The 72089-nt window shown below is 37.1% G+C and overlaps 1 protein-coding gene and 2 long non-coding RNA genes across 5 annotated transcripts; all 3 read right to left on the bottom strand.

Annotated features, from left to right (window-relative positions):
* Nucleotides 1–2884: 2884 nt before the first annotated feature.
* LOC111850008 (insulin gene enhancer protein isl-1) lies at nucleotides 2885–8917 on the bottom strand. Of its 2 annotated transcripts, none has more exons than XM_023823410.2 (6): nucleotides 8626–8917; nucleotides 7896–8085; nucleotides 6459–6718; nucleotides 5069–5355; nucleotides 4390–4557; nucleotides 2885–3888 (listed from the first exon to the last, which is right to left on the bottom strand). In XM_023823410.2, exons 1-6 carry the CDS (start codon nucleotides 8651–8653, stop codon nucleotides 3772–3774), a joined length of 1050 nt encoding a protein of 349 aa, XP_023679178.1. In that variant the 5' UTR covers nucleotides 8654–8917; the 3' UTR covers nucleotides 2885–3771. The 2 variants fall into 2 exon arrangements, with proteins under 2 accessions (XP_023679178.1, XP_072570548.1); XM_072714447.1 differs by having other exon boundaries at nucleotides 5069–5352.
* Nucleotides 8918–41699: 32782 nt separating this feature from the next.
* On the bottom strand, nucleotides 41700–57229 carry LOC140592112 (uncharacterized). 2 transcript variants are annotated; one of them, XR_011992385.1, is made up of 5 exons: nucleotides 56569–57229; nucleotides 50763–50859; nucleotides 48128–48247; nucleotides 43806–43868; nucleotides 41700–43679 (listed from the first exon to the last, which is right to left on the bottom strand). It is a non-coding gene; the product is annotated as an uncharacterized lncRNA (long non-coding RNA). The 2 variants fall into 2 exon arrangements; XR_011992386.1 differs by lacking the exons at nucleotides 41700–43679; nucleotides 43806–43868 and adding an exon at nucleotides 46458–47882.
* A 5851-nt stretch (nucleotides 57230–63080) lies between these two features.
* Nucleotides 63081–71714, bottom strand: LOC140592113 (uncharacterized). Its single transcript, XR_011992387.1, has 3 exons — nucleotides 71630–71714; nucleotides 63758–63920; nucleotides 63081–63214 (listed from the first exon to the last, which is right to left on the bottom strand). It is a non-coding gene; the product is annotated as an uncharacterized lncRNA (long non-coding RNA).
* Between the last annotated feature and the right edge of the window lie 375 nt (nucleotides 71715–72089).

Raw genomic sequence — 72089 nt, 5'->3', positions numbered from 1 at the left:
ATTAACATTCAGTCTGGAAAATTGCACCCAATATCTATACCCTATATTTCAGAAAGTTCAGTAGTGTAATATTACACCAATCTCTTAATTGCTGTTTGATGGAATTATGAAAGAAAATATGCTGATATATAGGAATAAGGAATAAGAATAAATGTTTAGAGCTCATCTTACAGGGACAGTTTGAGAAATACTTAGTATGGTTTGGGAAAATATGAGTAAATTAATTCAAATAATATTAAAAAGGAAATTCACTGTGTTTGTAAAAAGTAGTGTGTGTTAAATAGTGGACATTTTTTTCTCCACTCTAGTGCCAGTGCTGTTACACAGGACATGTAAAATGGTACCAACTCGGCAAAGAGTCTCCCTGCAGACCTCTCTTGGGCCACAAGTTGAATTCATATGGTTTATCCTCCACTTAAGTGCATCTGAATTTTGTCTTTACATTATATGCAAGAATCAAGTAAAAGCAAATGTTATCATTCCTAATACTCTGTTTGTAATGATATTTACATTTACATTTGTGTTCAGACTAATGCATAATGTGCAAAGTGAGAAATTTACAAATGGATTCCATGTGCCCCTGATAGTTAGATTTATCAATGCATCGTTACAGTCATGTGGCAAACAACATGAAGATGATTTGTTTGAACGGAAGTCATCTTGCTTTGTTCAAGAAACCACATTTGTCATTGTGAGGTTGTCATGAGCTGAGATGAAGACAGATGAAAGAGGAGTCCACTGCTGTTTGGAGGCAGATTGTCATCGTGGCATATTTATGCTTCTTGTTTGAGATTTTGTTGCTAAAGTGTAGGATACACAAAATTGCTAAAAACAGATTAGAAACTAAGAACTCTGCAAACCGCAGTGCCCTAAACGTTGTTTGCGTCCCGAATTTAAACATAGATCTATGGTAAGGTCAGAGAATCCCAGGCAGCCGCATTGCCCACTGGACATATGGCATGTAGATATACTGGTATTTTTTCGGCTGATCTAGCCAATGTAAAATACCATACCGGAGGAGCTCCTAAGGACACATGTCTTCGAAAGAAGTATAAACATCAGATTATTTTAATAGCGCAAATCCACCAGTCTGCTTGTCTACATGTGTCCAAACACACACACGTGTCTGTATAGTACATCCATATTGTCACTTCCCTTTTAATACACCCAGTCGTCAACATAAATAATTTAAATAATGTATCGTACTAATTTCAATATGTGCAAAATGTAGCTATAAGAGAAATCAGCGGTTTAACGGGTTTTGTTTACTTCATGTTTTCTACTTCAGAGACAACATATCTTAAAGTATCGTTTAAAATATTGTTTAAATCTATGAGCATAATGCACTGTTGTTTCTGAGAGAAAATGTTTTCAGATGGAATATTCCAAGACTTAAGACCTGCACTAAGTTTCCCCAGTTATTCATAACAATTATAATAAGTACAGCCTAATTTGTTTTAATTTCGACGAATGACGATTGTCTTGAAATTACTTATTTCAGCGACTGAACGATCGAGTGCCACCCAGAGTAATGCTGATGCCGCCTGCTATGGGAATGCTTCTTCAATCACAGCCTTAAAAGGTTTCTGCATATTATAAATACACGCCGACAATATATCACCCAGAACAACACAATCCTTATTGTTTATACTAGTTAAAGAGAAAACCCACCTGATTAGTACAAATATGACACGAAATTAAGGACTGCTTCCAGTAACCCTATACAATCTTGTAGAATCGTTCAGATGTAGTTGTCTGACTTTGGTAGGGAAGTGGTGACAAGCATGAAACTCCTTATTTAGTTCTTAATTTCTCTGCGATTGGTCATGCTGTTTCAATGACATTCAAAGGCTAACGCAGTAGAACTTGTTTAAACGTCTTTATGAATACTAGATCACAGATGAAATTTCCTGCATAATGTTTATTCAAATGTGAATTTCTTTTTACAGTAAATGACCGAATATAACTATTTGCATTTCATAAGAATGTTGAGTTTTAGGCTGTTGGCTGTGGTATTCCATGACTTTGATTGTTACGCTAATCATGTAAAAGATGTCATTAAGAGATAGTCCTGTAGGCCTGTATATACACATGGACATAGGAATCGCGGGGGACGTGCACCCCCCACCGCCCTACACTCTATAAATAGACCTTTTCATTTAAATTATTAATTTGTGTCCCCCCAATATTAAACTCTTTATTGTGCCGTTGCATATACAACATACAGAGCTATCAGTGGTCTATAACAAATATGATATAGGCCTATGTTGTTAGCATTAATTCGGTCAGAGTATGTCTAAGTCTGTATTCATTATTATTAATTTTAATTATTAAGCTGGACAACTGTAAAAACTATAACTAAAAACGACCGCACATTTTAGACCTAACATTACCGATACTTACGTTTTCTTAATTGACCTACGATTTACATAATTTTGTTTTTAATTTGTGGTCAGATTATTAGTGGTCACGTTCGTTCCCATGTCCTATGTGGAGGTTGCCGTTGCGATACTCGCTTTTAACGTCCCCACATGCGGACTGGAATCTAGCAAAACTGTTGGCAAGCGCATTTCATTTGGTTGCAAAGGCACAGTGTTTATTGATTAATGTAAAGTCTAAATTAAACGATTTTTCCCATTAAAACATAGGCCTATATGCGACCGGAGATTCTCCGACCTACAAACCTAAGCAATAAATTTTTGGAGCCTAAATAGTGAAATAAAGGATAATCGGAACAACAATGCTTATAACTTTGTTGTTGTTGTTGTTGTTATTATTATTATTATTAGTAGTAGTAGTAGTAGTAGTAGTAGTAGTAGTAGCATTAGACGGGCGCCCATGCCTAAACATAAATTATAGATTTAGATATAGATTCAAAGACAAATTTACAATATTTTCTCTTTACTTCAACAATCAGAGATACATGAAAAGTGGCACGTCTTTCGACAATAAATAATAAATTATATTTTTATAGAACAAGAACAGAAAAAAGAAAACATTTTCCAGAGCTAATAACATGTTTCTTTTCAGTCAATAACTATACACATCTTTGGGAAAAGGTTCTTGGACAGACACAAACTCACACAAAATATTCCCACGAAGCTTGTGGCAAAATAGAGGTATACCGTGTTGCAATGTTAGTACTTGAGCTTTTATGAAGATCTTCAAAAAGTCGAATAAGCAGTACATCTTCAATCTCCATTAAGTCGTTAATTTTGTTTTTAAATTCTCATGAAATATTTCATGAAACCGGTGCCGGTCAGTCCTTTTGTCAGTCAAAGTCAAGCTAAATGCAGCGCGCAATGCCTCTCTGAAAACATATTAAACGCTTTTGTCCGATATAATTTCGTTGCAATACTGCGAACCCAATTTTTCTGTAAGTCCACAGCTTTACTAAAATACTGCATCATTTACGCATTGCATCGCTTTATTTATTTTGGCAGAGCTCTTACCAAACTCATCCCAAACGCAGCGCCGTTTTCGTATGAAACTATATCTATGCTTTTTAAATGCAATTCCGAATTTCCATTATTTATATATCATGGATATCTTCTCAGATGTTATGCGTGGAATACTTTTGAAATCTGCGTAGAAGCACATATTTTTCTTCTAAGTAATTCCCATGATTGTCTTCACAGTGTACAAACACAGCCTGGGTTATTTAAATAAAGAGGCTTCGTGCAGATGAGAGGAGGGTACATTTCAAATGAAGAGACCAGTGCAGACTGTTCAGTGGTATTTTTCCCCTTTCATTCGTTCGATGGGTCCCATTCACGCTTCTATAGGACTCGATACCATGCTGTTTGGTGTGTCTGGTAGTTGAGAGGACATTGATGCAACTTCACTCCCAGTTGAATTTGAACCCGGTCCTCCTTCTGAAAAATTTACCTGACAAGTAAACAAAATCCTAATTAATAGCTTCAAGGAAAAAAGCTGTAAAGCATGTTACTCAGAAAACCTTTTTGAAATGTAAGTTTTTCATTTCTTTACTTGTAAGTATATCCATATCATAATATATTCCCACTAAATCAGTTATGAATCACTGCCTAGTCTATGCTTAAGTCACAAACTCTCAAAAGACAATATCTGTTTTCAAAACTGTAAAGCAAACAGTCACTAATATATGTGATTTAAAATGTGAAACAGGGTGCAGAAGGCAGTTACCTGTATTTTCTAATTACAGCCTATATGTTAAAACTATTGTCAGCAATGTCTGTTGCACTATGGATATAGCAGAAGATTCATGCTATTTTTTTAAACCAGTTGTATTTATACTTTATTTATAACATAAAATATACTCCTTTATTGACGATAAAGAGAAGGCTACCTGCACTGGTGCCGGGTGACGATGTGCGCACTGCAGGCTTTGTGCTGGGTATTGGCACTCACCAGTTGCTGAAATGCAGGCTGGTCTATGTCACTCTGCAGTGCGAAGTCACTCAGTACTTTCCAAGGTGCCTGGTAACTCTGCACCTCCACTGGGTTTGCCTGCAAACCGCCGTCGTGCCTCTCTGGGCTGGCGGCCACCATGGGGGTCCCCGTCATACCCTGGATATTCTGACCATGATCCCAAACATTCAAATTAGTATCTGTGTATTTCACATGCTAGTAATTATTTCATTTTCATCTGCATTTTAAAGTGGTAGCACTGACAATCGGTCAATTCGACAGTAAATGTAGTTCAAGACTGAAGAGAAGGAAGCATCAGAAATGTAATGTGTTACACAGACAAGGAAGTATTTTTTTCTTAATTTTACTTCACTGTAAAATAGATCCAGTATTACATAGCTGTACAGTGTCCATGTATTACTTGGTTTCTTAATATCAAAAACTGAAGACAATATCTACTCAGGATGCCAAAATGATATGCATGCTATTAAGATTTACCATGCAAGTGGACAAACAATATATTGCAGCTGCAGGTTATCCAAAACAATGTTATTTTTGGCAGTCAAATAATGTACACGGCATTTAAATTTAGACATTCCAGTTAGTGCTTTCCTTTTGCTGATCTGTGATTTCCCCTTACCAGTACCTAACTGACCAGAGCAGCATGCAGGATTCTCACCGTTTTATCGTTGGGCTGCTGTTGCTGAAGTTGTTTCATTAGAATGCTCCTTTTCTTGTCCTTGCACCGTTTGTTTTGAAACCAGACCCGGATGACTCGAGGACTTAGGCCTGTCATTTCCACCAGCTGCTCCTTCATGAGGGCATCTGGTCGCGGGTTTGCATTGTAGCAGGTTCTAAGAGTGTGTAGCTGTTTCTCGTTGAGGACTGTCCTGACCCGAGTCGTTTTCTCCGGCTGCTTGTGGACGTGTGGTCGAAGTGCAGGCTGTCTAGCCGATACGGGTTCTGCTGTGATAACGGACATGTAACACAGGTAAACAAAAGAACTCACCAAGCAATATATGGGCTTGCCATAAAACTGGAGATCTGGACTCACTACTGAAGAGGAAATGATTTTATGACCACAGCTTTACTCAGCAGAGTAAGTAATCCAGTGAATATAATGGACATTGTCACGTTAAAACTAAAAGCAACAGTTGGTACATTACCTGACAACTTTATAAATGTCTAGGTATGTCAAAATAGCTAAAAGACAATCTTGGGACATTTATTGCAGACATTATTACTACTCTGGCCACTTAGCATGAAAATAAAATTTGCAAGGATACTCACATATGGTAAGTCATTTAATGTTTATTTTTCATTTCTTTGAATGGCATATTAGGTACTGAGTATCTGAGACCAGTACAGTTGGATGTGTGAAAAGATCAATTTAATCTAACAATATTTAAAGATGCATTTATTTTATACAAATCAGTAGATGGATGTTGAAATTAGTAAAGAGGGCATTTTAACAAGATTAACGATGTATTTATCGTCAATTTGAAATGCCACAGTTTCTCTATGATGACTTTCGGGGGCGTATTTTAGGCCGTTTTGCTAATAATTATTAAACCATTCCAGTTTATTAGTTTAGCGCCCGTTTGAATATGCTATTGTGAAAAGTATTCGTTTAAAAGGTTGCTGCAGTTTTTGAATTAGTAAGTAAATAAAGCACAATCAATAAGCCGACGCGTGTTACCGATTTGCGAACAATAATATTTTTATATTCGGAAATAGCATTAATTAAGCTGCCAATTAGTCTCTGATTACCAAATGAATTAACTTTTCTATTTTTATAAATGTATCACGGAGAAGGTGTTCATCCAATTGACCTATTGGACATAATTAAATTGTGCATCGTTTATCGTTATGTGTCGTAACTTTCTCCTTATTTTCACCTATTCAATTGGCTGCACTTATAGTACTTAATTATCCGGCTGTACTTTATATCGCTATATTACATGCATTTTGCTATCAATGTTAAGAAAAAAACGAAAAACCATCACAGCAACTACATCAAAAATAAATGTATTAAATGAATTTGAAAATGTTGACAAACCCCAACCTACCTGCCATCTGTAAAGGTCTTGCCGGGTGTAAAGGACTAAGAGGGTCACCAGCCCCCATTGTTGCCCGTTCCACAACGTTGTGATCGGCCCTACAGAACAGGCCATCGTCTCTCAGAGCAAACTCGTCCCCGGGGATAAGCTGCCGGCTGCAGGCCACACACCGAAAACACTCGATATGATACACCTTGGTGCGCGCTCTCATAACAAAATCATTCTTGCTGAACCCTATGTTGCATTTTGCGCACTTTATCCCGTATAACCTAGAATAGTGAAAAAATATAATAATAATTTTAAAATCGCGTTATTATTGTAAAGAAAAAACTTATGTATTCCAAAATTAAAAATGCAATGGCGACAAATGAAAATATTACACTGTTAATTCAAAATATACATTTTATGCGTGTTTTTTTAATATCCTTGTACAAATAGTTACTCCGTGTTTACTCCGTATGAGAGTAAAGGAAATAAATGTGTGATATATAAAACATACCACGCTGAAGTATGATACTACAGGCAATGAATATGCTTTGAATACGAAAAAGCAACATATATGCACACATATCAACTATTCCAGTAATAAAATATACACTGTTTGTTTGACATGCAGATCTTTTAAAAATATTAAATTAAGCGCAATACAACATGTTACACACAGTCAGGCATGCTCTCTCTCTCTCCGAGGTGCACGATGTAGTTGCACTTCAGAGTGTATGTGATTCGTAAATAATGTATTGTGTAGTTAATGGGCTGAACATGAGTCACGTTTCTGTCAAATATCATTAATCTAAAATTTAAGGGACGACGTTACAAGAAATGTGTCATGTCATATTAAGAGATGATCTTAATAACGTAACAAAATCTTTTGCGTGTTCAGCATTACAAATAAATCGCAATTACTTAGTAATTATAGAAAAAACATATGTTTACACTAATAAAACTGTTGAACAGAAAGTAAACTGCATTGGCAAATGAAACCCGATGTCAATTACTAGCTTGTAAAATGCATATTTGTCAGAGCTGGACATATAATCGGTAAATCAGCTCCACTGTGGTAGTAATAAATGTTATAACTCTATTATCGTTAATAATACCTTTTTTTAACAGAGAAACAGAAACAAACTCTATAACATTTTGTGTTAAGTTTTAAGAATCCTTATTATTATTATTATTATTATTATTATTATTATTAGATACATACATAGAGACACACTTCATTAATTAGGCCTCATATTTTATACGCCTCAGTAAAACAGGGAATTTATCAGAATGTGTTCTGTGTTTAGAGTTTTTTTTCCCTTTAGAGTGCATATTCAGTTTAGAACATTAAAACACAGGAAATATTTGCGAAGAGTGTAATAGCTGCGATGCATGAACCAACATCAGTTAGGCTACGTCAATAAAAGGATTTTGCTTATTCAACAACAACAAAAAACCTACCTGATGTAGTCTCTTTTACAATAGGTTTTTCCGTCTCTGACAAAGCAGGTACACGATTCGTCCAAATATTGATTACATTCTGCACATTTCAAACACGCTGCATGCCATTCCAGATCGGGAGAAACCCGAAGAATATACTGATCGTGAATCTGATTTCCGCATCCAACACATAATGAAATCAGCCGTTTTTCTACAGACAAAGAAACAAGAAAACAAACTGTAAACTTTTGCACATTGCTTCTTACAATATTCCGGGATTATGTCCTGGTGCAGTGCACTACAGTCACATGTGTCATTTGTTTCCACAGAAACAGAATGTTATTTATGCCTAAGTAGCCTGGAAATATGTCATAATATTGGCAGTAGTTAAAAAGTTTTATATAGGCCTAAAATAATACTATAAATAATTATTTTCAAAGAATAGTAACAAGAACAGTAAAACAACAACAATAATAATAATAACATCACACTGCTAGCTTTTAATATAAATGTACTTTGAGGTTTCTATACATCGACGTGAAAGTCATCTTACTTTATTTACCGTCATGTCACGTTTAACACTAACTTAAGATAAATGATGTCACCAGAAGGACGACGCAAGAGAGAGAACATCTCCACGCGCACAGTAGTTTCCGTTCTCACAACAGCACGCATTATTTCTGGAAGTTCGATAAGGCTGTTATTTCCACAAATAAACAAAATCCTCTCCAGTGTAACAACTTGTACTTACTTTTCGGTGGATCCCCCATATCTCCCATGTCAAGATAGTAAGGTGGTGTTAGGTCCACTTTAGAAACGAAGTGCAACCGATTATGGCAGAAAATGATATTTCGCAATTGCGGCGGGGTCGTACTCGACTGATACGAGCGGCACTGCAGGGATGCTCTGAAATCGTATTGTTCACGTTTAAAGTAAGGGGTGTGCGTGCAGCCGTGCCTATTCCCGATGCTGATGAGGCACCGTGTCCTTATCACTCAAACTCTCTTCTCTTACTCTACTGAATCGCCATTGGTCTGACGTAGTGTGCGGAAACGTCACCTGCACGGAAAGCTGATTGGCTATGAAAGAGCCGTGCAGCTGTTCCTGTTATCGCATTACAACTCTTGAAGTCCTTTAGTCTGCTGTTTTATGTCCTTTTTCATTTTCCCGTGCCGGAGAATACTTTGCTCTTTACGTCTTCCCTTTGATTTTTTCTTATTTGTTGTATGGTGCACGCCGCGTCGTATGTTTCTTTTCGTCATTTATATTTTGTAGGGCCTCTTTAAGTTATATTTTATAGATATTGGCTGCACGAATAAAGCGACATATATAGCATTTTTAAAGTCAAAGCTTACTTTTTTGATGCCTAACAACAATTTGCTTAGAATTTAAGTTTTTTTTTTTTTTTTTTTTTTAAATAAAGTGTTTCCTACTTATGTCGCAGTATCTACAATGTCATGGTAACTGGATTAAAAAAAACGGATGGATTTATATATTCACGTTTTTCAAGACAAGTTTATCATACATAGGCATAATTGAAACGATTCAAATCATAATTAGGCTAAAGCCTGATATTGAACCGGAAACTAAGCCATATAAATGGTCAATCGCTGGAGTTCGATAATATAGTATGAATATTTAATTTTAAATTTGTTTTGTAAAACGTTTAATTCAACATCACCAATATTATCAGTGGCTTACGATTTTCGTTTGAGATAAACTATACTATTCTTCAAATTGCAAATACCCCGTTTGCAATACAGAGCTTATATAGTGGATTGCTTACGATGTCACTAAGGAAAATACTCGTTGATTTTATATTCCTACTTTTTGTATGAATATGAAATAAACTTTATACACATATTGACTAAAGTGTTGCAAAATAACTATGACACAGTGCGATTATAAGCAGTGGCATCTTTAGACGTTTTAGCTTTGTAAACCAAAGGGAAATTATACAAACCGTAATTGCAGATAATGACAACCCTAAATAGACAGTGTGACACGTGGTATAATGTAAACCTGAAGTGAAGGGCAATTTGGCCTAATAGGCAAAACAGAGCACGTCCCAGTCGTTTTCAGGCTATTTTAAAGAAACGAGCAAGTGCATATTTTAAAGTCCATGTGGCATCTTAAGTTCCCAGTGGTATCTTACTGTGTTTAAATGTGTTACAGAAAATCCCGCAAAAACTATTTCCACTATAAAATAATCATTGTAAAAACATGCAAAACATAGCTACATTGTGTACTACGAAAAGAGGATTCATGCAACTCATATTTGACACCCGGCAACAGAGCTTTATTTAGAGGGTCTTATTGGACACTAAAGCGCCCCCTTGCGTCCAAAATATTTGGTCATCATCAAAATGACGTCCTTTACATAAACGAAGTTGGGGCGGTAGATATGTTTTTCAGAGCAGAGAATAACTGTTATAGATGGTGGAAGAAGGTGCTATATGACATTATCTAAAAATGTAGAAAGGGGTAGTGCTGTTGCCCTGTACCTTCAGAACTGCGGACTGAACAGCGTGTAGTCAGCCTATGTGCCTTGTCATGGACTAGCATGTCATCCAGGGTGTACCCCACCCTGGTACCATAATGCTCCCTTTGTAATTACATCTTTGTGGGGACTCTCCATTCAGTCTAATCCCAACATGACAACCTTAACCCCTACCCAGCCCTAACCCTAACCATAAGTAAGCAAACAAAATGCAAGACTTTTCGCATTTTTGCGACTGTATTCACAGATCTTTGGGAAAACAGGTTTTTATTACAATGTGGGAGACATTTGGTCCCCACAAAGTAACGTAAGCCTAATTTCTCACACACACAATGTTCTTCTTCTTTTCCAACGCACAGCGCTAATAAATGGGATTTCTGTGAAAACTGGGAGAAATTGTCTGAGTTTTCCTTCAGCAAAACTCAGGAGATATTGTGTTATATGCTTGTTAGAGCAGAAAAAAAATGAATACAACAGATGATGGATGAAGATTTTAAATGAGACTCACTGAAAAAGTTTACACTGATCAGCCATAATATTAACACCACTTAATATTGTGTAATATTGGGTCCCTCTTGTGCCAACCAAACAGCTGTGACCCATTTAGACATGGACTCCACAAGACATCTGAAGACATCTGGCACCAAAACATTAGCAGCAGATCCTTTAAGTTGCAAGGTGGGGCTTCTATGGATCAGACTTGATTGTTCAGCAGATCCCACAGATGCTCAATCCGATTGCGATCTGAAGAAATTGGAGTCCAAGTCAACACCTTGAATTCTTTTTCATTTTCCTCAAACTATTCCTGAACATTTCTTTGTAGTGTGGCAGGGCGCATTATCCTGCTGAAAGAGGCCACTGCCATCAGGGAATACTGTTGGGCATATTCTGTCTGCAGCAATGCTTAGGTGGGTGATACATGTCAAAGTAACAACCACATGAATGCCTGGACCCAAGGTTTCCCAGCAGAACATTGCCCAGAGCATCAAACTGCCTCTGCCAATTTGCCTTCTTCCTGCTGTCCTCTTCATTTACTCCATGGTCCAGTTCTGACACTCGTGTGCCCATTGTAGGCACTTTTGGATGGCATGGGCACACTGACCGGTCTCTGGCTATTCAGCTTCATACGCAGCAAGCTGTGATGTTCCTCACACCTTTCTATCATAGCCGGCATTAAGTTTTTCAGCAATTTGTGCTACAGTAGCTTTCCTGTGGGATCAGACCAGATGGTCTCGCCTTCACTCCCCCATCACATCAATGAGTTATAACCCCTGTGGCCGGTTCAAAAATCGCCCTTCCTTGGACCACTTTTGGTCGGTACTGACCCCACAAGACCTGTCATTTTGGAGATGGTCTGACCCAGTCGTCTAGCCGTCACAATTCGGCTTTTGTCTAGGTCACACAGATCCTTACATTTGGTAATTTTTCCTGCTTCCAAAACACAAGCTTGAAGTACTTACCATTCACTTGCCTAATGTATATCAGCTCTTTTGACAGGTGCCATTGTAATGAGATTATCAATGTTATTCCCTTCACCTGTCAGTGGTTTTAGTGTTATGGTTGATTGGTGTATACCAGTGAGGGTTAGACTGTATTTTACTTCAAATATGTCATTATCTGCAATGAGTTGGTGGCCTGTCCTGGGTTATTCCCTGCCTTGCACCCATACCTTCCAGGATAGGCTCCAGACCCCAGCGAACAGGTATAGAAAATGGAAAGATGGATGGATGGATATGTAGTCATAAATTAGACAAAAAGAGAATATTAGTCTAAGTTTCTCTTGTTCGTATCTTAATGTTTCTTGGTTTTCTCTGTACCTTCATGCTATTATTCTTGAATAAATATTGTTTTAACTCATGCAGTGCTGCTTTCTACAGTACCAGCGAAATAAACAGTGAAAAAACACCAGGCCAACTATAATAAAAGCAATGCTGTAAAATATACACTACAGTCACATAGGAAAATACATGTCAGCTGATAACATGTCATTCAGAAGCATATTTCTGTGTCACAGATCAGCCCAGATCACATGTGTATTAACAATAATAGAATTTGCAATGCTATCTCACCCTGATGCACATCCTGGATTTAGAATGAAAGATAAAATGAAAACACCAAGTTAGCCAAAGTAAACCATTGTTGCTTAAACAAAACATGAGGTGTCTATCATAGTGGAAGTGTAAATGACAATGCACATATGTTCCTGAGCAATTATATAACAAGAATCCAATCCCTGCAACACTAGTAGCTGTATTGTATGCTTGAAGGAGAGACTGATTTTTTATACATCACATAGTTCACATCCTGCCTATAATTTCTTTGTTTTTGCCATCGCCAAGCCATGCTGTGGGCTTAAAATTTTGCTAAAAATCTTTTATAATGTCTATTGCATTTGCTTTATTTATTATGCAGCATTTTTATTATATTGACAAATGGAATTTGTACAGCTACAGGCAGGTGTAAATATCATATTCAGTTGGTTAAAAAGGTTCAACTCAACTGTATCTGCTCAAACAATTTCTAATGCATTCCCTCAGCGGAAATATTTGGTTGTATTGAAGATTTTATGAATGAAAGGCGTACTGACACTCATCCGGCTCAGCAGTAGTTCTTCTTTTTTGCGTTTTGATTGGCCACTTTCCAACATTCTATTAAAAGCAAATAAAACAACACTTATGTGCAAAACAAGAGGGCTACATAACTGTGTAATTGCACTCATAATACTCACACAATGTGATTTATTAATTACTGTGGACTGGCTTTGGTTGCAGATAGGCTGACGTGATAAACCCGTTCTAGTAGAAAAACTCATGTAAGTGAGATAAATGTGCTCTCAGCACTGCGGCTAGGCAGACAATAACATCTTCTTTTCACTCTTGCCTTGATCCAATTAGCAACAACGCTGTTATGAGTAGGAAGCTGTTTGCATTTGTTGGGCATTATGATTTACAATCGTATTGAAGAGTGCAGCTCTGTTTCACGCCCAGGCAGGCACAGGCCTTCAGGCACAGTGGGGGTCCCTCAGAATAGTGGCAGGAGTTTGTCCTCAAGCTGCAATTTCCTCCTTTATGGAACATTATCTAGCTAGACTTTTTAATGCTAAAGTTCCAAGTACAGTGCTTCCAAATGACAATCAGCTATAGTAGAAATATATTTGCAAAAATAAATTCTTCTTTGTGGAGACCAGCCTGTCCATAACAATAGACATATTGGGCCCTAATAATGCTGCTGTTCTGGAAAACAGTGAATCTGAATAAAAGTTAATTGTGACAGTAACCTGAAGCATACTACATGAAAATAATATGATCAGGTAAGAGTTCATTTTGCCTAGTTGCCTTTTTTAATAAACTGTAGATGGTATAGCAATTTTTTAAGGCTGAAAATCCACCTTTGTTTAGCCTTATTTTTCCCTTGCATTCTAGAATTCAGGACTGCTGAGTATGTAGTACATCCACTTAAATGGAAAATGCATGGCAAACACCATTTACCCATCTGATCCAGAATTGTCCCAAGGAGCAGTGGTAAATATTGGTCAGCTCTGCAGCCATTTAACATGTGTGTTCTACAAGAGGATTTGCTGGATAACAGCAGTGAACAAGAATACCTCTTAATCACTCTGTTTCCTAATCTTATCTCCCTGGCATGTCTTGAATACACTAATATGTGTATGGCATAGGTGCAGCATCAGTAACAGCATGATGCACATGCAATAGCTGCTTGCCTGTTGTTTGTTTTCTCAGCCTCAGAGTGAATCTAAATTGTAGACCTGTTTGTTCACTAATCAATCATCTCAAAGTAACAAGGCAGAGGACTCCACTGTCTGGAATCATTACCCAAAACAATCGCTCCACTTTAATTAACATCAAATAGAAACGGGGGAAAATAGCTTTCCTTCACATTGAATTATGGATGCAAGCAAAGGTCTAGCTGATAAACAAGTAATCTACAGGCTGACCTCACACGATGCACTGGGAAGAGCCCTGATGTTCTGCAAAAAGATTAATTGCCATACTGAGTTTAAGTAATTGTACCTTCCACTCTATAAGGATAATTGAAACTGTGGCTAAGGAGGCATATGAAAAAAAAATAGATGTGTATTTAAAAGAGGGACCTATTGTATGTAAATGGTGCATTAAATTACAGTTACAGTTAATTTCTTGTTTTTTTTGGTTTGGTCAATATGAATTATTTTCTTCCTTCAGATATGAAGACAAAGATCTAATTTAACCATGGTTGCTGCTGGACAGCATTGTTCTAAATTGGGAGAATCCAATTATGCTATAATAAAAATGTGAGCTCTAATTCAATCCTAAAATGTACAGAGGACTCAAAGCATAAAGAAATCTGAAATTGATAACATTTATTTGGAATAGGTAAAGAAATAGATGAAACACAGGCAATATCCCCTTAGCACGATAACTAATTAACTTTTATTTCAACGTAAAGATCAGCCATTGGTCATTTATTATATGGTGATTTATAGACAATTGCATAATAATTTACAAATCAGGTGCAAATCTAACTGCAGATACAACAGTACTAAAACTTAAGAAAATTATATATTTTTAATATTCTATAAAGTTGTTCTTCTTCTTAATCTTGTATTATTATTATTATTATTATTATTATTATTATTATTATTATTAACAACAACAATAGCAATAAGAATAACAGTAATAATAACACATTGCATTCTGGGTGTATCCCAGCCTTGTGCTCTGTACTGCATGGGATTGACTCCTGCAGCTACCAGGATAAGTGATTAGAAGAGCAACAGCCACATAGCTCATTTTATGATATCACACTAGCACAGAATACAACACACTGTCCTTCCTTTGCGATTGTTTCTATGCCCGTAGCTTATAGCTGAAGTTTACATTCCTGTGAAAATGTATGCCAGGCGCATCACACCTGAAAGAGAAGTAGCATTATACAACCTTGAAGCACTGAAAGACACAACCTTTTGTAATTAAATGTACTGTGTAATAAAGTGTAACGCGTACTCCTAAAATCTGAGTTCACCTGCCACATCTAAATGTTTTTCCCCCATCCAGTTTTACTTGCTTATGCTGTTTTTCTTTCAGGGCCAATGGATTTCAGCCAGGTAGCTCTTTCCTTTCAGAAAAGAAAGGCAGGTATCTCAGCTGACAGTTTGTTCTGAATCTATGTGTAGAACTGAATAGATCTGGCCTGTTTGAATGCTGGATTCAAAAGAGAGAGAGAGTGCTGCCAGACATGAAAATTGTGTGTCCCAAACACTGAAGCAAGATGACTGTAATCTCACATTTAGGAACAGGATGAGCGCGCTAGCTGTTCAGCAATCAATGCCGCATGCAAAGAGAGAAGGACAAGAGATGAGGAGCTGAGAATTCATAGAGTTGTACAGAGAGGTGGACATTTCAGGTCCAGAAAGTAAAAATCCATACCAGGATTTTGTTCCAACCAACCAGTTGAAACAAAATCTTGGTCTGGATTTTCACTTTCTGGACCTGAAATGTCCGCCTCTGGCAGCTCGGCAGATGGCACAGCTGGGGAGAGCATGCCCTGTCCTTTTAGATGCCCTGGAGCTGTTCAGATGAAATGCCTGGGTTCACCGTAACAGCAGAAACATCTCACAGATATCAGTGCTGTGATGAACTCTGACAAGAAATTTTACAGAAAAGCTGCTGTTATTGGATGACTTGTCATCAGACACCCTGTGAGGATTTGACAACAAGTACAGAAAATGTTAGGCTGTAAAATGTTAGGCTGTAAAATGTTAGGCTGTAAAATGTTAGGCTGTAAAATGCTGGACACAGTGCAGCAGCTTTGTATGTCGAAAATGTAATGTTTAGTCGGACACCGGAAACGCAGACTCAGAAAAGAAAGCAACCTTCCATTTCAATTGTGGTATGATATTTGGCCATGAGAAATTAATAGTAATAAATAATGTATTTTTTACATAAAGTAATTCCATTTATTATTTTTCTACACCTTTTTACAGACCAGAGACATTTAGGGACATTAATTTAGGGACATTAATGCCTCTGACATCCTGTCAGACATTGTGACAAATTCAGCAGCAGGCTTCAGGATCTGAAATTTTATATGAAAATCCTTGTTTATGCTAATAAGAAAATACAATTTTTTAAAATTAATTGTATTATTAGTAGTTACTTTCAAATGCATATTTTGTACAAAGAATAGGTAATATGTGATCTGATACTACATCACATTATATGGTCAAAATATGAAATATAGCACGAGTCACATCATTTATGAAAATAGTGTAGAGGTCAAACTGACCCCTATGAGTAGCCCTAGGGGTGGGTGAAATTTCAGTAGTTTTAGTGTTAGCATTGCCTGCATTTCTTGTCATCCCAAAGTCAATTTTTTTATATCTTGTCAACTTGTCATCTGTGCTTAGTGGCCAGATTGAACAACAGACCATATGGTCTTTGCTTTCTGACCACCTGAGACCCTCATAATCAGAGCAAAGAGCCACTTGACACCAGTCAAACAGATGGTCTTCTCTGGTTTTCACTGATACTTTGCTACTTTGAGCTTGTCTGTAACTATTCAAGTGGGGATACTAAGTCAATACGATGTTTTACCAGCGGGTACTGAACAAGAACAAAAGACCTCGCCATCTTTTTCCATGGGGTCCAGAGTTAAGATTTGAGAAATACAAAGTACATTAAACAGAGCCACTGCCTAACAGTAATTCAGACACATCAGGTGTTACACATGTTTAAAGGGGCAGCCCATGGCATCTGTCAGTTAGTGATGCCCATCTTCAGAGGTACTATGTACCATATGATGCTAATTATCCATAACAATAGAAATCCCAATATTCGGTTACGCATAGGTATATCTTAAAATTCTGTTAAATGTTACACATTGGTACATAATCACAGCATGGACACCTCAAGGACAAAAGCTTCAGGTATTTATTAAAGAAACATGTGTTTTATTATATAGAGCAACGTCAATGCATTCTTTATCTAAACAGTAGTCCATCTAACAATACAATGTTTCCCTCACAAAGGAAAAAAACTGAATATGTCTACCATGCAATCCTGGCTGAGATCTTTCTTTTTCTTTGGTAAAATGGTGAAAGACAGTATTTTGTTTGATATTATCACTCATATTGGACAGATTTACATTTATTTGATGCTTTTATCCAAATGGACTTACAGAAGAGGGAAGGGTTATAACTTATGTCTACTGCCAGGGATTTAAAGACACGACCTTTGCATTCTTACTGCAACACTCTACATGTAGAGCTACAGGAGCATAATGTTACTGTAGGTCCATTGGGAACCACCTTGCTGAGGAAACGTTTATAATATACTAAATTGTATTTAAAAACCAAGGATCATCAAGATATTTGCATCTCAAGTATATTTTTTGAAGACAAAAGTGATGATTGAAAATATAAAGCAGAACTAGACTGTACTTTCCATGTAAACTCTGATATTAGTGCTTTAGGATTTCCCAAAATACTGTAGGTGGAAGTTGCTTACAATGAGCAGGACGTTTAGTCTGTAACATGTAACTGCTATTAGTAGTGACATCTAGATCAGTGTTTTGTTTTAACCCAATCAAGCCTAATTAATTCTGAGCCTGAAGAGAACAGCAAACCAGCATAGACACACTTTCTCTAGGATTAAGACAGGGCAACGCTGATATAAAGAAACGAGTGATGATATTGAAATGTAATGCTTCCCCTAATAGTGTTATGCCTTAGGGTGCAAAACAAGAATCACTGTGAAAGGTGTGATAGTGCATTTTACATATCTAATGTTCAGTCATGTATGTTGCATATCCCTTAAACACTATAATATGGGTTTTGGGTTTTTTTCTTGGTGGAACTAAAGACATATTTGTAAATGAAATGGTGTCACACTGTTGTTTTTGTCTTCAGGAGATTAAAAAATGACACCACGTAGAACTAAGGTCATTTCTTGCCGTTCACTGCAATGGTCCTGGTCATCTCTGGAGGGTCCTATCTCCTAATGACGCGAGACAGTTTATAAATAGACATGGTGTCTGCATTCGGCAAGAAAGAAAATGGCTGTGAATTACAGGGTCATTGTTCTCACTACAGTAAATGCTAGCCAATATCACTTGCTCAGGAGATTGGGATAAGAGCTGGTTTTGCTGCTGATCTGCAGAACAGAAATACGAAGAATAGACTTGTTCTTCAGGCAGATGGGCTGGTACAGTAGTTACATACAGTAGGACTTACATGTTCAAGATCTCAAAAAGGGAAAAGAACAATGATTGTGGATTTCATTGATAGAAAGGAAAATAAAAATCTACTAGCAATGTGCATTCTTACCATTCCCATCTATTTAGCTACCATGGGTAATAAAAATTTGACAGCTAAGAAATATGATTAATCTGTCAACTTGTATCTGGTGTGTTATTTTTGGCAATAATTAAGCCATATAATCCAAGTTGTCCTGACAAAAGTCACAGAGGTATTTGACAGTTCACACATTGAGGTTATCTTTATTTTTTTTGGTTACTTCTATCTTTCATTTGCCATTTAACCACCAGAAAGGTTAGGGATTAGTGCCCTTGAATTCTATTTTAACTTTCTTATCATAGTCGTGTGCCCTGAAATTGTGATACACATTCATGTTGCAAATACCAAAACTGATGAAGGGCTGTCGTGATACCACATATCGCAGTGCGTCTGTGCACAGTGGCTGTTCCCAGCACTGCACCTTACTATTCTTATTAATATTGCTGTAGTTGTTGTGATACGGTGTTGTTGACAGTAATAATTTAACAATGCACTGCATAACACTTTTATTCTAAATATAATTTTCCCTAAATTCACTTGTTTACAACTACAGGGGGGGGGCAGTAGCATGAAGGCTGAAAGTTTACTTTTAGACTACAAAAAACAAACTTAATCAACATTTCTCGCTGTTACCCATAACAAGTTTTTCCTGAATCACTGCATGTATCTCACTGAACTTTAATATTCCATATTAACCTTTTTTAGAAATATTTGCTATGCCCCCATTTTCTCATCCTGATACACTTGCAATCATTCATAGCATACCACCAGATTGTTCCTTTGTCTCCCCTCCTCATTTTGCATGCAGACTTCACCTGGGCAATGCATCATGAGATCAGGAATGGGCTCTTGCAACCAGGTCCCTAACTAAGACTGACACTCCATTCCCTCAGGATTCCAGGTGCTCAGCTCAGCTCATGCACTCTACCTGTGAGGCCATGATCAGGGCTGGGAGTTTTTCTGGTCTTTCTGTAGCACACACCATTAGTCATTGTGATATGAACACTGTATGGAGAAAGCTTAGCTGTTTCCGCATGATGCATGGATGACTGTTATTAGTCAAGCAAACATGTAGAACATACTTGTAATCCTTGTGACTGCAAAAATCAGCATGAGTTACTGAGTCAACTAACTTTGAGCATTATTTACTCTGCACGAGATTTACCTCTGTTCTGAATAGTAGTTCTCTGTGTAGTTCTGTGTTGTATTGTGTGTAGCCTGTAATATTTCTGTTTGTTTTGCACATTGAGCCAGGAGAAACGCAATTTCGTTCTACCATGCACTCTCAAACTGTGTGGTACGAATGACAATAAAGTTTACTTTGACTTGACTTGACTTGAGTAAACAAAACCAATACTCAGCCTGGGAAGAATAGTCATATGAATTTTATTGAATTATTGGTTTTTATCTTTTATCGTGTGGATTTTAGGTTTGTATCATAAATTTACTTGTTTCAGCTGAAATGATCTAAACACTAAACTGCATTAATTCAGAGGCTGTTCTTTGAAATTTAGGTATTGGATATCTGTTCCCTTAATACTCAACAAATAATAACAAATAAACTATATAGTATAGTATAGTATAGTATAGTATGGCATAGTATAGTGTAGTGCTGTGTAGTATAGTATTAGTATGCCAACTTATTTTTCATATAAAATACAATAGTGATACCTCAGCTGCTTAATTTATGATGTACATTTCTTTTACAATGGAACAGCCACATAAATGCAGCCAACATATTCTATATGAAAATAGTATTCTTTTACCTGAACTTAAAAACAATACAGTTGATGCTTTGTATCTGTTCATCAAAAATATAATTATCATTTAAAAATTCAGTTCTAAAAGGCAAAACTTTAATTTGCCATGCAGAGGGCCGTACGCTGATTCCACACAAATGAAACACTGCGCAGCCCATACCTTGCTGTAGCTTGATGTCTCACCACCTTGAATGACAAATACGCCGCCTCACCACATCTGCACTGTAGGTATCGCACTGACCCTTTTTGTCTTTATTACCTAAACAACACAGCATAACAGCTATTTACAGAGCATTTACATTGTATAAGGTATTAGAAGTAATCTAGAGATGATTTAAAGTAAACAGGAGTATGTGTGTAGGTTATACACAAATACTATGCCATTTTAAACAAGGGACTTCAGCGACCTTGAATTTTGGTATCTACAGGGGGTCCTGGAACCAATCCCCGGCGTCCCCGCAGACACACAGGGACGATTGCAGTTATATAGTCGCCCTCCAAAGAAAACAAGAGCACAAGCCATACTTCAAGTCAGTCATCTACTGTTTGTTTTCTGAGTACCACATAAAGCTGATGGAGGCTTGCAAAATGAGAGTAAGTCTGTTTCTCTTGTCAGATTAAAGGTACTTTACTTCAGGAATAAATGGGTGGTTTGCTTTGCTTTGACAGGCAGGTAAAAGGTGAAAGCTTATAGCAGGCCAGCACATCCATGTAAAGGAGTGTTATGTTTGTCTTCTGGCGCCAAATGCTATTTTAGAAACACACAGGGCCTGACAGAGTGCCTGTTCTGGTATTAATGATCTTCTCAGCCCTCTCCCAGTCAGTGGGCAAAAGTAATGTCATTTTCATCAGGTCTTCTGCGAAATACTATTCTCTTTGTTTTGTAGTGCATCATGTTGAAATGCTCTAGCATAAATATTGAGTGACTGACATAACTCAGAAAAATGATATTGTATAAATGTGAATTTGTTTCATTATTGCATCAATGAAAATTGCAAAGGTTAATATTAAAGCTTATATATATATATATGTCTATTCCCATCTAATGAATGTAGCCGTTTGAAAGAGATGGAGAGGCTAACTAGGAAGGATGTTTTATTACAGGGCAGTCAGCTAGGAATAATGCTTTATTGACTCCTGTGAATTAATGATGTTGCCAACAAGCTTCCCACTGCTGTTCTATTTAATTAGACTACAAAATGTAGCATCTTTGGAGTCTTCAAACATATAAAAAACAGTATGATTTATATAATTATTTTGTTATACGTTCATCACAAGTCAGTGCTTTTTCTTGTATGATTATGACCACATTCATACCAAAAAACACACATGACATGTAAGGCATTTAGGGGAAAAACCTACAGGAAAAACCTTCACGTGAAGTTTACTATAAGTGATAATATATGGTTTTAGTAGGAAATACATGTTTACTGTTGTTTCTTAATTAAGTAGTATAATGTTTTACGTTACGTTACTGATGAAACACATGTATGATCTCTCCACATTGAGTTGATTTAATTAGACATGAGAAAATTCAGTGAGATCAACTCAACTATGTTATGTTCTCAGAAAACAAAGTGAATGCATCAAGTGAAAAAGAATGTTTAATTCTCAGAATGCTCATTCTATTTGTGAGGAACCACTGTCCATGATTCAGTTGAGTTCATTCAAAGAATTATCAATAAAAATGAATACTGACAAAACATTCATTTAATATCGATTGTACATGAATGTCGGACTTATATGCTTGACAGAACATTAGTTTCATATATATTTGACATGAATAAAGGACAGTTACAGCTAGGGATAAAACTAAGAGACCACAGCACAATTTCTTTCACTCATTTATCAATTCATGAGTGTGTGTCTGTGAATAATATGTATATATGTAAAAGTATGTATGTGTGTGTGTGTGGTGTGTATATATATATATATATATATATATATATATATATATATGGTTCTTCTCTGTTTCTTCCTTGCTATCTGGGACTTCAGCCCTGCTTTTAGGAGCCTGATACGAACTGTCCTAGCAGTGCACTTCACACCTGCACTTAATGTTTCCCATTCCTTTTGATGTCATCCTCCAATTTGTGAGAAACAGTCGGATCAGTTAACGATCATCTCTGGCATTAAAAAGTCACTTCTGCCCTGCCTGGTTTCTGGTCATTCCCAGTGTCTCCTGTTTTACCTTGTTCTTGTGTACTGTTGTCTTACAAATTTTGAATCTCGAAGCAGCCTGCCTCGCAGTGTAGCCTTCTGCCAACAGACCCACGATTAAACCGGGATTTAATAATGCAGATTAAAAAAAAAAAAAATAGAGTGGTGTCTTAATTTTTTCCAGAGCTGTATGTCCAATGACACATTAAGTAAATATGCATTGTATATTTGTTTTGAGTGTTATATAAAGAAGTTATATGATTTTGGTAAAACACATAAGAGTCATGTGTTACTTTTAAAAAAACTTTTCCATATGTGTAGGCAGCTGACCTACCGAACCTAAGCTAAATGTAGCACATGTAGACCTCCACAACAAAAGTAACAAGATTGGCTGTTTACATATCTAATCCATGTTTCTCAAACGTCTGAGACAATGCCTACTTGTGGTGCTCTGTTTCTGAAATTAGAGTAAAGCTGCCTTCGTTGAGCTTCCAGGTATGTCCCAAAGACACCTGGCCAGATTAGGGGCTGCCCCAGCCCTCTGAAAGATAAGGCTGTTTGCAAAAGGTGATAATATGCATACAATGAGACAGAGCTGTAATGTGTTGCCTGGGCCCAAGATATTCAGTAGCAGCAGAGCCACAGGGAAACATTTGATAAATGTCACAAATTATTAACACATATGTGTGCAATCAATTATTATTACTATTAGTACTAAAAACTGGTTGGATTTAGGGAATGAGTAGGTATAGCCAATTAGTTTGTGTCAGTATGATTGTCTGGGGTTGGTAAGGGACTCAGGAGGAATGGATGGGAGATATGTGTCTCTGTTATTCTCTCTGCAGACCACAGTGCAAATGACACCTTTTTTTTTACTCAGAGCTGCTGTTCTGTCCTGCCTTAAGGCTCTTTGCCTTTTCACATCTCTTGTCAGGTCATTTGTTACTTTCAAGGCTCTTGTTGCAAGTGAAGCCTTACGTTTGAGTGAAGCAGTCATGCAGGAGAGGAACAGTCTCTGTGAAATGTTCTTGGTGTGTAAAAAATTATTTGTACGTTTTTGTTGAATGCTTGTTGAATTTTTATATGCAAACAGAGTCATGGCAATGATTTCATTCTCTTTAGAATTTAAAATCAAATAAAATTTTTATTTAAAATAAAATCTCATTTTAGTTTAGGAGGCACAACTAATATAGTATTATTCTCTTGCTTATATATTAAATAAAAGCAAAGTAAGTCTTTTACAGTCTGATCTCATTTTTGTTCATCACTATTGAATCGTGATACATCTTTTATCCTAAGCAGTCACTATAACCCTTATTATAACTGTTAATTCAGTAATCCTTTGTGAACTAGTGAAGGAACAAGTAATGAATATATAGTAATGTTACTTTTGAGGCTCTTGCTGCAAGTGAAGCCTTACGTTTGAGTGAAGAAGTCATTGCAGGAGAGGAACAGTCTCTGTGAAATGTTCTTGGTGTTCACAAAAATGATTTGTCCATTTTTGTTGAATGCTTATTGGATTTTAACATGAAATACTGATCACATGTATGTTCATAATTAATGAATCGAGACACATCTTTTATCTCAAGTAGTTACTATAGTTGTTACTATATTTGTTAGTCCTGTAAACCTTTTGTGAACTACTGAAGGAACAAGTAATGAATAACACAAATTAAATAATGATCTCATGTTTGTTCATCCTTAATAAATTGTGAGACATTGTTTGTCTCAAGTAGCTATGATATTTGTTTGTGATTTGTACTTCAGCAGTTATTCAGTTACTACTAAGTATTTGTGCCCCGCAAGTAATGTTACCAAAATTCCTTCTCAGTAACAGATGTTTCTATATGATTTTGTTATCATTTTTGAATTTGTGTTGCTTAATGTTCAGTTGTGGTATAGAGTGATAATTTTGATCTAAGAATTATATTCCTTAATGACTGAATTCCAGTTTTTTTAAAAAACAAAACATTCACTGAGTCACTGGAGATAAATGAACACAGTAACGGACATAGGGCTCCTGATGTCAGCAAATGTTTTCCCTGAGCCAGACGTAGTGTAATTGGTTGAATTGATTTGCCATTTAACATCTGCAAATGATGCCTTTGTATTTAGGGGGGATTTGTGCTGTCATTAAAATGACGTCATTAGGAAATCAACACAATATCTTCATATAACATTTTGGTTTGAAAAAGCTGAATTACTGCAGATGTTGTAGTCAATCTTATTCCACAACTTTTTTTGGTATTTGATTAATACATATTTTTGAATTACTTTCTCCCAATTTGGTATGAACACACTGATGAAACAGTCATGACCTCTTCTAACTTAGCTTTGTGCTTGTTTCATTGAGTATATAATTAATATATATCTAACTTTGGTAAGATTGCAAATGTTATTAACATTAACCTTACATGTAGCTTCTTTTATATTTTTCTCCATACAGATTTTATATCTCATTACAAAAGTATGGTTTACAGTTTAATCCAAAGTGAACTGCATGCATGTACAATATAATTTTAATAATATAAAAGCAATGACTGAAGCTTTAGAATTCCTTTTGTTTTTATGCTTGGTAGGAGAAGATAGCCCTGAAGAAAAGCCAAATAGCAGAGTATTGTTAGTGGACTAGAAAATTAATTAAAGTAGCTGAGTTTGACTTTCTAGCTTTTCACAGTTTTAGTGGAATCTGGTTCTGTAATGAGTCTCACGTTACCCAAGGATTAGATCCGTAGAAACCCTGTAACCCAATAAGCACCTGCCTGTTCTCCACTGGCGTCAGGCAGCCTGCTCCACTCCACCAGAGAAACATACCTGGCATTCCAGCCAAGTCTCCTCACTTGTTAAGTGGATTGGAGCCTGCCTACCAAAACATTGGGGTATTGTTATGAATGAGAAACCCCCCTTGACAGACAATTCAAGTGTGAAGTTGTTCATGCGACGCCTTATTACCTTCATATGAAATCCACATGTTGCTTTGGGTCTGAGCCCCCATCACGGTAACTTTACAAAGCAGTCTTTTTTTTTTACAGTATTTACAGGGTGGAAAGGGTTATCTTTCCGAGTGTCATCAACAAATGTTCAGTGACAGACAAATTGGTGAAGACCTCCCATCCTGTCACATGACAGTGTTTACCTCGTCTTGGAAGAGAGAAGAGGCCAAGGATCAAGCGGAGGTGGTGAAATCCAAACCAAAGTCATCACAGTCTTGCATCCACAGTGCCAGTGAGACTGGTGAACCTTTTCGTCTTTTATTCTTTGTTCGTATTGTATTTTTAATGGTTTCATTTCTAATAATATTTTAATATATAGTATTTTATGAATGAACACTTTCCACTTTTTTTCAGATGAATTATACTCAGTTGTAAGTGGAATATGCAAAAATCAATCCATTTTCTGCATATATTTAGAGGTCCAAGCAACAAAGTTGTCGGATCCCTATTGCTTTTTGCAATTTTTTTATGGACTTGCGATTTCTCTTCTTTTTTTGTGCTGTATCCAACGGAAATTCCACAAAAACACACCACTGAATAATTACATAGGTCAATTCAGCGTTTTTTGTTTGCTCATTTGTTTGTTTGTTTTTTTTTTGTGTGTGTTAATGCGATAAAAACCACTGTTTAAAACCAAGCTGTTAACCATCAGCAATGGAACAACCAGGAGGCACATAGGGTACCTGCCTTAAAATGTTCAGCTCTGCTGCTTGTTACAGAGAGTGAAACAAAACCAACCCATTTTAATATGTCAGCCTCATCTTACTGTAATTATCACTTTGAATGGATCCTGTGGAAGATAATTGCATTTTTTTCAATAATTTGGTGTGGGTTAGGTAATTTACTTCATTTTAAGAAATATGCCAATTAGATATTTTAATTGCAGTCTTCATTGTATCATTTTTTCAAAAAAAAAGAAAAAACAGAAAGGAGAAAGAATACTGACAAGATGAGATCCAAGCATGACCCAGCGAACAATTTCATACATCAGTCCTGCAGATGCAAATATAATAGCAGACCCCTGCTTCTCACAAATAGCATTTTGTGATCTCATTTTATTAAAAATTAAATATCATTAAAGCAGTGTCACCCCTTTGCAGATAGTTATTCTCAGTTCTTCACTTTTCCCAAGGAAAAATAAGGTTTTCTATTCCATCTGTAAAAAGAAATGCAAGGAGAAATTTTTAAATTCCAAAAACTACAGAAGCAAGTAAAAGTTAAAAATGACATATCTGCCTTTCTCCCTGTTTTATGTGGTTTTGGGAAATGTAATAATATAAATAAAAACTGGTAGTGTAACATATGATATCCCTTAATTTATATTGTCCATGACTCTCATGCTTCCCAGTTAACAAGACTTTTAGCATTAATTGTTAATAATAATATTATTGGCCCTGCAATAGGTTGTCTCCCCGTCCTGGGTTATTTCCTGCCTTGTGCCCATAGTTTCCAGGATAGGCTCCAGACCCCCTTGCATACAACAATTGGGTATAGGGGGTGAATAGATGGATGGATGGATGGATGGATGGATGGATGAATGGGTGGAATACTACTAATATTGCAGACATTTGATTTGAATGCTACAAAACATTCCTACAGCAATATCATGGCGGCTGAAATGGCCAAGATCTAGACATTTTTAAATCTCAAGATTCTTGTATGTTTTGACTCAGATTGTAAGAATTCAAAGTAGAGTAGGCCATCCATATCAGCGGAGACTGGTTCCAGCACCTCCCATGGACACCAAAATCTGAAGATGTTCGAGTCTCTTATATAAAATTGTGTAGTATTTGCAGGTAACCTATGCAGATCCTCCCATATATTTAACATCATCTCCATATTACATATAATATCTAAACCCCATATCTGACTGAAAATTAAGATATCGTACGAAATAAAAGATTCAACATGGTATTTGGCATGTGGCAAATTCAAGTTTTGCCCTGGTGGAACTTTCTCAATGTTTTTTTCTTTTCTGGGATGTGGAACCCACGGATACGGAGGGCCGACAGAAAACAAACAAAAAAACAAACTTCCAGCATATGAGGTCAATGAATTCTGGAACCTCAACAGAAACAGATGCTGGATACCCCTCAGTGTCACTGTTTAAATGTCAATGATCTGAGTCATCTATGACAAAAGACAATGGCATGCATTTGAAAAGTTCACAAGAATATAGAATTTTGGAAACTAATTTCCCAGATATGGTCACTACTTTAAAGTCTCTGGGCCTTGGTCAATGTAATGTCTGTATCAAGGTAAACATGTTTAACAAAGTGAAACGTGAAATACAGCAATGAGCCAGAGGGGGAAAGTTCAGGTACAGAAAATACAAATCTAGACCAAGATTTTGTTTCAACCAACTAGTGGAGTATATTGAGTCACATTCACAGAGAATTCAGCTGGTTGATTGATACAAAATCTTGGTCTGGTTTTGTACTTTCTGGACCTGAACTTCCCACCTCTATTTTTCCCTCAGTTTTTAATATTCTGTGATAAATATTATTATAGGCCAGAGTTCAACCCCTTGAGATGCTTTTGGTATTAGCAGAACCAAAGCTGAATTTATTGTTTTGTAGCAATCACCTGTCACTAAATCTTGTGGTACATGCAATTAAATACTCTTTAGTGATACTAGAAGTATACAAAACTACTTCAAAGATTATAACATGAAAAGCAATGTAATACTACTGATGCAGTTTAATATGAATAATAAAGGATAAAGGATGTTTTATTGTAATTCTGAAGCATGTTGTTCATGAAGGGAATGAAATGAGGTCCGCGTATATCCCCTATAAGGTATGATTAATGTCTCTTTTGTTTACAGAGCAATACAATTTCTACTTGCAGTTGCCAATGTCAAGCAGCAAGGATACTGCAAGGTCTAGATAATACGTTTCAGGGGGAATCTACAGCCTTTGTCTACACATGGCTGAATGTGACAGAATAGGTCATAGTAAAAATAGATTCATGATAAAAAAAGAAAATAACCTCACAAAAAAAGTAACTTCACAATACACGTGCCCTAAATTGCTCTCACTGAATAAAGTTTAACAGGTGCTGACACTTCACTTCATTCATTTATTTCAACAGATGCTCGCCATTTTACAATACCTCCCCAGCTTTTTTCATGCACACTGGTCTTTCCTGAAGTGGCCTGAAATAATTAAGGGCAAAATAGTCTCCTGAGACAAACAGGGGGAAAAGTTACATATCGTGGAAACCTGCCAGAATTATCCTTGGATTTTCCACAAATGGGAATAGACACATATATGTATTTAGCCATCAGAAGGGCTTTGGCTCAGGATGAGTGTAGAGTGAGTTTAGTGTCATGATGCATTAGAGGAAATTCAGGATTAATAATAATGCAAACATTTGGTGGTTTTCAAAGCAAGGCAGTGAACGTGATAAATGTTGCCCATCAGGGAGGTTTTTAGATCGAAACCTTAATTTTAATTATTTGTGAACTTATCAGGTTCTGTTTTTTTTTTTTTTTTTACATCAGTCTTCGTAATAAACAAAATTGCAAATTAATATGTTAATGTTAATTGAAACTTTGAAAATTTGACTTAGTATAAAACTAATTTATAAAATAATAAATGAAATAAGGTAAACCGTACACATTATATTGGCTGAACTTATATTGTTCTCCAGATAGTAATTTTACCCATTCATACCACTGGATACACTTTCAGGTTACGTTAATTACTTTTGGACAAACAGCAGGTCCTAACCAGAGACTTGAACCTGTAGTCTTTTGTTTCAAGACTACTGCAAAACCTGTTGTCCTTTTATTGCATTTGTTTTCAATGCAATTCACTGCATCTTTGTTAAGCATGTGCTTGTGTACGTTCTTGTCATTACTTTTTCTCTACTTTAACACTGGGCCAGGTTGCTGAAACAAAACCTTTTAGTTGCATCAACATGGAAAATAATTAAAATATTTTTAGCGGTGTTAAAAGAATTGCCTGTTACAATGCCTTCAATTTTAACAAAGATTAAAAAAAAACTCAAATGGGAAATGGAACATTTTTTCCATTAAAATATGGACTTCCAGTTAAAATAACAAGGATGAGTTCATGCATCACTGTCTTTTGTTTACAAGACCATTTATTATTGCCATTTATAAATGTAAGCAGGCTGTGGGAAAAGTGCAAATATTTATATTATTGTAGTTATATTTCCCAGTAGGGCTCTTGCTTTTTCAGTGCTTGCTGATGACAGTAGTAAAAAAATATATCATTTTATGCTTAGATGTGCTTTTCACAAGTAAAATGTTGTCCTTGCAACCTGTGCCTGCCGTCTCGCAGTGCTAGCTGTGAGATTCCAGGAGCTTGGTAACCCACCGGCTGACGCAGCGTGGCAGGTTAGAGATGTGTCTCCATGAATCACTTGCCCAGCTGGGGGGATTGTGGGGGTTCCAGAGCAGTCTAATTAATCAGCTGTATCATTATGTTTGTCTTGTAGCTGCCAAGTTGTGTTTGGGAGGGGGGCTGGGTTTTAAGATGGGGGGCAGTGTATTTAACCCAGGGCTTTTCTTTAAGCCCGTGTTATCTTCATGCATGTTAATCCCTGCAAGACACTGGGGGATAAAACAAAAGCTCCTCTTGAGCCTTTGGGCAAATAAAGTACCTGCAAACCAAACAAACTCACAGAACTGCATCTTCAGTCATTTAATTCCTCATTGGTTCTTTAGCTGCGCCTGGGCGCGTATTCATTGGCTGGTCATTAACAAGGAAATATTTATTGGTCTTGACTTTTTCCACTAACTAGAGATCATGAGTGGGACAATAAAATCATCTTGAGGTGGGATCTGCAATATTTAAAGCTATGACTCCATCAGAAACATAAGAAGGTTGCATAGTTATATAAAAAGAATATAGACTTAACTCTTCTGTACATTTTTTGAGTTATTTATCATCTCTTCAATTTTTTTCTGTTATAACCTTCAGAAAACATTATTTGGGTGTGTGAGCAGATAGCAGAATCCTACCTCCTCAGAACCATCTATCCTACCAAACCACACAAATAGCAACTGGTTATAATTGGTATGAGACTTGTGGCAGTGTTCTGATGTAGACATAAGGACCAAGACCCCATCTCTCAGCAAACAAAAGGAAAAAAAATGAAATAACATCCATGTCCTGAATTAGTGCTCAAAACTTTGTACATATTTGTATATGTACATATTTACTTCTCTTTTCAAGGTTTATTGCAAAAAAATGTTTTGAATTTTGTTTTTGAGGTTGAGTTTTAAAGAATGTTAATGTTGAGGAACTTAGTTCAATAACTACACAAAAAACAATTATTTCTTTTACAATGTGAACTATCATTGACTGACTTGTGTGATTAGACAAAAAGATTTTACAAGATTAGTGGATTGACCACAATGTATTCTGTGAATTTGCAATTAATATTTTAATATTGCTAATAGTTTTTTTTTTTGTATTCACATGTCTAGGGCCACAAATGGAATCAGCTATTTACACAGTTGGATTACAAAATCCAGTGCTTATGTCTAACATTTGTTGGCTGGAAGTGGTCTGTAATGTCACATTTCCCCCCTAGTAGTACACTGTAGCTAATTAGGAGGAGAAACCAAAAGCCTGTTGGCTGGAGGCTTGCTTTTCTTCCATCTGTCTTTCCTGGGAAAGGAACTATCTTCTCCTAAGCAGATGATCACAATAAAGGGTCAAGACACTGGTGACACCCTCTTACACAACACAATTACAGGAGTACCTATTGCTCAATGTGGGCATATCTTTGGAAAGGTTACATATAATCAAACTAAATAAAACTACAGTATCCAAAATGAACTGATAGATGTAATTTATATTGTCGCTGTCTTATTATACACAATTTTTGGATTCTGAAATCAGAGGAAATACATAAATGTCACTATTAATATCAAAACATGGGAAAAACCATAATTCTAAAATAAGATGTCAGAAAATAAATTACAAAAATATTTCTAATGATTATTTTTTGAAAAACACTGATCCTGCTTTTTATTTTTTAAATAAATGGGTTTATTTGGTCTCTCATTCAATGGGATATATTTCTTTTTCATTATTTAAAAGCTGGAAGGTTATCATCACTGCCAAGTGTCTGGGATTCTGTCTCCAAAATCAAATGATAGGAAAATCTGTGCTCCCCATTCATGACAAAAACCTCTGTAGGCCCCCGACACACATTTAGACTGCCTGCAGCAGCATCAGCAGCATCCTATAATTTACAAACCCGAGGTACTTAATATATAATGCAATATTCTGCTCCGTGCCATTTGTCATCTGAACTGGGGACACAGATTATAGCTCAAGGCACTGCATCTGTCCTGCGAGCCCTCAGGACGGGGGCTAAAAGCTCCCGCAGCTGGGCCTGACAAAACCAGCAGGGCTGCAGTCAGACCTGCTGCGGAGGTTACTGCATTATTCCCTGCGCCTTCCAGCCAAACCGAGACAGACGGGTTGAATAAGCACGTCCGGCCGACAGCAGATCCCGAACGGAACCCCAGTGTGGCTAAGCAATCCCTCCTCATTTTTGCCAGCAGTTCCCAGTACGAAGGGCCTGCTGTGTGACTAAGTAGAGCATATTGACGTCCTAGGAGATGCGGTGCTATTGTTTTGATAAATCATTGTCCAGGTTTATTAATCAGGCCCATAAAAGGAGCGCAGTGAATAAGAAATTCCGGCAGTAAGGACCAGGCCCACCCTCTCAGCACAGAGCCGCCTCCTTCAATTTGTCCCTCGTGCTGCCTTATTTCATTTGGGCCAATTTGTAATGATTTGCTTTTTTAATCAGTCAGGGAAACGGCTGATAATTTACATGTGGGCTTTAATCAGCTGTGGTGTCGTTTTATTTGCATTCGTGATGAATCACACTGAGAGACCTTCTTTACTTTATTTGAACATTCCTTTGCAAGCCCTCTCCAGATGGTCTTTAAACAGGATTACACAAAGAAAAGTGTTGCACACAACACTGAAATAATGTTCTGTAGAAAGGTATACTGAATAATAACAACTTGTATGATTATTACAATAGCACAAAATGGACTTAAAATATGCATTATATAGTCTAATTTGAGTAAGTTAATACAAATGTGCAGAAATATGTTTTTTTCTAAACACAATATTCTTAATTGAAACAATATTTTATAAATAATATTTCAGCTAATTTATGCTACCCCATACATCAAGAAGTATGTATAATGATTTAAATGGCTTAAAGCTTTTGACTTCTATCAGACATAATGAGGTAGGACACTGTGAATCCCAGTTTTTTAATATCCCAACTTGAATTGCCAAAAATTGACATCCAAATTAAATTACATGCACCAGACATTCACACAAAAGAACAAGGCACAATGAGAGAGCACAGAAAGCCCTCCATACACAAGGCTCTATTATTTAAGCCCAACTAGCCCGTGTGTACAGTTGGAAGTATGATGTATTTTTTGTCATATACTTACAACGACATCTATACTGTTATTTACTTGTTTATACTAATGGATAACTTAATGAATGAGATATTCATGGTGTGACCATTTTTAGCTATGTAGTCATTGTTAATGTACTACATATACAGCTTAGCATATCTGTCTGTCAAATCATATCAAGATATATATCCTGCGGCTGCAAATGTTAACATTAAATGTATATACAGCTTTAGTTTATTTACTTAGATATATGCATTTAATACTTTTTATAAACATTGTTTTCCCAATAGTATATTTAGGTAAATATGGGCCATTCTCCCCTAGATAAATTCCATAAGCCTTGTGCAAACAGAAATAACAGACTCGTTTGACATGTTTGTGTAGTCTGTTTGTAAATGAACAGAGCAAAACCAACAAATGACAGAGATTATACTGGCTGAAGTAAAACAAAATTTTTCTGCATGACGTCAGATCAGCTTTTATTTCGTACTTGTCCTTTTATTTTAATTACTTCTGTGTAGGATTAGCTTTATTTTGCATTTGCAAAACTTTATTTTCTTAATGAAAATTTTGTATCACAGTTGAGGATTGGGCTGTTGTGACTGGTGGGTAATTAGATACTTGGCCTCCTGTTGTTACCCTGGCTGTATGCTGGTGATCTGCACCCCTCCTCCCTTCGCTCCCTTGTCCTGACAGTTGCACAGAAGACACCTTTCCTGGGGAGTCCCGTGTGATGCCATTGCCCCATCTCTCCAGCTTTGTTTGTTAGCAGGCCTTGTTGCACTGTTTCCATCTGCCCCACTGCCAGTTAACCCTGGGCTCTCACTCTTGTAGAACAGTCCATCTTTTTGTCTGTGTGTGTGTGTGTGTGTCGGGGGGGGGAGGGGGTGGTGGTGGTGGTGGTGGTTAAAGTACCTATTGTGCTCAAGCAGGTGCCACAATATGGGGAATAAATTAACACTGTAATAGAAGTTTTGTTTAGTGAATCATTTAATTTAGTTGTTCTATCCAAATATGCTGTCCACATTCGTCTGTGAATGCCACAGGAATGATTAGAAAATGTCTGTGAAATATATGTTTCACAATGCTGTATTTGCTAATTAATATTCATTAATGTATTAATGTGTAGGTGTGGTAGCATGGATAAAGAACTTAGATTTACCAAATTCAGTTATTTATTTTAAAATGTTTTCTATTTCTAGCTTATAGAGATATGTTTACATGTATTCAGGGCTGCACAAGATTTTGGATTTTGGGCAGTTCACTATTACACAGAATTTAGCTTATTCCTTTATTTGTAGAAAATATTACAAAATACTGTACTTCTAAAAAAGTAAATATGATTTATTTTATTTTCCTACATTTGTACTGTACCAGTGTACAGTTACATGTGAGTAGTGTCTTTTTTCAATGTGAGAATGTGATTTTAGAGGCTAAAATGTGGAAAATTTCCATAATGCAGAGTGCAAAACATTATTTTGTTGTGCTGTATTTTCAATTTTATTTTTAAAGTAGTCAGCCTGAAGCACCAGCAAAAAATACCCTGTTATAAATGAGAAGGGAATTATATTGGTAGATTTTCTTTAATGGTTTGTTAAAAAATGAAATATTCATCAAAAGAATACAAATAATAGAAACCAAAAAGGGGCACTGAATTATACCGGAAAGGTTAGGGTGTAATTCAATTAGAACGTGCAGAGTGTATCTCTCTTACACTCTCTGTCTCATTCTTTCTCTCCTCCTCCACCAAGGACTCGGAGCACTCCTTTTTTTGTAATAATCCATTTTATGACCCTGAGATTTATGCATGGAAGTAAATTACAATTATGTTAAATGTAAGACTTTATTTATACATATCTACAATTTTCATTAAAAAGATCCTTTTTTGCTGACCAAATTAATTTGCAAAACAGGCATATTTATAAAGCTTCATTTGTTGATTGTTATTATAGTAAATTGCCTATGCTTGCATACGTGTTGCCTTGCACACAGAAAAGCTCATTGTTATTTTGCGTACATTTAGTCTTGTTCCATTGTTGTTCTTGAACTTCACACTTAAAACTTCATCCTACTCTTAAATTCTTATATTTATGTTCTGGTCACATTACTGGTGTTTGTGTTTAGGCTAGAATTTCATTTTGATACTATGATTAATTATAGTCAAAATAATGTAACAAATGTTACACTAAAATTACATATATAGCATAAGATTCTAAATAATTGTCAAATATTGGTCTGTTTATTATTTGAAGAAAAAAAAAATCTGAAAACTATGTTTACACTTTTTCCCGCTTTTAGTGAAATCCATCCAGCATTCTGAGATTTGGGTTTGTCCGACACACTTGCTTAATTTTGAGAAGGTTCACTTTTGTACACGTTGTACATTTCTGATTATGTGTCAAGGTAATTGTCCGGTTTCTGTGAAGCTATAAAGCAATTGCGGAATATGTGGGACCAAAGCAAAAAATAAAACACTCTGTCTGTCTTCTAACAGGTGGCTGTATTGGCCCTCAGCTGGTACCATGCAGGACTGACACTGACCTTCCCTGCAAGGAGTTCGGATCCCGCTACACCTCCCACTGCACATCCCCCTTTTGGCAAGACCGAACGAGGGGAGGGGCGAAATGTTACTGTACTTGGCATGGTGGAAACAATTTGTGGATGAATAATTTCTTTCAGTCCCTTGAGGGACACGAGGCTCTTTGGTCTGAATTAACATAAAGGAACAGTGACAACAGCAGCCTGAAAGGCCTAGCTGGTGGGAGGATTAAGTATATCATTGAATGGAATTATGTTGTAAATGATGGGGAGGGGTTGGGCCTTCTGTGTCGTGGTCCCATCTGGTCCTCTAAAGAATACCTTGCTGTAATTACCCCCAGATGGCTCTGCTGCGTGCAGCCCGTCCAGCCAGGTGCTGGCGGGTCCTGCTGGGCCCCCAGCTACCATCCAGAGTGAGTCCGAGTCCGGGCCACCACATCCAGGGTTTTAAGCAAATAAAGGCTAAACTTGAATGCATTGGCTTATTTGCCGGTAGATTCTCATCTGTAGGAACATTTATTATTTTCATTTATTTATTTAATTAGTAAACAGAAAAAGGACAGAAAATGTTATTATTATAATAAATAGTACGTTTACAAGGATGTTTAGGAACAAAATATTTTATTCACAAAAACAGTTATCTAAATGAGTTGTCAGTTACAAAAATATAGTTTTTTTTTATCAACAATAAATACAAAATCTTAAATTATTACTAAAAAACCAAGAGGAATCCAGCATAATAAACATAATGAATGCATGCTTTAAAAGTGGTACACTAAGTTTGAACAACATTTTTATTTTCAGATTTTTAGATATTTGTATTTATTCATTTGTAAATGTAGGCTGGAAATAGCAGCCCTGCTCAGAACATGTGAACTTAAAAACACAAGAGTTCACAATGACTTCCATATAAAGTACTATTTTGAAGTAAAGTAACTGTTATTAATAAGTACTTCTATAAAGTAACAGTTGTTTTTTTTTCTTCAAAGGAATGTAGTTCATACACTAAGTGATTTCTCTAGCTGTTCTGACACTTACTTTATTCTCTAATGCAGGTCCTCCAACTCCCTCTTGCAGCTGTGTTTCGGGCATTGAGCCAATCAAAATATTTTTGTTTTACAGTTACTATGCTTCTGATAGTGCTCCCTACAATTTTATATTTTCTCCTGAGAGTTATAGCAGTAAGAAGTAGGTGAGTAAAAATATGGGAATATAATTCAAAGTTAATCTGGCAAGGACCTGTTCGGTTTAAAAGTGTTGGCAGACAAAACCAACCAACTACTAACAGGAGGAATAGTCTGCTTCTTACTGATGGAAGAGGATGACCTGCAGGTTCCTGATAGGTCTGAAGGAGACATTAATGCAGTGACAAACTGGAGTACTCTGGCCAGCTTAAGTCCTCCCACCAAATAACTCGCATTGTTCTGAAGCTTCCAGTCACAATAAAGGCGCTCCAGAAGAGTGACATTTATTAGCTGAGCCTCTAATGAGCCTGTGGCCTGTACGGTAGACTAAACATACACTGATCGATTTATTTATTTATTTATTCAGAAAATGAACTATGGGCATTTTCAAGCTAACATCCCAAATTAAATGTATGCTTTTTGTAAAATGTAGCTTTATTCTGGATTCTGTACATGTATCGCTAGAGTGCCATCTAGTGACTATATAATCTATATAAATTAATGAATTCCTCTCCAGAGGGGGAATTTCTTCCTTACATCCCGTATTTAAATTAAATACATCGTTTCTTGTGATTGCGGCCGTTATTCCTGCAACATGTCATATTTTATATATAAAACAAAAGTTAACTATCCAGAATTGTATTTTATATTTTCAAAAAAATCTCTACAGTAAAAACTTTTGGTTCTAATGTTGTGTTAATCAGTGCAATTCCTCCTTACTTCTGTAAATGCTCTTGACTGTATATGCTGGGGCAATTCAAATTTACTGTTCATATTTCACTTCACATGTGGTGGTCATGTGTAATCAAGTTTCAACAATATTATTTTCATTTACAGTGAAGATATAGGGGCTTCTCAGCACATGCCGAGTTAAACTATATTTTAAATAAATGACAATGATATTTGGAAGTTTGCTTTGTCTTTCTTATACATCATACATTTCATGTGTAGTATTCCTACCATAAATTAACCCAGAATTTTATTTAAGAAAAATGTTTCTTCATATCTACAGAAACATTGAACCAACGATAATATTGGTGCGTCAAATGAGTAATGACTGTTTTGTGTAAGTAAATTAAACCTAGCACTGATTTAATTTAAATAGTACAATAAATACATATTTGGATGTTTAGTGTAGAAATTCTAACACAGTACTTGTAAATACATGTGTGTGAGTGTATGTATATATGTATAGGTCAGTGTATACTATTAAATCTGGTTGCTGACATAGCTGGTTTTGTTGTTGTTTGTCGTCTGTGCTGTTGTTGTTTTGCTGTTATTCAAATCAGCAGCCATATATATAAGCTCAATCGATGAGTAAATGACCCCACCCCTCACCACGTCTTGTGCAAGAGACCCCAGCCGATTCAATTTGCTCCAGGACTTAGCGGCAGGACATGCCTGTGTCGGCTGAGTCAGGTCACACCCATGGTGCACCATGACTCCCACCACGCTGGGAGCACTATTGATTCTTTATTAAGGCAGTAAGTAGTCCATAGCCAGCCCTGTGAGGCTCTGTTATCCAGTCATCTTTGAGTGAAAGGTGGTATTTAAGTGTTGTGACAAAGGGCAGGGCTGGCAAAAAAGCCACCAGACCCTCCTGTTATCTTTTGGTTGGGAAAATTTCACGTCATTTTCAATATCCACATATTTTTCTTAAATGAAACACTCACACTATATATACAAATATTTTATACACACACACACACACACATATGTAAATTTCTGACAACGTATTAGACTATATAATTATATATATTTTAATAATAAGATACATTATGTGGTATATTGAAAATTTAAAGGTTTTATTTTGAGGAATAAGAGTTGACAGCTCTCAATAATTCTTTGAACCTCTACAAATCTAACAACATTATTTAGACTTTGTATATAATTTGGATTATACAACTCAACACCGTAGATTGTATATGCTTATGCAGTTCATTTTTGCAGTATCATATATTTTGTTGTATATTTTCGCAGCGATTTACACCATTACATGCAGGAAAGAGGAAATGCTCTGACAACGTCCAGGGCAGTGAGGTGGAAAAGGACTCCTGCCAGTTTGCGGTGGCAAGGTAAAGGAGAAACCAGCCCTGTGGTGTCTGACACATGCCAGCTCAGACACCATCAAAGTGTCCCCAGTGAGACACACCAGCAATTACAGGACACTACACATTTCTCAGAAGCTGTGCAATAATGGCTACAAATTTAGCCCATCAAGGGAAGACATTTCCTGAGGATAATAGGGCTCTTCAAGTGTCCTGTAGGAAATACACTAGAAATTTTAATAATAGAAAAAGTTGCATTTTACACAACCATTTTGTTTTTTTCTGACTGTATTTTCTATAGTGGTGTTCCTAAAATGTGATTCAATGTTTTATAACAAATGAATCAAGAAATATATACTGAAGACTTTACAGCTAAGTTGATACCAAATATCAAATCACATCAGATAAGAGCTATATCTACCTCAAAAACAAATGCATTTATTTTTAAAAAATTAAAAGTAATGCATACATTTGTTGACATGTTGGAAAAAAACGTTGTCTTGTGCATTCAAAATTGGAAAATTTCCTTTCAGTATTTCTAAGTATGCAAGCCAGCTGAACAGATTTGGGTTGCAATTGATTTTAGGTGAAGTGATATTAATTCTGCATTCTTTTCAACAAAAATGTTTACCAAAACACATAAATGATTTAGATACCACAACAAACACAAGTGAAGCATTTAAAATAAGAACATCTAAGACCGCAGTGTATGATACAAAAAAGAAAGTGTACAAACATGTATTCATATATGTGTATAAATAGCTAGCAAATTGATTTGCAGTCTTTTCAGAGCATCTCAACATATCTGAGCAACAACAGAATGATTTTTGAGAAAAAAAAGAATAATATTCATAAATGCTGCAATATTTTGTCAGAGCCATCGTAAAACTGATAGTACCTTTTACTTTGTAAAGAGAAAGGTTATGTCAGTAGCATTTTAAAGTGAAAATTAAAAGAATATCTGATATTTGCAAAAGACATACTGTAGGAGTCCACCTAATTCATTCTTTTTTTTAAGGGGGGGGGGGCATTCAACTGGCTAGGAGTACATAAGATACATCAGTATCTAGCCTTTACAGCCCAGTGCTCTTATTGATTATCTGCAACATAATAACAGACATACTGTACAGTTGTGCCAATTACTGTAGGTACATTTTGTCCTTCTTCACCTTACAAAGTGGCCTCTTAACTGTTACTCTCCCTTAACAAAATACAAACAAAGGAATTGTAGCCATAGGAAAGGACCAGTGAATGAAATGAGAAAAAAACCTACATGCATGAATTAAGTATTAACACAATTTGGAAATAAAATAGTAAAGTATTTTTACGCAACTTCATCTGCATGAGACTTTGGTTTAATGAAAAAACTGAAATCATCAGAATGACTTGGGGTTCTCGTTTTGAGACTCATCAATGTCTTTTGCTTAACCAGATAATCCCTTGACTTTAACGGAAATAAGTCAGTGTTCTTTAATCCACATCAAAGACTCTATATTCTTCCCATTGACTTATCTGTTTATGCTCATCACTGAAAGATATACAATAGTTTTCTTACTATATTCGCCTCATTCACGAACCACGACAACCGGAGCTGATGCAAGATTCAAACTTATCTGCATGACATCCCTGTAAATATGCATGAAGATGCAGGAGAGAAACTCCAATGCATGCACAGACATCACAAGAGTGCATAAGCAGCAGGGGAATTCACAATTGTTCCCATGTCTAATAAGACAATTTAATCTTTGATCTTAAATTTCATGGCAACAGATAGAGTGGGGGTGAGGGTGAAAAGAAGAGGGAGCAGAGAAAAATACCCCATCCATCGGGCCTTTGTATTGACTCCAGGGTGTTGAAAAGGTCTTCGGTCATGCCCTTAGCAAAGCATACTAATTTGCTCGATCAAGTCTGTCAGAATATCGACTGCGGGAAACAGCAGCGGCTGCCTTTGTGTTTCCAATAGCGGGGAGCCTTTCTGTGAAACAGGATTACCAAGGGTCACACAGACAGCGATGGGGGCCTGGCCGGGCGTTTTCCATCGACTAAGGTGGCGGGGTGGGAATGGGGATCGCGATTGAGACGTAAGAAGGCATCAGGCAATGGCCACATGCAAAGGTTTCGCACGCTTCTGTTATGACAGCACTTTTTGATGAATTTAGTCTTATATTATGAAACAAGACAGAATAGAAAAAAATAAGGATTTTTTAAACCATATAGAAAAAATAGTATATATTAATAAAGATATTGTGGAAAATATTTATTTGCAACATTTAATGCAAGACATCAAGCAAGCACTGAAACATGACAGTTATAAGTTTTAATCTTACAAAATAATTATGCTGGTTTAATAATGTCCTTAAAATATAAACACCCAGAGCCGGCCAAAAGGGGAAACTTGCCCAATAATAGTCTAAATATGTTATTAAATATTAGAATGGATAAATTATTAAATCTTGTTTTTTTCATAGATTGTATGAAGCCAAATTTAATCTGAATACGTCATTTTGACTAAATATTCAGATTGTAACGTTACATGTATTCATCGTGTAGCGTTTGGTACATCATTTTCGGTTTGATATTCACAATCGTATGACATGAGCAGTCCATGGTAGATGCTCAACACAGAAAACATTATGCTATTTATGGATGTGAGTTGGTTACAGCTAATTATAGTTGTAGTCAGTCATAATCATCGGTTTGGGAACATTTTAGTTTCCCAATTGAGTACCCCACCACTGGAGAAAGAACAGCTGATAAGACCTGTCGGCTCTGTTATGCCGAACTTGGATATGTTGCTGAAAACACAAGCAATGCTAACCCATTTGAGATGACATCATCTGAGTGTGTGTATGACCTGAGCAGAAACAGCCTGTGAAAGTTACACCCCCCCCCCCCCCCCCCCCATAGCATCTAAGGCGCTTCTGCCAGGAAATTCAGACTAGGCCAAAAAACTACAGCTGTGGGGGCGTTTATAACTTCAGATATGTGGTTGCGTTCGCAGCTTCAATAAGAAATCATTTCAAAATAAATTGGGTTTTCCCTGCTGTACCAAAACTGCACCGAACCATAAATCCAAAACCGAGGTTGGTACCGAACCATCAGTTTTGGGTACTATTACACCCTTATTAAATATTAATTTCAAACACACTTAATCTAAATCCAGTCTTGAACATGTGATCACATAGCCTAAGCTAATGTAACCTGCATAACCACGCTACTGTTTGGTACTAGCTAGTCCAAAAATACAGGTAGGTCACATTGTGGACTGTCAGTGGTATAGGAGTTATTATTCTTTGTTTTAATTGCATCTGTATTACAATGACTAAGCATCTACAAGCACTAGGCTTGGGCAGTATCTATTTTCATACCATCATACCTTCTAGTCATTTTACACTGGTATACAGTAACAGTATATGACGGTATTTTTCCATCCATCCATTTTCTGAAACCGCTTATCCTCGTCAGGGTCAGGGGGGGTCTGGAGCCTATCCCAGAGGCTATGGGCGCAAGGCATAAAAAAAAAAAAAAAAACATGTAATCATGTAGGCTACTGTAAACTGCGGAATCAAAGTCAGCCTAAACAGGCTTATCAGTGTTGAAGTGTTAAAGCTCTTACCCTTCATGTATTGACACCGTCGCTGTTCGATCTGCAGCCACATGGGCACCAGGTTTCACATATGCTGCGCATGCTCCAGCAGTTAGCAGTCCATTTTGTTTTTTACTCGTGAGCTTCCAGTCCCCACTAACACTGTGCACTACAGTACGTCCCCTCTATTAAGCACCCGCCCCCTTATTAGTTCAGTAGATAGAAGAGCGCCTGTATCACAGTAGAAAAAATAATACCTTTGGGATTTCTAAATACCTGGGTATACAGTAACACCGTCATACCGTCCAAGCAAAACAGGGACAATGATTTCCATTATTTGATTTATGTTGGCATTATCTGGGGCCCCAAATAAGTTGAGTCACCCTGGATCCCGCCCCTCCTCAGAGACTAAACATGGTATTCTTATAAACTTTGATATCTCATTTATATCAAAGTTGGTAATTCAAAAATAAAAATTAAATATTTCAGTTATAAAGGTGAATTTTATTCATATGACATCCCTTGACTCATGTCTTCCTGATGGATGTTGTCATTTAAAAATGTTTCTGGGAAGCATTTTATTAAAAGCCCACCACGCAAAATTAGATGACTAAGAATGTGGGGTAACATTCAGAAGAGAAAATATATCTTCCTCAATCACTGAATTAATGAATCTATATAAGCCCTGCAGATGTAAATAACTAATAGTTATGTTTGTACAGCTCATCAAATTAGAGTATCAGTTATATTTGTTGGTAATAATCGTTCAATATAACTATTTTTTAGGTGATTATACGAATACATTTTAATAATATATTAAGTAAACTGGATAGTTGGTATATTATAACTTTTTTCTTAAAATTCAAAAGAATAATTCCATAACATTTTTGGTACAAAACAGCTGAGCATAGAAAATACTATCCTAGATAATTATTTGTTTCTTCATTCATTTTTAAATTTGTTTTCCCAATAAAATTATAAGACACTTAAAAATTACAATGTATGACAATTAAGAATATAGCTGTGAGTCTGTTGATATGTAGAAATAATCAACTGTTATGCTACATTGCTTCCTACCAACGAAAGACCTCTCTTTTGGGCAATATGCATTTTAGCTTTTATGGTGTGATCCTGGCTTTTCTTGTCCTGTCCTGTTGTACTGTTATTGTTGTTGCCTTTTGAACTTAGTACACATCCCAACAGACAAACTGGGACAAAAGGTAGCCTCATCAATCACAGTTAATCTTCAGCTCTTCTGGTTTCGTACAGTACAGCCCTCTGTATATTGTCTGAAGATCACAGAAAACACTGGACACACATTAACAGAACATCATGACCCAGTGAATGGATTTTTTATCCAGCACAACAAATATCCTGTTCTAGTCTGTACCTGATTGTATGCTCTTTTATGCTTATGAGGTCAGATGCTCTTACCTCTATAGGAGGGACATCTGCCAATGCTTCCTGGCTGAGACAAACCACAGGAAACCTTTTAACCTGTCCACAAACATATTTTGCTTTCACCCCTTCAGCTTGTTTTGTTCATTTTATTTACAAGGCAGGTGTTTCATAATCATTGGACAATTTAATATGGTCAAATCCTTGAGTAGTAAGAAACAGAACAACTAGACAGCCTAGTCATATGGATAATTTATTGTTTTTTACCTCAATAGAACCATCTGGTGACTGGAACAAAAATTTACGTTTTGTAGAACTGAAGTGTTTTTTTCTAGATAATTGTTCTTTCAGGAGAACTGGACTGGTCCTCCTGGACTATAGTTACTGTGTATGGTATAGTTTGTTGTGCGGTTTTAGCTTCTGTGATATTATTTGGGCTTCAAGCTGGTCCATAAATCAGAGTTACTACCAAATTATCACTAAAATACAATTTATAAAAACTTAACAATTTATAAAAACTTAAAAATACACATTGAGTAATAGATAAGCATTTTTTTCTAGAAGGGTCAATTATGATCTGTCCACAAAGATTTCAAAATTAATGCGCTCCACAAGAAGATTCAGCCTTTGAAGAGAGAAAAGAGAGTTGCAACATCCCTGAAGTGTGATACGTCACACGATAGGGCTTCACTGTGGAATTAAGTGACGGAAAAGTTTGGTAGAATTATTCTGCAGCTGATTGCCCCAGGGATCAATTAAGCATGTTGACTTTCTTTCTCTTAGGAAGTCATACGGATGCAGTGAGTGCATGCTTCATGCTATATAGGTCACATATTTTTCAACTATATAAATGTTACATTATACTTTGAATACTTTGATGTAAGGTTCCCTTGTTCGGGTATATAAATAGGATAAATAAATCTCTGCATAGTTGTGGAACAAAAGGGAAATAGGTTTATTATAACCCGTGGCAAATAGTTGAAAGGAGTTGAATTTCCATAAAACCAACTTGAAGTGTTAGGCAGTCTTGGAAAAATACACAGCCCTTTCTCAAATACACTATGTTTGACTCCTTAGGAGGAGAATGAGTATGAAAGTAATGGACAGTATAAGACTGTTTTTTTCTACTAAAGAAAAATATGTGTATTTCCTTACTCCATGTCATTCAATAAGACAACTACACAGAAAAAGTAAGCAAATGATTTATAATAAATAATAATAATATCTTCCATTTATAAAGTGCCTTTCACAATCCCAAGGACGCTTTACGCACAATTTTTCTTTTATAGAAAGAAGAGAGGTCTGTGAATGCTCAAAGATGCTGTTAGTTGTATTTGAAGAACACTCCTCTGTGTTAGGAGAAAGAGAGATCATCATCATTACCATCGTCATCATCATTATTATTGTTTTATTACTTTTAATAATAATATTCACCACTGAATATGTTCTCTTCAAAAACAGCATTCTTCAGTTGAAGAGTTGAAAAGTTTACTTGTTTTCTACTCAGGCCTTACTATAAGTGAATGTTGTACAACCACATAAAATTAGCACACAGTTCATTATTGCAGACTGAATCATTATGAGCTTGTTAAATCGCCATTTGTTCATTCAGTTCCCTGAAAATGACGATTATGTGAAAATTTGTGATGGTAACAAAACAAACAGGTAATATATGATATATGACCTGAAAACATATTGATGTTACTGTGTGTTTATAAACAGTAACTGTGTGGGTGAAATGAGGATTATTTGACTCTAACTTGAATGTAGATACTATACATATGCTGGAACTGTCACAAATGTTTAATTGCTCATCAAAATATACTGAAAAGCATGATAATATATTATATCCCTATAATTTTTTCCTAGCATTTATATTTAAAGTTACCCCTAAATTTATATTTAAAATCTGGAGTTCAGATTTAAATAAGAAAAGTTATACCGATATTTGAAATGAAAAAATTTAATTCTATAGCAGGTTCTTGAATTTTCATTCTTCCTGAGAAGGCCATCAACTGTGATTCTAAGGTTATCACTCTATTGCTGTGGACTCAAAGTGATTACAACAATTACAAAGGAAATTTCCAAGCTAATACAGTTGCTGTAGTACCTTCTTTTTCGTTTGCTGCATTTCTCAATGAATATTAATAATTCCCTTAAAAAATAGTGCTCATTATTGATTTCTATGTAATAATTTGGACCCAGAGAGCTGTCTAGTGGTTGATTGATCTCAGCAGGATGTTCTGTCTTTCTGACCACAACAAATGTTCCTTGTACTAATAACTTTCGGACCAATACATGCATGACGTTTCCCTTCTACCACAAGCAAGGATTTGCAGCGTAAATGTGGCCGAGACATAGTTTATGTGCTTCCCATAATGTTTCTTCTAATGGCAAATTATCCCGTTTCTATTTCCTGAAGGGAAGACCTTGCAAATTGATGCATCTGTCCTCTGAGGTTTTCTCAGAAGCATTATGGCATTTTTAAATATTAATATGAGAGTACATTTAGCTGAGAGCAGCTTGAAGGGTATTCCCCTGTGACTTTGATACAGGCCACCAGAGACCGCCTACCTCTCTTAGCGCCAGTGATTTGCTCTAAATGTAACATTAAGAGATATGCTTTTTTAGAACAAAGGACACAGGCTCTCTGCAACCCCCCCGCCCCCCCCTTTAGTTTTGGGTTCTAATGAAATGTTTACGGCTCTCTCGTAGCTAATGGAAGCCCATCGTCTGTGGCTCTGACAGCCAGCTGAGCGCCTGGACCTGACCTCAGCAGCACTGCTTCTCTACACTGATTAACACAGACTGCATGTCACATCTCGTTATAACACAAGGCAGACGGCACTTTCCTGGGACATTCAAGAATATAATACTGATTTTCTGCTGAAAACAAAGATTCTTGAAAATGGAAGTTCTTTGTAAATGTTATGCTAAGATTCTTTCATTATTTTGGTGGTTTTATTTCTCACACAGAGGCTGTATCAATTAAGAGCTTTTTGAAAGCCTCTCTTGTTGGTATCATATTTAATGGCAGGGTTTACTGTTTTATATGACTTCATGATATTACTCTCTTATTTTTCAGTTTGGTTGGTGGTTTTAAACACTGATGCAGGGCAAAACCTGTTGAAAAATTGTGCCTATATTTTACAATGTGTTTGGGAAAAAAAAGTACATTTGAATCCTACACTGAGAAAAGAGGGAATTAAATAAATATACAAAGTGGGAACAAGCTATTATAGAAATGACCGGTTGTGTTGTCAGCTTCAGCTCTTCTAAAAGATACTTCTTATGGACTTGTTTACATGTAGTACTTCAGGGTCATTAGTTGCCATCAAGGTCACAAAATATATATATATGTCAAGAGCCACACCGTGGGACCCATGTGACAGTTGTTATAGTTACCCTAAAATAAATGAGCCCCATTGTCACAAACCTCGAAGGAAAATGTATAAATATTGATTAGGAAACTTAGATAATACACTGAACAACTAACCTCTTCTCACCCTTTTAGGGAGGCAGTCATAAATACATGCTCACTACTACTCCATGACATAATTAATGCATAATTCATGGAAAAGCGTGTTAATTATCATTCTTATTTAGCAGTGTTATGACAATACTGAGAGATGTGGCACATTGTGCACGCACACATAATGACCATTTTTCCAGCATGCCAGTTTTGTATTTATGCCTGGGCCTGAAATTATTTTTAATTACCCTTTAAGAATTCCCTTAGTGTTTAAACTGATAAATATTGCTCAGACCTTTTCTGGCAGCCAAATAAATCATTAATTTAAACTGGAAAATTTTCTAAAAGTGTCCAAACTTGCAATGCTTTCAGGTTACAGCATTTTCAACACAAACATTTAAAATGCAAAAAAATGTGTGTGCGTGTGCGTGTGTTTGTGTGTGTGTGTGTGTATATATATATATATATATATATATATATATATATAGCAACATATTCACAAATTAGATTTATTTTAATCTATCTTTAGCCATAAAGCCCTTTCAAACTCAAACCTACATCTCTTTAAATAATCTTTATACAATTTTGTAAACTGTAAAGAAATTTCAGCCTTGTCTTCCAATTCAGAGCCATGCTTTGACCTGAAATTTGTAATGAGTTTAAGATTTGACAAGAATTGTTTACTCAAAGTCATTTTTGCATATTATTGCATCAATTTAGCCATAAAGATCATTTAAATTAATTGCTCAGGCTTTCTTCGGATTACATGGCCTTGGACAAGAGCTTAATCATAGTTGGGCTACCTTTTCTATTACTAACAAAAATCTTACAATCATCATGATGACATCAAATTGAATAACTCCAGAAAAAACCATGCCGCGATCACCTTTGGAATGCTGTACAGTGGCATTGGGATCTGGTGATTGGGTTGGCCATGGTATATGGATTGATGCTCATCAAAATAATCAGTGACCACTTGTGCCTGGTAGATAGGGGTGCTGTTACCCTGAAAGGAAAAAAAAACTAGTTTTATCATTTTGTGATAGAAATGTTTTATCCTAAGATGAACATGATCGCTTAGTATTTTTAAGCAATGTTTTGTGGCCCATTGCCTGTGTGTCACATCATCGTACTCACAAAAAGCATAAATAGGTGTAATGAGTGGTTTATGCACTGCATCCAGATCATAGTATCAATACTATCCTGAGTGCACTGTGCCTCATGAAACATTATCTTCACACATTGGACTGGTTCAGTTTCCTTTTTGTTTTAAATCTCAAACTCATGCACAAACATCAAAGTAAAGAAGTATACATTTCCATCGGCAGTTACACCAGGACGATGACTTTGATCTTATTATGTACCACATACTTTGTATTCCATCCATCCATCCATCCATTTTCCATAACTATTTATCCAAGATGACAGTGAACCTGCCTGTCCCAGGAGGCATGGAATGCCTTTGTAGGATCCCAGCAATTTGTGCCCTATACTTACTCAGGTACTGTAATTCCTTAGTTTTCTCAGGCAGATATTCATATCCATGAGTGACCAAATTTCAATATTACATGAGAACATAATAGATTGTTGTTGAATGACCATTGTCTCTCTCATTTAATATTTTAATGGACTTCACAATAAAAGAAGTAATTTTCTAAAAACAACTGGCACAACAAAACCCTCCTGCTCTTTATCAAAACAGGCATTGTTCTGTATGTGGGATTATCTTTAACATGATATCCTAAAGCCAGTTATTCTCCTGCCAAGTCCTGTAAGGATTCATCCCTGCCGCGCCTGTTTCCCTGTTTGGCCAGCTGGTGTCTCTGGCCATCCTATTTCGTGTTCCCCTAGCTTTACATGCTTCACCAGTCCTAGTGTGTTCCCCTGCTTCCCAGGGCACTGTGTGGCTGCGTGGGCTGAGTGTACAGCTGAGAAGCAGGCTCCCCTGCCATCATAGGGTTACGGCTGGCTGGGGCCCAGCTCCAACTTCGGTAGATATTTTCAGTTTTTTTCACCTCAGTTTATTGTTTTTGTATTTCGGTTTAGGTGTTTGTTTTATGTGTCTGGTTTTGGTTTACCCTACCTGTCTCTAGTTTAGTTATGTAATGTTTTCCATGTTCCCAGTATCTATTAGAGTTTGAAGCTGTAGCGTTGTTAATTACCCTCATTTTTGTCCCGTTTTCGTAATCTTCAGTGTTTGGTTAATTGGTTATGGCTCACACCTGTCCCATTTCTAGCCCTTGTCTCTTGTGTGTTTCAGTACTTGCCCTTTTTCTGTTCCCCATTTGGTCATTGTGCTTGTTCTTGTGCTACTCTGTTGGCTCCAGTTTGGATGTGTGTGTTGCTTTGTGCTGCCTGCTTTCATTAGACCCCATTATGGTTCCTTCTCTGTCTTGTTTTTTCTGTAAAGCCACTACGCGGATCATGCATCACCCTGACATGCCCCACCATTACAAGTCCTTCATTATATTATGTATTTCCATAGTAAAAGACCAGGTCACTAAAATGTTAGGTGTTGTGCTAATTTGATTAACATGTTAGGAAGCACTTTACTTTATGTATTTTAAAATGAAAGTATACACATTGAAAAGATGTTTCTGTGTTGTTTTAATGGTCTCATTTTTCACAAAAGTAAGCCTTATATACTATGACTTGTATAACTGAACCAGGCCTGGACCGGCCAGCTGGCACAGTGGCCATTTTCCCAGTGGGCTGATGGGTTTGTGGGCTGGCAAAATTTATCATGGGGGACCCAAAAGTCCACAGCCAAATTTAATCCCAGTCTAGCCCTGCAACAAACTCTGTATACTAATACAATCTTATACAAATTTGCAAGGAAATATTATGAAATTTAAAATATTCAAAGCATTTATGTGGGACTATAGGGATTGAACATTAAAATACAGTTATAGGAATTTTGACAGTCAACCCAGTCCACAAGAAGTACAACATGCTGTAATATTACTTGCTAAATTATGTAATTTTTCTAAGAGGCTTTAAAGGTAATTTTATTCACCAAATATTTTTAGTATACTTCATAACTCTGTGGTTCATTTGTACAACAATATAGTACTAAATTGTAATGTATATGATATGTTCATAGTGGTAAATTGTTTTCATAAAACTAAAATAAAACAATACAGAATAATAAGAACCTCAATTTAAAGGTTTTCTTGAGTTTCTTCAATCTGTGAAAGCTTACATTGGTGCTTTTCCATTATAGCCTACAATTAATGGGAGTTTCATTGCTTATATCTCATTAAGCATAGCTTAGCATAACAATTCTAAATATGAAAAAACAATATTGAAGATAAAGTTTCTTTCACATTCATGACATCTATATGCTGCCTGTACCAAATTAGCAATAACAGACAGTATTTCATGCTTGGCCTCCATACAGTACATGCATACACTTATTGACCACTTAAGTAGTTAACAAGTTCTGCATTCAGAGATGCCACTCTTCAAGGGAACTTCATTGTATTGAGCTGTTATTTTTGCACTTGCAGCATTTCTGTTACCTTTAATGCTTCTGGCCATTCTCCATAACCTCTGTTTTTGGTTCCAGGAACAACTATATGCTTCTTGTTTATTGCACCATTCTCTGTCATCCAGACACTGTAGTACATAAAAAAAATCCAGGAGTCAAACTGTTTCTGAAATGCTGGAACCACTACATCTGGCACCAACAATCATGCAACATTTTAAATCACTTAGATCACACGTCTTAACTGAACCTCTTGACCTTGTCTGCATGCTGTATATATTCAGTTGCAGCTATGTGACTCGCTGTTTGGGAAAGCAGACTGTTTGCATTAACTAGCAGGTGTGGCTAATAAAGTCCCCACGGAGACAGCATAATATCAAATCTTTGAAAGTCAGAAGTATGGAAATCCACAACTTATAAGTACTTGTTGGGGAATGAAGCACTAAGTAGCTTGTTGTGGAGTAAACTCTATAAAAATATACTATAGACCTAATAGAGTTCATTATTTGTAAGGATGATCACAGAAGCATTCTTTTGTTCCTTTCATTCTGTTTGTGGAGGCAGTCAGCATGTACATCCTCTCTTCATGTCTACATTAAAATTTCAGATTGGGGGGGAGGGGGGCTAGCAACATTACTTCATGTTCCTCACCCATCAAAGCAGATCCCCAGCCGAAGGGCACATTAAGTCGTCAGCCTGTGTCACACTGTGAGGAGACTGTGCTGATGACATTGTACAGTAAAACGCAAATGCACGTTTAATGCTAAATGATTTTTGAAAAGTTTCATTGGTTTACCTTGTTTTATGACATGATTCTTGTTTCGTTTTAACATTAAGACCCACTTATTTTAAAAACCACACATATTTTAAACATAAAACAGCAGGCTCACCTGCAAACCTCCCCATGATAAGTGCTTGGAAGATGCAGGAATGGATGGAGAACAGCAGGCTTTTCTAGTTCATAGTTCCATTTTTTTGCTTTAGGCAATATTCCGGTTTTGACTATGGGATGGAAAAAAAGCCTGCTGGCACTGAGTAATAGTTCATTAGAGGCAGACAGCCCCTCCCCACACGTTCCACACATGAGATGCCTTCCTCACCATGTTTGTCTCTCTCATGTTGATAAATGGGGGGGGGGGGGCAGTGTCACAAGACACTGGGCAGAACATCCCAACGTGAAGAGCACTCAAATGGAATACAGCATGAAAAATTACAGATGTCCCTTAATTAAAGAATCATCATTGTGGAAAGTCCAGTTCATGGCAAACAAAAATACTTCAGGCCCAAGAGCTCTGAAGTGGTGTTTCCACGCAATTTTGGCCAAAATAATTGTGTATTCCTGATATGTACTATTCTACGGGCTGCTAATGCATTTTGGATTAAAAAAACTTTCCAGCGTATACTACATGACCTATTTATTTTACAAGTACTCTTTATTTCAGCCTGTTTAAAAGATTCACTGATATGGTTTCTTTTGCATCCAGCAGACAATATTCCGTTAATTACTTGTTCAATGAGTCAAAGATGGGGACCTTTGCCGTTTCAAGCTTTAGCTAGAGTTAGCAATTCACAAGCTAAACAGCAAGTCTGCCTCTATTAATTAGCACCTTATGAGAAAAAGGTATCTTTTGTCTAGGGTACCCTGTTTTTGGCTGATATGCCAACACTTCCATTTCACTTGGAATTTGTGGACAGGCACTGCCTGCTCTTTCTGATGAATGAAACGAAAGGGTTTTTATGTGCTGTTCATGGTTCCCTTTTTAGCAGGATAATACGAGGATGTTCTATTATAAACATGACTAATTATGTAATCCTTGAAATATAATATCAATACAAAATAATTTCAATGCATCTGTGTATCTCTATTGGCACAATAAGGTCAAAGGATGGAAATTTGATTTAAAAGTGGCATAAGGATACAAGTAACAAATACCATCCATCTTCTAACTGCCGACCCAGTATAATATTGTGATGATGCCAAGAAGCACAGGGATGACTATGGTCATGGTGTCACTGTATAATTTATACAGAACTTATGACATGCTTCATATTGTGAGAAACAGCTTTGTGCCTTGCTCCTCTTGCATACATTTATTGAAATGTCAGTAATGAGTTTCTGATATAAATGGGTATAAACAAGTCACTTTGAAAATTAAACCATTCATTTGCAGAGAACACTTTTTAACATGCAGGTGCAATGTTACAAGCAAGCACCAAAATACAATGGGAAATGTGAAATTCAACTTTCATGTACCACTGAGGTACCCTGAGCAAGGTACCGCCCCCAGGCACTGCTCCCCGGGCGCTGAATTAACTGCCCTCTGCTATGTCACGATGTCACATATGGGTTAAATGCAGAGTTGTTGTGCACTGCGTGCTGTGGTGCGTCAACAATGATCACTAATCACCAAATTCTAAATGTCTAAGGCAGTCAAAGAAAAAGATGTTTAAATGATCTTCATGTTGGAGTAATACTATGACATTATGTCATTTCAAAGCTCAGCCAATTCAAAATCTATCCTATGGTCACTCTAGTATTTGCAGCAACTACCCATGTAGTTTTTGACTCAACCAGTACCACACCATGTTTGGATAATCAATACCTCATTGAGCTATTTAACTAATGTAATTAATTACTTATTAATTGAGCTGGTAGTGAAATTTAACAAATAATCAGAATCAGAATTGGTCTATCAGAAGTAATTTTTAAACTACTATACATATGACTCTGCATTATTTTAAATTATTTCATGCATCTAGTAGATACAGCTAGAAACATGGAAAAAAGTTTTAATATAGTGTAGCATATGGAAATCTTCAGTAATATTCTGCCTGCTACTTTTGCGTTTACTCTTACTGGTACAATTGTTTTGTTAGAGCACAGTTATAGTAACAAATTTTCATTTTAAGCAAAAGAAAACACATATTCCTCAAGAGTAATTTTAAAATTAAAATATGAGATTGTGAAATATTACAGCAGTGTTACCTACTGAAACTGCAGTTTTTGCCCAGTAAAGGCATTAAGTAATCTTCTGAAAATAATCACTAAACAAAAATACTGTATTTATATGCCCACTCAGATTTTTGATAAACTACTATTCGTTTTTTTTCCTTTGCCTTAACTGTACTTTCTCATATTTCTGTAGCTTTTATAGGACCTGTTTAGTCACTTTCTGTTTGGTTGGTCAGCAAAGTCAGTCACATCACTCAGTTTACCTCAGTGCTAATTTGGATCATTACCTCCTGCACTGCGCTGACAGCAGTCACCCCTACAGATATGTCAGTCAAGTTGGGCTATTTGCCACTATTACACAGATTTGTGAGCAGAGATGGATAGTTCAAGTCCAGAAATTAAAAATCCATACCAAGATTTTGTTTCAACTAACCAGCTAAATATTCTGTGGCTGACTCTTTATACTCAACTGGACCTTATATTCTGGACCTGAACTATCCACCTCTGCTTTGGGCGTATTTAGACATAGAAGTTTCTTAGTACAACTCTGCCAGTGTTCTTTTATGCAGAGCACATAGTAGAGTCTTTGCCCCTAAGCTATGAGTCTCATGCTCTGTTAGCTGGCCTGCAAATATCCAGTACCCTTAGTCAACTGAACTGAGGTAAAATGAGGCCGCAGCTGTTCCCTCTTGCACTCAGCTCCTCATTTGTTGTTTATAAAATACCATATTGCTCAAAATCCCATAGCCGTGCTGCTGCGCAAAAAAAAAAAACAGCTGTGGAATATAATTCACATCCTGTAAATGTCTTACTGCCCTGTAACAATGGAATCTTGATGCAATCTGCGTGACTGGAGCCTCATACTCTTCTGCGTATTTTCACATATTTCCCATGGGGACATAATATTACATATTAAAGCCCAAATGCTACAATACCAAGTATGCACCGATATGCATTTCAGAAGTCCCTGGCTTTAAACTATGCAGACTTTTTACTAAATAGAAATAATCACATCCAAATATTACTCTATGGCTGAATACTGTACAGTACTCCTTTTATTGGTTTATTTTACTGTCTTTCCTATTTTGCTTGGAAACGCTTTTGCAACAGGAAACGCTTGTTTAGGATACTTTCGTTTCCCTAAAAATTAAAGTTATAACAGTATACAATAAAAAAAATCATATTTGGGGTGTGTCCGAAATCGCGCACTTGAGCACTTTTAGTGCCCGATTTTAGGGCGTAGTGCGTTCACACTGACAACTAAGCTAAAATTCAGTGCACTGAAAGTACCCGGATGGTGCACTGAAAACGGCCAGAAAACGCAGTGCAGAACGATGGACACTACTCGCACTAAACGGACGCCATTTTGACTACGTAGCGGAAGGGGAGGGACTTTCGGCAAGTTTTCAGAGTTGAATAATGGTGGACAACAACACTCAAGCCCAAGCGGAGGCAACTGCTTCATATAAATGTAAATAACGTTAATAAAATTATTTTACTGATGTATACTTGCGGTGTGTAGCCTGTCACTCTCTGACGACAGTTATACATAACATATAGGTCTCATGTTCAGCCAACAGGAGGAGGATCCTGCGTCGACGTTGAATGCGACGCAGTTTCCAGGTGGGGTATAGTAGGAGGTAAACAAAAGCAAATAAAACCACAAGGAAATTCATTGTAAACAAAACACGGCAGATATTTTGGCGCGCTGGAGAATCGCGATCAAACGCTAGTCCGTCACTTCCGGTAAGTGCAAAACGTTAGTGTTCCATTTAGGACAGCACTTACCAGTGGTAGTGTGCACTACAGAAGGAAGTGCGCACTATGCACAACATTTCGGACACACCCTTTATTTACCGTGTGCGCCTATTTATTAGACCGTCTGTAGAATACTCTTCTCGCTCATAAACCAAGCGCATATCACCTTTCGTTTTATGTGGACACTGTTAATGTTTCCAATCTGCTTCCATGACCAGGCTGCCCCTATTTATTTGCTATTATTGGGCATCAGCTCCTTGTTGGAAACTATCTATTCCTTTGAAAATGTTTCTGAACACACATCATTGTTCTGAACACGAATAACATAATTAGTAAATGTAAGTACTTTTTAAAAACAAAGTTTAATTTTACAGGATTATAACTCAGGTTAATGCCCAGTTAATGCTAATAGAAAACAAGTTCAGTCTTAGCAAAAGAGTCATAGGGAGTCACTTTACATATAAAACAATTGTTTTTTGGAAATGAAGTACACTATATGGACAAAAGTAAATGAGACACATCTCTCAATTAATGAATTCAAGTGTTTCATGCAGACCCATTGCCAAAGGTGAATAAAATCAAGCACCATGCAGTCAGGGTTACAAACGTGTGAAAGAATGGGTCGTTCCGATCGAAGAGCTCAGTGAATTTATGAGTGGTACTGTCATAGGATGCCACCTTTGCAGTAATTAAGTCAGTTCGTGAAATTTCTTTCTTTCTAGATATTCCAGTCAGCTATATGTTTAACTACAGTGGTCACAGAACATGTCCGCGAGTATTTATTCTTATGTTAGTGTACTGTTAGTATCTTGTAACACAGTGTAAACCGAAATACGAAAGTGAAATGGTAAAAAGTAAAGCACGATTTAAAAACACAAAGCTTAAAATAACGGAAAAATGTAGTATCTCTAAGATAAAATACATACTGACAAAAAATATAAAGTTTATAATCAAGTTTCACGTCTCTAAATTTAAATCGCTAGCCGTATACACACAGTACGCTAGCACACAATCTGTGATATGTAACAAACATTTGCGGAAACCTTGCATCGATATGTTTATGATACTTTCGTTTCCCTAAAAATTAATGTTATAACAGTATACAATAAAGAAATCATATTTTATTTACCGTGTACGCCTATTTATTAGACCGTCTGTAGAACACCGTGGCTTTCTCCTGCGACTCTTCAGCTTCCACAAAACTTCCCGCTCGTAAACCAAGCGCATAAGCTACACTCCCACCAAATTATCCTTGTTCACAACCAAATACTGTACTACAAACGAATATGTTGTAAATTCTACTGCTAATATATCAAGGGTAATTTCCCAGTATTTTAACTTCACTCGGAGATCTGGTACATCATACTGATATGATTAGTAAACAATAGGGATGGACCGATCCGATCCGCAGTATCGGTATCGATCCGATCCGCAGTCCAAAATTACTGGATCGGATAACGGAAAAATAGACTAGTATCCAATCCGATCCATCAGCGCGTCACGTAAATGCTTAGCTGAACTTAGCTGAATGATATGTAGTATAGGCAACCATATCATACGAATCCTACGTCGGTACAACGTAGGATTCCAAGGGTGTTGTCACCATGTCCGCGGTATGGACATACTTTAAACTCGCGGAAGAAAAAAGCCGAACTGCTGTGTGCACTGTATGCATTCGGAGCGTTTCGAGGAGTGGCGGTAGCGTTAGAAATTTTAACACAACGAATTTAATCAAACACTTGCAGAAATATCGAGAAGGATCTGGCTGCCTAACGTGCACTCTCAGCCACATGCATGCTCAGCCACAACGGGAAGTGCAACCAGGGAGTCGTTTCCTAATTGCTAATTAGTTAGTGCTAATAAAGTGTAAAAATGGTACGTTTTCGAGTTACAGTCTTGCCAATTATGAACGATATTAAATATTCTTAATTATGTTAACATGTGCATATTTATGTTGTTTGGCTGGCCTTTGTTGGTTTATTAAAATGGTAGATTTTTAACACCAGATCATGTTAATCAAGGTAAATGCTCGCCCCTTATTCTTGTAATTATTAGCATCGTGGCCGTGGTAGTAGCGAGAGCACTGATGTTCAGACCCTGTTACTTTATTTTTTAATAAAATGGAACATTTGGAGCCCCGCTACATATTGCCGAACCTACAGTTTTCTCTGAAACGGCGATTCCAAACACGTACAGGCAAGTGTGCGAGTTCGTTTCGAAAAGCCTAGAGAATGTTAAAATAAAAAGAATAAGCTGTGATTACTTAACTGAGTCAGGTTATGGACTGTATTTCTTCCTTTAGGGAATATTTGGTTGATTGTTTGAACGTTATGTACTATTGACAGCCTAGTTGATTTAGCGAGAAAAATAAAATATCGGATCAGAATCGGTAGATACTCAATGTTCTGGAATCGGTATCAGACCAAAAACAGTGGTATCGAACCATCCCTAGAAAACAACTCATAACTATCAAATCAGCCATTGTATACATTAAGAATAATTCTGAATTTCACAAGTCACAACTGAATGGTACAAGAAATTGAAAATGCTGATCACATCATGCAATAATAATCTTACTGTAATGGCAAACTTAGAAAAGAAGATTGGGCTAGCCTTTTAGTTATGTTCTATAAGGATGACCAACATCTGAATGGGCCGTTGAACAATGGATCTAGAGCTGTCTTCCTTCTTTCTTCCACATTTAAGGGTTCTGCTTTGTTAGTCTTCCTAGCTAGTTGTTGTATGCTTGCAATGATATTTATGTCGTCCATTTTGAGAACGATGTTATTAGTTCTAAAAAATTGTCCTGCATTGTAACCTTGGTTTTCAGCACTTGGACTGATTTAACCTCAGGGTCTCCTATACAGACAATTCAGGAGTTCCTTGACTTTCAACTACTTCTCTCTCCCATAGGAACCTGGATCCTGTAACCCAGTGTGAATTAATTAGCTCTGCTACTTGAAGACCCCTTGAGGCATGATCTGCAAGGTTCTCATCAGTGTTAAAATAATACCACCAACCTGGGTCAGAGATTTCCCAAACAGTCCAAAAGTACTCTTCATCTACACTCAGTTCTAACTACCTCCGTAATATGTCACTGATAACAGCAGATATCACTGCCACAGTTAACTCTAATCTTGGTATAGTGACAATTTTGGTAGGTGCAACTCCTGCTTTGCCCATAATCATTGCACAGTGCACTTTTTCTTCATTCACTAACCTGATGTATGAGCAGTGCCATATCAATTGACTGCTAGCATTCGAAAAGTGATGCAGTTTGACTCTCTGGACTTTTCCAAAATTTTCAGGTATGAAACATCTTTAAATCTGAAGCTGCTCAAACTGAATTGGCTGCTGACTAAGCTAGGGCTTTTATGGACACATCTACAGCCTCAGTGCAGGCTGTACAACATGCTTTTAAGCAAAAAAGGGACAGAGAAGCAGGCACATACCGCCACCATCACTGCTCCTGCCCATCGTGCTAAGAGAAAAACATCATTGCCAATTGGAGGCACATTGGAAGCAAACTCCCTAAAGCTGGGTCTTTAGCTTGGTCCAGCTCTTCCGTGACATAATGGTTTCACTTTGATGTTACCTAGTCCAGGAGTTTGACCAGCATCTTCTGATTCTCTTCGTAGTCATTTCATACCTGAAGGCCCTTGATATGAGGCATAGTATTGCTACATGCCTGCAGGAAATTACTGAATTCCCTTAGCCTAACATATTCCTTTGCACCAATCTTTGGCCACCAGCTAAGCTTCTCCCTGAATGCATGCTGTACAACAAAAGAGTGATTGCATAACAATGCAGACAATGTAAAAGGTTAGACACTTTTCAAAATTGTGTCGCTCCACGCAGCCTCGTGTGTGTAAAGTAGAGGAGGTCGAACTGCCTGAAGTCACAGTACTGTACACGGAGCGTGCTGCATGGGCAACAGATAAAATCACGTGTACTGTGGCTATCTCTGCTTTACACACTGCCCTGCAAGGTGGAATTGGTTGTTGACACAGGGTCTTCTGTTTCCATTCTGCCCCATAGCATCAATGTATGCCAATTCAACCACATTCCATTTACACAACCCAAGGTCAAGCTTGTGACTTACTCAACATCACCCATCCCATCCCTGTCCTTGGATGCTTGCCCATGACAGTGTCACTAAAAATTGTGGGCAATGGACCCCACTGTTGAGGAGGGACCTGATGGCAGCACTGCAGGTGTGCAAGTCGCACAACACTTTCTGGACTATTGCCCCCTGATGTTTCCTCCCTTCCTCCTACATCAGTATTAGAATGTGTTTCTATGCCTGCCCCTGTTTTTGGCTACTTAAAGAACTTTGTCCATAACGTGAAGATTGATGATGTCGGCGAACCAGTACATTAGAAACTTTGTCGTCTGCCATTTTCCGTCAGAAACACAATCTCAGAGGAACTCAACCACTTGCTAACAGCTTGCATAATTGAGCACATTGATGCTTCATCATGGGTGTCCCTGATTGTCATCACATAAAAAGTCAGGCTAAATTTATATGTGTGTTGATTTGCGCATGCCCATTAGGGCGGTCATTGTAGATGGATGAACTCCTGTCTAGACTTAAAGGTGCCACTGTTTTTTTTATTGATCTGACCAAGGTCTATTACCAAGTACCTCTCCATGAATACAGTCACGACCTTACAATATTCATCACCCATGACAGCTTGTACCATTTCTGCCAGGTACTGTATGGATTGGCTTCGGCACCAGCCACGTTTCAGAAAATGATGAGCATTGTCCTCGCTGGTGTGTCAGGGGCAGACAACTATTTGGGTGACATCCTAGTCCATGGCCAGGACATACCTGCTCATGACAATGCCCTTGAAGCTGTCTTATATTGCCTTAAGTCTGCTGGTCCACAGCTTAATGAACAGAAGTGCTGTTTCCGCCAGCCCAGTCTCCCTTTCCTAGGACATATTGTCTCAGCTGATGGTCTTCTTCCAGGCCTAGACTGTACACAGGCCATTGCTGATGCTCCTGCACCAAATGACGCTCCTACTCTACATTCCTTCCTTGGATTGCTCTCATGGTACTCTTAGTTTCTGCAAAATCATGTTACCATGGTGGAACCTATGCGCAAATATTTAAGACTGACTGACAGTGCTTTCCAGTGAACGGACGATGCACAGGCTGGCTTTGAAGCAGTGAAGAAACTGCTAATGGATTAGCAGGCCTTAGTGCTATTTGACCCCACACTGCACACCATAGTGTCCACGGACGCATCAGATTATGGGCTGGTTGCCATATTGTCATAGGTGGGCCCAGACAAGGTTGAACAGACGGTGGCATCTGCATCCTGAACTCTGTCTGCTGCTGAACATAAATATGCCACAGTGGAAGTTCTAGCTTGTGTGTGGGCCATAGAAAGGTGGCATACTTACCAGTGGGGCCGCTATTTCACCCTAGGAACAGACCATAAGGCACTGACAACCCTGCTGACTACAAAGGGTATAGGGTGTGCTGGTCTACTTGTGTCAAGATGGTCTGATCGTCTTGCGCCCTTCAATAATGACATCATCTACTGTCCAGGGGCAGAAATTTCCCCAGCTGACTGCATGTCTTGCTTAATTACCTGCTGCCCCATTGGCCGATGGCATCATTGGCCCAGCACAGGCTGAGGATAGCAACACTTAGTTTGTTGCACTCCTCCATACTGCTTGCACATCCTTGTCTGTTGCTGATATTGACTCTGCTTGCACAACTTGCCCTGAATTTACAAAACTCCAAGCATAGATTACATGCGGCTGGCCTCTTTCACGCCAAGATCTTGATCCTGAACTGTTGCCATTTTACAGGCTCCGCCTGGAACTCTGAGAGACAATTTCATTTTTCGTGGCTCTTGGCTGATCGTGGCCTTTGCCCTCCGCTCCCCCGATTTCCATTGTACATGAGTCTCATCAGGGAGCAACGGGTCCATGATCTTTAATGATGCTCAAGTGCTTAGTGTCATCCACTCCTGCCATTGGTACTTTTGGTATTTTGTTTATCTCCACCAGATGGGGCATCGCAGAAGGTTGCCGTGGACATTGTGGGACCATTCGGTACGGCTGCTTCATGGATTAGTATAGCAAATGGCCAGAGGTTGCCTTTACTTAGACTATTTCTCCAGTCCTGTGACTGCATTCCTGTCATCTGTGTTCAGCCGACACGACAACCCCCTGTGACAGATAATGATGCCCAGTTCACAGCTGCATCCTTGGCTGCCTTCCTTGAGGAAAGACAATGAGCCATAAATGCTCCTCCCTCTACTACCCGGCTGCCAACAGGGCTGAAGAAAGATTAAACAGGGTGCTCAAGCAGACCATATAGTTGGCCATTCAGGAACACCGGCACAGAAGCAAGCTGTGACTGATTTTCTGCATGTCTATTGCACAACACCCCACGCGACAACTGGTATTTCACCTTTTGAGCTGCTCCATGGTCGACAAATGTGCATGAAGCTGACAATGTTGCCACCTACTTCTACATCCCGCTGACAAACACAGACACCTGACACAGAGTTAGCCAATGCCAGCACAAAATAAAGGTGTATTCGTGCCAAACAGGGTGCCCGTTCTTGCTTCCAAAAAGGGGACAAAGTGAGAGTGAGAAACCCGCTGCATGTCCCTAATGGATACAGGAAGTTCAGTGTTCTTCTAACGATAAATGAGAAGACTGGAGAAGGCACATACAAATTGAGTGATGGTAAAACCTGGAATACACCCCACCTTACCACATTCCACCACACCTTAGCCATACCCATGCTCACCAAGAAGGAAACTAAGCTAACTGATCTCACTCACATGCTCAGGCCCAGGCGAGATACTTGACAGCATTGCTTGCTGAAGGATTATGTCACATGACTTTTACAGGCAATTACACCATAGATAGTGTCACACTGTTATTCACTTGCCTGGTACTTAAGCAACTTACAGCTTGTATTGATGTATATGGCTTGTACTTTAAGTTAACTGTTAATGTACTATTTCAGCCATAGTGGTTAATTTGTTCTGTTATGTCTTGTAGGTTATCTCAGCTCAAGTGATTTTCCATTGCCTAAACCAATAATAATCTGTTGTGATTTCTCAGACTGAATAAGCAAATGTCAGCTGTATTGGTAGTGGAGGAACAGGTGGTAACAATGTTGGGTTATATAACTATTATATACATACACCTTCTGTTATGTAGGATACATGCTTATTTTCTCTAGAAAAAGGGAAAATGTTGTGTTCAGTGCATTAACGCAGTAGTATTATCGAACTACAGGATATGTGTATGCCATGGAGTGAATGTGAGAGGGATGTTTGGGTTGACTGCATCCGGGTTAAAGCTGCCATATTCTGAGTTACCCTACTCCTGAATAAAGTTGCAGCTCTACCTCAGTCTCGTGCCATCATTCAGCCTTACGAATATAACAAGCTACTGACTCATGTAGTGTCTGCACCGAAGACTCTTCGTTCTTTGAAATGTGCCCTTTCTGAGATCCAATGCAATGACTGATTGAAGGGGAGTCTGACACTTCACTGCGAGCAGGGCTGCATCTCGCAATATTGTCCTTCTCAGTGTACATCCTGAGCTTGGCTTCAATGACCTCCAGATCCCTTTGATTTTCAAGCTTTTTCAGTTGTCGACGCTGTGGATCAATGACTGCCTCCATTTCAGTCTCAGCCTTCTTTGCAGCCAGTTGCGCAGCTGTGTCTGCTCTCTTAGCTGAGATACTTGGTGACTCTGAGGGTTGGTTGGTGGAGTGGCTGCATCCAGTGGCTCTGGAAAGTGGGGAACCATATACAGATCTGGCACAGTCCCTGTCGAGCAGTATGCGTAGTTTTGCTTTTTCCGCCTCAGCATCAAACTCTTGCGTTTGCTACTTTTTGTTGCAAAGAACCAATCTGATTAACTAATTCACCACACTGAGATAAGGATTAATTATGACATGTGTAACCTTCCATAAATAAATTTTCCATAAATTCCATAAACAAAATAAGTTAAAGGCATGTGAACTGCGACAATTAACAACAGACACCTTGCTTTAGTTTGTGCACAACACTATACAAGCTATACAACCCTAAAATATTTTATTCAACATAAGTAAAAACAACTGTATTAACACTTTGTGGTTTATAAATATCAATAACTTATAAAACAATGTCTTAGAATAACAATTACCATTCATGATGTTTTTTTTCTAAATCACACTATACTACAATCCTGAGCACTATTATACTGGTACTTTGCAACAATTCCATTCTTCATAAACTTATTGTGTACTATCCATCAAAACCAGAGGTTCCACCGTTGCAGAATCTCACCAGGAGATGACTCAGGGCTGCACGCTGAAACCGTAGCCCACAAGGAAAGGCCACAGCATGATGAGTTGAAGGGCCACGTTTTCACTTGAACTTCAGTGGTCACACTTCATACTGATCACAAGTATTTATTCTTCCGTTATTGTATCTTGGAACACCATGAAAACTGAAAGACGAAAGTAAAAGTAAACAAGTGTATCTCTCAAATAAACTCAAAATACATACTGTAATGACAAAAAATATACACATTTTATAACCGTAAGCACACAGTACGCTAGAACACAATCAGTGATATGTAATAAACATTTGCGGAAACCTTGCATCGCTATACTTACTTTCATTTCTTTAATAATGAAAGTTATAACAGTATACAATAAAAAAATCATATTTTATTTACCGTGTGCACCTCTTTATTAGACCGTCTGTAGAATACCGTGGCTTTCTCCTGCAACTCTCTTCAGTTTTCACAAAACTTCCCGCTCGTAAACCAAGCGCATATCACGTGACTCACAGCGTCAGCTACGGTAAGTGGTATTATTGCAAAGCAGAAGCATTTAGGAACAATATTATCTCAGCCACGAAGTGACAGACCACATAAAGTAGCATAGCAGGGTTGCAGAATGCTGAGGCACATAGAGCATAAAAATTGCCAACACACTGTTGACTCAATAACTGCAGTTGCAAACTTTCTCTGGCATTATCTGTCATTATGCTTAGTGGGTTGCCATGTTGGCTGAGCACAGAGGACAAAACTGTGTGCCGGGAGCCTCATGGAATGGGCTTCCATGGCTGAGCAGCTGCATGCAAGCAGCATGTCACCAAGAGCAATGCAAAGTGTCGGATGGAGTGGTGTAAAGCACGCCACCACAGGACTCTGGAACAGTGTAAACGTGTTCAGTGGATTGACGAACCAGGCTTCTCTGTCTGGCAATCTAATGGATGAGTCTGGGTTTGGTGGATGCCCGGAGAACATTACCTGTCTGACTGCATTGTTCCAACTGTAAAGTTTGGCGGAGGAGGGATGGGGTTGTTTTTCAGGGGGTGGTCTAGACCCCTTAGTTCTAGTGAAGGCTTCAGCATACCAAGACATTTTGAACAATTCTATGCTTCCAACTTTGTAGGAACAAGTAGGGGAAGGCCCCTTTCTGTTTTAGCATGACGTGCCCCAGTGCATAAAGCAAGGCCCATGAAGACATGGTTGGCTGAGAAGAACTTGACTGGCCCACACAGAGCCCTGACCTCAACCCCAATTAATACCTTTGGGATGAACTACAATGGAGATTGTGAACCTGGCTTTCACGTCCAATATCAATGCCTGACCTCACAAATGCTCTTCTGGATGAATGGGCAAAAATTCCCAGTGACACACTCCGTAAACTTGTGGAAAGCCTTATCAGAAGAGTGGCAAAGTATCAACTCCATGTTGATGCTTATGGATTTAGAATGGGATGTCATAAAAGTTCTTGTAGGTGTAATGGCCAGCTGCTTTTGTCCATATAGTCTATGTTAAAAACAAAATCTTTTGGCTGAGTGTACTAAACCAGGTACTGTACTAGAGCTTCTGGAGACAGAGAACAGAAGAAGCTCTTTAATCCCTTTTAGAAATAGAAACATATTTAAACAAAGCTTCTTTGGCTTAATATAAATTTAGCATCCATGAATATCTGAACCAGAGTGCAACATTCTGACCATAGTGTGGATCTAGTCTAATGGTTCTATTATTTTATAACAATCAGTAAAAAGTTTTCATTCCATACCGTTATATCTACAGGATTAGGGTGGCACAATTCTGGGGATTTTCAAAGTTGAAAACCTTCCTTGGGAATTAACAGGAATACAGAAGAATTAATGGGAAAAACTGGAAATTTGCTAAATTGCAGGTTAGCCTATGACAGGGAAAAACATCTAGCAGCTTAATCTTGGATAAAACATCAAGATTTAATGCAAATTCAGTTTCAATTTCTGCCCAGCACCGTGCATTCCTCTATCACATGCATTGATATACTACTATAGCAGTACTACTGAAGCCACAATACTGCATTTAAGCCCTAGACTATATCCAGTAAAGTAAGTTTTAATGATATTACTGGGTTAAATATATTTGATCTATGGCATTAAACTTTAACTAGCAAATACTAAATCAAAATATGTTTACATAGTAGGTAACTAGCAAGTAAATCAAACATGCTAAATGTAAGCTAGTTAACACCGTTTCATTGACGGTTTAACCTTTGGGACTTGATTGCCGCACAATGGGTTAATTGCAGAGTTTAAAAACACTATAACTCATGAACCCTTTGATGCACAGAAATCATACATGTACTGTCAGAATCGTAAGATGTCGAACTTGATGGCAATAATAGTGATTTCATTGTGTAACCAAGTGCTTATGAGTAACTATGTGTGTGTAAAAACACCCAAAAATAAGCATCTGCATCCAAACGCACTGCTTATAAATCACATTCTATGTTGCATTATTCATACAGTTACAGTACAGACAAAACACCTGCTCTAGCCTATAAATAACAACAACACACAGCATTCTATTTATTAGGAAGCAGAGGTGGAAAATTCAGATCCTAAAAGTATGGTCCTCTATGACTTTTGACTTATTATGCGCAATTGGTTGGTCGAAACAAAATTTTTGTCTGGATTTGTACTTTTTGGACCTGAACTTTCCACATATGTTAGGAAGTCATTTTTTTTGCAGTATTTATTCACAAAGGTTTGCATATACATCTTCAATGTCAAGCTGAATATTTCCAAAATTCCCATGAAAAGTTTTCAGAAATTTACTGGAACCTTTCTGCCCCTTTGTAACCCTATACAGGATACATTTAGGGATGACAGTAAATGTATAATGTGGTGCTGGGCAAGGTCATGGATCGGATAAGTGGATCTTCTCAAGTTGTTTCCCGAGAAACACCTATCCAAAAATTAAAGTCCATGGGAAAAAACTGAATTGTCATTTGACCCATATGAGGTTTCTTCCTTGCTGAAAGTTGTTTCTTCATGACTGTTAATGTTCAAATCCACAGTGTGCACATTGTCAAATGGCTAGTTGGAAGAACACAAGGACAAAGCTCTTCCATGGGCCTCCAGATCTCCAGTGCTGAACCTCATAAAAACACTTGGAGGATGCCTAGGACTCACTGGAGTGGCACTTACTGCGGCCATTACGACTTCCATCACACTGGCATTAGCTGGCAGATTGAGCCGGACTACAAAAGGGCAAACACCAGTGCTCTTTTGAGTGTACATCACCACATCATAGGCAAAAGCCTAGTGAACAATATTTAAGTGACATTTTCATTTTTCCAATCTATGTGTATCTGTAGTACCTGTACCATTTCACACGCATTCATTAGCACAGAGAGGGGAAACTATATGACTTATTAGGCGATTTCTCAGTTAAGAGAGATTAAGCCGTGTTTGGCCTTCAGCTGTGTATCTACTGCAGTAGGTGCAGTTTGGGGAAGTAATGGGTTTTTAAATGAGAAGATGTCTTGTTAGACAAAGAGGTACTAATAGAGTTTATAACGTGCTTTTTAAATACATATTATTAGACATTAGACATATGTTTAACTAAACCAGTTCTAAATCTTCAAAATATCATTATATCACTATATTGTACCCTAATATTAATATCCTTTTCTTGTTAAGAAATAAATTTTACAAATATAGCAATATGATGTAGAAACATCTTCCTTTAATCACCAAATAAACTGATATTTCCTTCAGTTATACATGGCATTTTAAGTGAAAGCTTTTATCAAAACTGTCATGTTGATTAACCTCTAAAAAAATGTGTTTGTCAAACTCATAAACCAAAAGTCACTTTTGCATTTTGTCACATTTGGCATCTTTGTGTAATGATGAAGTTTAAAATGTAGAAAATTACTTAAATTTTTACTTCCCCTGCTGCATAGTCACTTATTTTTGTATCTTTTAGAAGAAGTGAGTGATGAGAACGAAGGTGCCGTTTTAGTTTTAGGTCCTGAACTGGTGGTTTCTATGGGGATTATCTGTCTCACTCTTATATTTGTACCATGAAATTGTCAGTATGGAGTGCTTTGTTTATTACTTAAGACTTCTCTCTTCAAGAGATAATTCATATGTTCTTCTTTTATAATTTTTTTGCCACTATTTTACTCACTAAGACACCGTTTTATCACCTAAAACTTTTCCTTAAATGAATGTTGAGGGGAGGAATGGAACCTTAGTAGCCTTGAAAATGAATGAGTGCTTGTTTTTTCTTTCAAAAGTCACACAAAAAAGACATCCATGGCAGGACAATTAGCATCAGTGAACATATTACAACAACATTTACATTAAACTATTACACGCAGTGACATCTCGATAGTAAAACGTTATATATTTTAACAGGACGTTTCCTTTTATTCCCACGGTATTCCATTCTAGTTCACATGTCCATGCTAAGCAATACCTTTACAAACCGGCAGATCATAAGTCTTTGCTTCTGTTTGTTTTGCTATTGACCCATTGCACTGATTTTACAGATAGAGATGCTGAATTCACACACCACTCCCTAACACACTGAAAATGGCCCCAAAATCGGCTTGCTGGATTTTCAAGAAGCATGTTGACAGCCATTTTCAAATGTACTTGGGTGACTGAAAACAAAACAGGTCTTGACCCTGGATCAGATTCCAGAGAGGTGGTGGGTGAGGGCAAGGGGGATGTTTTAGTTCCTCAGAGATCCCAAGGTTGCTCTCTGCACTCTCCTTAAGGAACTGACCTCCTTTGTCGAGGGACTTTCTACATGCCTTCATAGCAGAAGAGAATCTAAGGACCCGTTCCTACATGTCCTCAGGTGAGTATGACCTGCACTGAACTGGATTCCACCTCCAGGTTGAGGTCCTATTGAATCTGAGTACAGATTAATGGACTACGATATATGCTTAAAACTACACAATATATGATTTGTTAACATTACAATTTTAGAAAAAACAATGGCTTTTCAATTAAACTTAAACACATGCTCCTCTGTACTGTCTCTCTTTCACCACTAAGGAAATTATGACTAAACCTAGGAGCCCCTCCAGATAACTGACCTATGGCTGTAGCCCTGCTAATTTATTAACAGATCTTTTCATGTTTCACTTCATATATCGACATAAACAGAGATAAACAGAGATTTCGGCTATAACCGAAAAAACTGACTTTTACTCATAGCCTACAATACTGGTGCCAAACCCAGTGAAAGTCTAGCTGAAACCAGCAGAAAACTAGTTTTAGGACAGTTAAATTGTGCTGTAGTGTTTGCCATAAGATTTAGAGGGACAGGTTCTAGTACACTACTAGGTGTAGTGACTGTAAATATTTTATATGACAATGACAACATTGGAGGACATTGCACAACTACTCGGCTATTCATATAATTTTCAGGATTCAGTTATTAGCCTACTTGGTTTTCCCATTCCAAACTGTTTCTGACAACTATGACTCTACTTCCAGTGATTCAAATGTAAAGTAGGCTATATGAAGCAAAATTAACACTCAAGACAAACTGTTTAATCATTTGTTCGGTAATGTTTAAAAATACCTCAGTCCAAACAATCAAATAGTAGTCCAATTTTTACTACTGTAAAAATATCTGAAGTAAGCGTGCAATGAAAATGTGTATTATTCATATTCTATCACGATTAAGTTTAAAGGTCTCGGTAAATCATAGCAACACGTTAAAATAACTGCAATAACCGCGAATTATTTAAGTTCGCCTTCTAAAGAAAAACCAAGTGTGTTTTTTGGAAAAGACTGAAAGAAACGACAGTAAATCTGAGATAACGACCCCGTTACAACTAATTTGAACCACAACTTGCTTACAACTTTCATTTTGACATTATTTAAAATTGCACACACACACAAGTTTGTAATTATATTTTTGTGAGGACACTCAATTCATTTCTATGGGGAAAACTGTAATCACAACATGACAACCTTAACCCCTACCCAGCCCTAACCTTAACCATAAGTAACCAAACAAAATAGAAGCCTTTGGGCATTTTTAGTTTTTTGATTGCATCCTTAGATCTTTGTGGGGACCTGAAAATGCCCCTCACAAGGTTAAAATAACGTTTATTATTAATTTAACCGAGGTAATCCGTTTAAACTAGCATTTTTTTCGGATCACTATTACTAAAGTAATTCATACTGGGATCTTTAGACCGATGTCTACATCTGAATACATGAAATTATTTCTCTAATACTCAAACAGGTGTCCGTTTACTTTTGATTTAGTACTGAAAAGACGAACGTTTTAAGAAGAAAGGTTCGTCACTTTCAAGCAATATAGAGGTGGGCAGATAGCCTCAAGGGCAGCGATGTCATTTGACATCGTATTATACGCTGTTCAACAAGCAAGCCGTACTAATTTTGACAACCATTCATTTGCTCGCGTAGCTAAATGCATCGTATAGAGTAATACGTATTTATTTATATTTATATTATATAGTCCTACATAAGATCTAAATCGAAATACTGTTTTTTTCTTCTAAAATGCGCAATATTTATTGCCCGTCGAGCAACAGCGCATACAGACTTAAACTCCAACAAGAGATTTTGGTTGCAACGCACGGACCCAAATCTACAGTAATCTCGCATAGACTATGATAGACGTGTAGTTTTGCTGAATACAAAAAACAACAACCAAAATAATAATAACAATAACAACAATACGACCTATTATTATTATTGTTGTTGTTTTACTGTCGTTTAAAACTTGTTTCGCAGGTGCGTCCAGCTGTGTAACATCTGCATACTTCTTATAGCCTACCTGTACAGAAAAACTAATAGAAAAATCCTAAAAAGTGTAATCCGCAATTTGCCGTATGTATTGGAATTTCTACCGAAGATGTAATATTTACAGAAAAACTGAACATACATAATGGCTGATACAACACAAATGAAATTAGTATAAGCCCGCTATAGGGATACCAACTGATAATTTATATATAGGCTATATATTAATTCAATGATACACATTAAAGTCGAATATCACTGTAAATATTCTAGTTAGTAATAGTATAATGAAGAATACTCATTGAATTGTCATACAATAGTTTTCGGCAATTTAATACCAAGCAGTAACCTCTCTATGGCTTTAAGCGTGTATGTCTTGATTGTGATAAATATATAGGCTACTGATATCCATCCATCCATCCATCTAACCGCTGGATAGGATCGTATTTTCAAATTGTTCGGCAGCTAAATTCAAGTTATGCATATTCGTTAATTGCATATATTACATATCAAGCACATGCTGTGGGTAACGAATAAAATGTTCATCCTTGCATTTCCCTTTTAGATGTATTTATCGCAAATGTTTAGAAATATCGAGTTCTCTCGTTACCACAGAAAAAAAGCTAAAAAAAAAAAAAAAAAACACATAATAAAGGTAGAGTATAGAGGAACAGGTCTTTCACACAGAGTTTTGAACATTTAGTATTCCAGTAAGGAAAGCTTAAAATAAAAGCTAAGACTTGATAAACTAAATTGTGTATTATGTTATATTACACTGCCGTTACTTTTATGTTTCGTGTCATATTATTTGAAATATTCTAAAATGTTAACGACGAAAAATGAAATAAAAGTTCAATTTATAGCTTTCCCATTGCCAAACAGCATTAACGTTTAATATGGCTTCCATATGGCCTATTTGGAGAGAATAACTGTAAATGTATCGACGATACAGCTGTTTATGTGCCAACTTCGGGAAAAGTAATAGTTTCAAAGTTTACTTTAAATATGTCTGCTAAATGTTACAATACTCTTTTAATTAGGTCTAGCCTATTTAATTCCCTTTTTTATGTCGTATTAAGCTGAAAATGATAAACTTTATTAGAAAGATCGTACCTTGTTAACAGCTTCCACAGTCCTGTTGCGAGCTCTTCGGGAATTATCCTTAAATTCAGTGGAAATCTTCACGTCTTCTTATTGATATCTACGTTTGACTGTTGCCCGTTGCAGGTGGCCACTTCTGTAAATAGTGAACCATTATTATGGTAGCCTACTGCCTCACTCCAAACCAAGAAGCTGATAATTTATTTTAAATTCCTCAAGCCCTTATATTATTAAATAGGGAATAGGAAAAAGATGCATTCATGAAATCTGCCAACTCTCTATCCCGAATTGTTGACAAAGGTCACGGTTAAAAGCGGGATTAGGAAGGCTGAGAGCGTTGTAATGATACTTTACAAAAATCTCAATAACAAAATGAATCATTGTAATTGCAAATTTTTCTCTAATGTGTATAATTAGAAAATTACATTTAATTAATATAAACCTGATTAGCATGCAAGCCTTCTTCGTTTAT

The sequence above is a fragment of the Paramormyrops kingsleyae genome, chromosome 7 (assembly GCF_048594095.1).
Source record: "Paramormyrops kingsleyae isolate MSU_618 chromosome 7, PKINGS_0.4, whole genome shotgun sequence".
In the NCBI taxonomy this organism is placed as follows: domain Eukaryota; kingdom Metazoa; phylum Chordata; class Actinopteri; order Osteoglossiformes; family Mormyridae; genus Paramormyrops; species Paramormyrops kingsleyae.
The sequence above is the reverse complement of the archived record's forward strand: the minus strand, read 5'-3'. Positions and strand labels throughout refer to the sequence as shown.

Excerpts from the sequence above, each read along its gene's own strand:
- LOC111850008 (XM_023823410.2), bottom strand. The coding sequence starts at position 8,653 with ATGGGAGATATGGGGGATCCACCGAAAA. Across the intron at positions 5,356-6,458 it reads AAGACCTTTACAGATGGCAG|CAGAACCCGTATCGGCTAGA; the intron begins GTAGGTTGGGGT and ends CCGTTATCACAG. Across the intron at positions 3,889-4,389 it reads AGCCTGCATTTCAGCAACTG|GTAAATTTTTCAGAAGGAGG; the intron begins GTGAGTGCCAAT and ends TTTACTTGTCAG.